The following is a 72,089-nucleotide window of genomic DNA, read 5'->3' as shown; positions in this document are numbered from 1 at the left end:
GCTCCCTATCCACAGAGTGCAAGAGAGTGTATTTCAAGTTCAAGGGCTCTCAGATGAGCCTTAGAGATACTCTTCTTGCTAGTAAACCATGCAATGGGAGGTTCCAAAGACAAGATGCAAGAATGCAAATGTCCCAAGGAGTTCCTCAAGAATGCAATGCAAATGAAAATTAAACTAGGATGATAATGCAAAATACAGCTATGCTAAAACATGTATGAGAGTGTTACAATACCATTATTAAGATATGTGAGATTAAGCTACATGTAAAAATGAAAGCTAAGCTAAGATGCTATGGTATGAGAGAATGTAGACAAGAAATAGAAGTTCTCCACAAAGCTCCAAAGAAACCTATTAGAAAACCTACAACATAACAATATTCAAAATGAGGATCATGGATGGGGAAAGCTCTCTCCCTTTTAAAGATGTATGGATGGTGGAGATCAAGATGAAGATGGTGGATGATCAACGGTGGAATTCGAAAATAGGAGTGATCCATGTGCACACACAAATCAACCAATAGAATATAAGTTGACTTGTCATATAAGACAAAAAGTCTCACAAGCCTTTTCTTTTAATTGTAAAATCGAAAAAGGACTTTATGTGTGCACTTTAAGTGGGTTAGAAGAATGGGGTCTTTTATTTAATTAAAAGGGGACATGTCCTTTTAATCAAATAATGAACTTAGGATAGCATAGTCAAACTATAGGTTATAATCAAATAAATTGATTATTAGCAATTTGGCTTAGGTAAGTGATTAAATTAATTTAGCGAAAATGTTGAAAAGGGGGCTAATAGTCTAGATGACCATTTTTAGGTGATTACACATACATTTTCCCCTCTTTGACTAATGTGTGATTGATTTGGGAACACATGTAGCCAAAGAAAGAAATTGAAGTGTGAGGTCAATTTGGGATCACAAAACAACCCAGATGTGTGGTCGAATTGAGAACACATCAGGACAAAGAATACAAATAAATTTTGACTTGAAAAAGTCAAGGATAAAATTGATAAAACTCAATCAAGAATTGAAGTTGATAATTACTGCCCCCTCGTGATCAAAATCAAAATGAGATAGAGGAGAAACAAGAAATTGATAAATTTGATCAAATCGAACAAAAGATAAGGTTCTTGATGTAAGATGAAAGATATAAGAATCATAGAACCAAGGTAGATCAAGCATGAAATATTATGCCCCAAAGGTGATTTAGAGGAAAAGAAGTAGGGAAAAAGAAAATGGAAGATAGAAGTTTGAAAGATATAGAAAGAAATAGAAAGAAGAAAAGAAAATGCCCCAAAATCAATCAACTGTTTAAGATAGAAATTTTGATTGAGATCACAAAAGAAGATAAGAAAATAAAGATCAAAATGTGGCCACAGTTGATTAAAAGTATACAAGAAGGATGAAGGGAAAACCCTTTCAAACTCTTAATGCAGCCTAAAAATGCAAACTAACATGAAGTCTAATAATGCAAGCTACATGAAAATGCAAAGGTGTACTTGCAAAAGAGCAACTGTAACATAGGATTTTGTGTTCATCATTCATTAGAGAATGTAAAGAACTTATTTTCATCATTGTGTGATTATTAACGGACATCAAAAAATCACACAATCGTCACTAGTCACAAGCGCAACTATTAAGATATGAATGTAATTAATATCAGATTGGAATGTGGAAAGATTCTAACATAAGCATCAAAGACATAAAGATCAAAATGACTTCGATATTAGCTTACCCAATTTAATGTAGCAAAACCATGCTCACATCAAGGCATAGATGCCAAGATGACCATAAGAATGGTTGTGCAAAAATAATCAAGGATGATATCTCAAATCTCCTAAGTGTTTCAAGGGGACAACAAGAGACACTCTAGAGTTTCAAGACCACACCCGCAAGCAAACAACAAATAAAAACATGTCCCATGCCCCAAGTCCTCTAGTTATGCATCCCGGAGAGACTTATCAAACAAGGACACTCAACAAAAATCAATAACAGTCAACACATAAAGAAAAGATCATGACATAGCTCAAACATTAAGTGTTTTGTTTAAATTTTAAGTGTGTTAACTGATACTGAGTTTTGAGGATAAGGATCAAATGCTTGCAAGAAGGGAAGATCACATGACAAAACTGGGTAAGACCAAACCAATAAGTGTTGAAAAACACTCGATGTCAATAGTTGAATTGAAAAATACAATTGGGGTGGTGTTAAAAAACACCGTTTGTGAGGTGTCCTAAAGACTAACACATCCACGAGACCAAAGCTAACATAGTTATGCCCCCTAGACAAAAACCAATTCCAAACTAAGACAACAAGGACAAGGCATGATGGAGAGAGGCTAAGTGTCAAGGATATGCGCTAAGAAATAGGGGTGCAAAGGCCTCAAGTAGCACCCGTTTCCAGGTTTTCACCACTTGGATTCTCTCTTTTTTTTTTTCAGGACTTTTTATAATTTTTTTGTATTTTTGCTACCATGATGCCTGTTTCCAAGTTTTCACCAAGGCACTCTTTCTTTTTTTATTTTATTTTTAAATTTTTGAACTTTTGAATTTTTTTTTTTGTATTTTTGGAATATATGATTTTTTTGGAGATACATCAAAGTGTCTATTCCTAGGTTGTGACTAAGAAGATCATTTTTTCAGCACATTTTTCAATTTTTAGAATTTTTGCAATATATCATATTTTGGATTTTTGAAATATATCAATTTTTTTGAATTTTTAAAAATATATCTGGTTTTTGGATTTTTTCAGGATCAATAAATATGTACAATGATGCCCCCAAACAGAATAGGAATCAAACTCTTAAGCAAGATCACATCATGTAGTCCCAATGTCTAACAAGGTAAAGGATGTGATGGAGCAACAAGCTGGTGGATATAATGGATAAGCAAGGAGTGTATGAAGCAAGTGAAAGTGATCTTCAAGTATTGACTCCTCAAAAATACTCAGGTTAGGAAAAATTGTCATGTAAAGCACATTTGGACAAGAAATGAAAGACCATCATAGGATAATTCATGAAAGCATAATGTGAAAGTGGGAAAGATGTAATCCAAAGGAGTAGACATGTCAAGAGACTTCATAGCATCATATTTTATACTTTTTTTATTAGCTCAAGACCAAATGGGTAAATGGGAAAAGGGTAACGAAAGATTAGAATGAATGGAGGAAAATAGATATGAAGGCTACACATGAAAGGAATGAAAACAAGATCATCATAAGATAACTCACAAGATAGCCAAATGTTTTTCTATAGGTTAACATTGTCAAGATCAAAGAGAGAAGACGAAATGGATGAAAGATGTAGAAGAACTATGCATGATGCCTGATTGTCAGATTTTCATCATGGTACTTATCCAAGGTGCCACAAGGGAGTGGTTTTCACCATAGGATGAATTTATTTCTGTTTACTTTTGCTACCAAGGTGCCTGATTACCAGGTGCTAAGAATGGGGTCTTTTATTTAATTAAAAGGGGACATGTTCTTTTACTCAAATAATGAACTTAGGATAGCATAGTCAAACTATAGGTTATAATCAAATAAATTGATTATTAGAAATTTGGTCTAGGTAAATGATTAAATTAATTTAGCCAAAATGCTGAGAAGGGGGGCTAATAGTTTAGATGACCATTTTTAGGTGATTACATTTGTCCCTCTTTGACTAATGCATGATCAATCTGGGAACAAATTATTTCAAAGAAAATTGAAGCCAAGTAGGCAATGATAGATATAGATATCTGATTCCAAAGAATGAAATGCAAAAATAGATAGCAAGTCCTGAATGCACAGCCTGATAGCAGTAGTACTGAACATTAGGAAGATGATGTTAGGATCCGAAAAGAATTCTAACATCTAGCAAAGTGAATAGATCGAGAGAAAGTGATAAGGTCAAACAAATGCTCCTAAGAATAGATAGCTGTAACAATCAGCAATAGAGTATTCCTACCCCCTCGAGATCGAAATCGAAATGAGGTAAGAGGAAGCAGAAACTAGCTAGATATGAGAAAATTGAGATATAGCAATGTCTGATATGACAGATAAATGATTAAAACCCAAGAATAACTATAAGAAATTGATAAAATGCCTCAGTTTGACTAGAGTTGACCTTGAAGGATATAGCATAAAAATTAGGTTGAAACGAGTAGAAAGGTGATTTTAGACATGAAATAGTGAATTGAAGTAGATATGAAGTATGGAAATGATGAAGACATGAAGAAATGAAGATGCCCTAGTGATGATTCAAAGATTAGACCTCAAATGGTCAGCTAACTACTCAGAAGAAGGTAGAATTTTTAAAAGACAATTTTGACCATCAAGATGAACTTGAATTTGGATTTTGATCCCGAAAATGAATCCAGGATGTCAAAATTATTTAAGAGGTCAAAACTCTATATAATGTGATGATAAGATAGAAAAGAGATGAAGCAAAAGATTAAGAAGGTGAAAAGACATGAACAAGAAGAAAGTAAAGAAATATATGAAAGGAGTTAGCCAATATTTCTATGAAAAGATGAAGAGAGAGCTCTCCCCATATGCAAGAATATAGGATTAAGCTAGAAAAATGAACCTAAAATGCAAGCTAATATGCAAAGTGGTTTACCAGCAAGAAGTGCATAACATCTAGACTCTTAATTTCATCATTGAGAATTTATTAGGGACATCATGAGATCATACAACCATCACTAGTATAACTATGGGGATATGAATATGATCGATATTAGATAGGTATATGGAAATCCAATCTAAGAATCAGAGACATGTAAGTCAAGATAACTACGCGATTAGATTCCCTAAGTTTAATTTAGCAAGATTAATCTGTATCAAGGCATAAGTGCCAAGATAACCCTCGAGTGTGGTCTTGCAAAATAGTCAAGGATGATACATTTGTAAGTCAACATGTTGGATAGGAAAAGCATAAATGCTTACAACACTATAGACAAACAAAGTATACCCACAAGAAAAAATCAAGAAAGTATGTCCCATGCCCCCAGTCTTCTAGTCAACGACATCCTTGAAAGACTATTAGGGAGAGAACACATGGCAAAGAAATCATCATAGACAGCACACAAAGTAGATAAAGATCAGCATAGCTCAGTCATTTAAGTGTTAAAGTGCGTGTGTGTAAGTCACTTGGTCATTTCTTCAAGACTTGATTCTGATAGTGAGAAATATTGCGACATCGAAGACCGTAGGTAAACTATCTGTAAAGTGTTGAAAAACACTTGATGTGAAAGTGGGTGGGGGTAGTGTTGAGAAACACTATTTTGTGAGTTGTCAAAGAAACCCTAATGCACAAGAATACCTCAATAGGCTAAGTAGCTATGCCCCCGAGACGAGGACAAGAAACAATTCCAAGCCAGGAAATGTGTAGCGAAGTGGATGATTGAGATTGATAGACATAGGTGTGAGGGTTTCAAGTAGCGCCTATTTCCAGGTTTTCACCACTTGACAGTTTTTTTTTTTTTTGGTGATACATCAAAGTGCCTATTGCTAGGTTTTCACTAAGATGATCATTTTTTTAGGACATTTTTTGATTTTTAGGATTTTCAGGATTATAGATATATACAAGATAGTTGAGCGACAAGCTGCTAAGTATAGAACTTCTTCAAGTGTAGGATGTTGATAGGCTCTGCAAGTTCTTCCCCCTTTGAAGTAGACAACTGATAAGCACTAGACCCAAATGTTGCTGTGATAATGTAAGGACCCAACTAGTTAGGTTCAAATTTCCCTTTCTGCTCTTGATGTTGCTGATTTTTTGGATTCTCCCTAAGCACGAGTTCACCAACCTAGAACTCACGGGGGTGAACCTTCTTGTTATATTGTGTAGACATGTACTTCTGATAAGCTCTCATGTGATCAAAAGTAGCCTTGTGACGTTCATCCAGAGCTTCTAGTTCCTGTACTCATATAGCTCTATGATCTTCATCGATTATTAACCCATGTAAGGAGACGCGCAAGGAAGGTATCTCAACTTCTAATGGGAGAACAGCCTCAAAGCCATAGACTAGAGAAAAGGGTGTAGCCCCTATAGGAGTACGAATAGAGGTTCTATAGGCCCAAAGTGCTGGATTTATTTGCAAGTGCCAATCTTTCCCAAACTTGTGAACTATGTGGTGTAGGATTTTTAGCAGTGTTTTATTAGAGGCCTCAGCTTGACCATTCCCTTGGGGATAGTAAATGGAGGACCAGTGTGGTTTAATTCAAAACTTTTTGCCTAGCTATTTTAAGTCCTTATTCTTGAACTGCCCTCCATTATCCATAGCAATAGAGGATGAGATACCATATCGGAAAATGATGTGATTCAGTATAAACAGGGCAACATGTTTGCCTATAGCAGCAGATAATGGTACAGCTTCAACCCATTTAGTGAAATACTCTGTTGCTGTGATGATGAATTTATGACCGCTGGATGAGCTTGGATGAATCTTTCCTACCAAGTCAAAGGCCCATTTTTGAAATGGCCAATATGTCACAGAAGGGATTAACTCTCGCCTAGGATCATGTATCAAGTTTCAATGGAGATGACATTTCTGACAGGACTTTGCATAGCGCACAGCATCAGCTTGCATGGTGGGCCAGTAATAACCCATCCTAAGCAATTTTTGGGCAAGTGCAAGGCCATTAGAATGTGCCCCACAAATGCCATCATGGACTTTGGCAAGTGCCTTCTTAGACTCTTCTAGCTCTAAACACCTAAGCAACATTTCTTCTAGACCCTTCCTATACAAGTCACCAGAGACCAAAGTGTAGTGTGAGGCATTACGAAGGAGTTGGCATTTTTGGTTGTGCGTGAGGGTTTCGAGAATAACCTGATCACGTAGGTAAGAGAAAATAGCCGCATAGCAGGAGGAATCGTGACCCACAATAGTGTAGATCACTTGGTTATCTGAGGAATCATAGGCTGGATGACACAATTCTTCCACCAAGAACTCAAATCATGATTCATGTTCTTGTAATTGGAGGATAGATGCTAAGGTGGCCATAGCATCAGCAGCCTTGTTTTCTGCTCTAGGAATCTATTGGAATGTTACAAAGGTAAAATAATTCCTTAGAGCTTCTATCAACTTTTTATAAGGGATCAACATGTCATCCTTTGTTTGATATTCATTATTCACTTGGTTTACAAACAGTTGAGAATCTCCATAGATGTGTAGCTCGGTTATTCACCATTCAAGGGCCATTTTGATCCCATTTGTTAATGCTTCATACTCTGCAATATTGTTTGTACATGGGAACAATAGTTTGCAGGACTTTGGAATTGTATAACCATGAAAGGAAACAAAAAAAATCCCTACTCCAGCTCCATTCTGTGTGTGGGATCCATCAAAAAACATCTTCCATGTTCTGTCAGTAATGTACATGATCGAGGTATCTGGAAACTCAATTTGCATAGATGCTACATCTTCAAGTGGGAAATCAGCCAACTGGTCAGCTATGGCCTGTCCTTTGATTGCCTTACGTTCAACATACTGAATATCAAATTTGGAAAGAATCATCATCCATTTAGCAAGGCAACTAGTAAGTGCAGCTTTACTTAATAAATATTTCAAAGGGTCTATATTGGAAATCAAGTGAATTGTATGGGTCAACATATAATGCTAGAGTTTTTGGGAGGCAAAAACTACAGCAAGGCATGCCTTCTCTATACTTGTATAGTCTAGTTCATAAGCCACCAAAGTTTGACTGATATAGTATATGGCTCTTTCTTTACCCATCTCATCACTTTGGGCTAAGAGTGCTCCTAGAGAAGAATTCGTAGCTGAAATGTACAAGATCAAATGTTTTCCCAGAATGGGTGGCATCAAAATTGGAGGTTTTTCCAAGTAGCCTTTGATTTGATCTAAACTTTTTTGACAGTCACTATTCCAAATATGGGTAGATCCTTTATGCAGATTTTTATTGAAAGGTTGAGCCTTATCAGCTAATTGAGAGATAAATCTTCTTATGGATTGTAGCCATCCTTGCAGACCTCTAAGCTGACTGATAGTCTTTGGTGGAGACATATCCATGATAGCTTGGACCTTTTCAAGGTCAACCTCAATGCCTTTTTCTAAAATGATATAACCTAGCAATTTTCCAGAAGTGACACCAAAGGTACATTTTTTTGGATTCAGCCTAAGTTGGAATTGTTCCATACGGTCCAATATCAAACTAAGCTCTTTGAGATGTGTGTCTCGTTTCTTTGATTTTGCCAATGTGTCGTCAACATAGTCTTCCATGTTTTTATGCATCATATCATGAAAGATGGTTGTCATTGCTCTTTGATATGTAGTGCCAGCATTTTTGAGCCCAAAAGGCATGACATTCTAGCAAAAGGTACCCCATGCACATGTAAAAGCTATCTTTTCTTGGTCTATTGGAGCTATCTTTATTTGGTTGTACCCAAAAAATCCATCCATGAGCGAGTACATCTCATAGCCCACAGTCATGTCCACTATCATATCTATGTTTGATAGTGGAAAATAATCCTTGGGGCATGCTTTATTGAGATCTCTAAAATTAGTACAAACTTGTATGGATTTGTCATGCTTGGAGATAGGTACAATGTTGGAAATCCACTCGGCATAATCAATGGCCCTAATGAAGTTTGCATTCAATAGTTTTTCTAACTCTGTCTTGACCAGTAGGGCCACATGTGGATGCATTTTTCTCAACTTTTGTTTGACAGGCTTGACATCTGGTGAGATTGATAAGTGATGCATGATGAGATCTATATCAAGCCCTGGCATGTCAGAGTATGTCCATGCAAAGTTGACCTTCTTGTCTTGAAAGAATTGAGCAAACTGTGTCTTTTCTTCGTCTGACAAAGATTGAGCTACATGGATAATTTGAGGACATTCTTCTGTTCCCAAGTTGATAGGTTGTGTAGGTTCAACGAGAATCGAAGATCTATCTTAGAAATAGCTTGGCAGACTACCAAGTACCTCATCTGCAGGTGCCTTAAAGAGGTTTTCACCATTAGATACGCCTTTATTTTTACTTTTTTGAGGATCAGACACTGCCACAACATGGTTTTCGCCATCTGATCGCTTATTTTTCCTTTTAATTTTTTGACTGAGGTACTTGATATTTGATTCTGTCATGTTAACCGCAGGTTCGCTGCTAGAAGAACTAACAGGTTCAATTGCATTCAAATCACAAGTGATCTCATAGTCATTTTGGAAAGACCATATTTCAGGTCTTTGATTTTTGATAGACCAATCTATGAGATCTGGGTGAATTACCAAGAGTGAGGGAGAAGTTTCAAAGTGATTGATATGGAAGGAGTCATCTCTGGTGACATGTGAAGTTGAGCCTATAGAAAATGTCACAAAGGATTCTAGCTCAGGAATAGTCCTGGAGGAACTAACATGATCCATTAAGACATGTTGTGAGTCAAACTCATCCAACCCCATACTAGACTGTTTGACTACATCAGGTTGGGTTACATAGGCATGAATGACATCCACCCCTAGCTCACAAGATGCATCAGAGAGGCTTTCCCACTTATACTCATGAGAATCTGTACTTTGACCCCTAGCTATGAGATGAGCAATATTCTGCCTAATTCATCCTCTATTTATGTCCTCAAAAGTAGACCCTTCTTGTTCCTATTGTTGGGAGGTAGAAGTTTCTTCATTATTAGCAGTCACTATTTCTTCTCCCCAAAGGAGGGAAGTGAGAGGAACAAAGTCTTCATCTTGTGCAGTAATAGCAATTATGGGAGAGTCATCATCCTCCAATTCACTAGACATGAGCAATCTTCGATCACAACTTGGTATATTATTGTTTAGTCCAAAGCCTAGACCAGTGGTGTCTCGAGCATCATGACCTTGAGTGTGACTTAAAGGTTCAACTAGAGCATTCTTACAACCAGTTAAGGACCTGTGGCCCTGGTAGCCCATTTTTGTCAGAAATTTATAGCATTTTCCATATTTTTTGGGAGAAATAGGGGTAGTCATTGTAACCTCCTCATCTTCCTCTTCTCTATAGATCCAGTCCCTAATGGCTTGTTCTTCCTTCTCTGCTTCTAGTGGTATGGAAGATTGCGCAAAAGCACCAAAAAGTGTCATAGCAGAAGCAGAAGACTTCTTTGCAATAGTTGGTTTCCCATAGGGCCAAGGGGAAATTGGTAAGGCAGCAATAGAGTCCAAATTGTACTTGCCCATACCACAGCTCATCATTTTTAGTTTTTTTTCACATTCTGTGAAAGATGGTGCTAGCTCATGAGAAGAGCGATTGTGCGAGACTAGCATTTTAGCAGCAGATAATGTGTTGTCGTCGGCGACAACTACTTCAGTACCATTAAAAGGGAACTTAATGCACTGATGGTATGTAGAGGGTACTTCTTGCATATCGTGAATCCATGGCCATCCCAACAACAAGTATGCAAGTGGTATGTCTAAGACTTGAAAAATGACATTCTTCTCAACTGGACCAACTCTGATTGGACGTACAATTAGACCTTTAGAAGGCCTTTCAACCTCATCATAGGCCTTTATAGTGATCTTTCACTTAGGATCGATGGCAAATTTAGACATGCCCAATTGTTGAATTACTTTGAATGAAATGATATTTAACCCTGCACCATTGTCTATCAAGACTCGGCAGATGCGAGTACGAAAGATTTGAACTTTGACATGAAGAACAAGATTATGGGGATGACTAAGAGCTCGGTCATCTTCTTCAAAAAAGGTGAGATAGTGAGATGAGGAGATTTGGTTCACCATAGCTTGGAATTGTTCTGCATCAATATTTGTGGGAACATTGGCAGAACGTAAAGCTTTCTCAAGGATATCCCTGTGCAAAGGAGATAACTCTAGCAATTCGAAAATGGAGATTTGTGCTTGGATTAGGAATAGTAGTGCATGAAGGTTGAGGATGTTTGAGATTAGTAGCATGGAAAGGGTTTGCAGCCAAGTGAAGGTTAGCTTGAGTTTCTTTTAGAGGTAGCCCTTGAGGATACACGTAGTCAATGTGGAAAGTATTAGGTTCTTTATTTGATGGAGGCATGTTGGAAAGCTTTGAAATGTTGGGGGATGCATGAGTGTTGGAAGAAGTGGAGGTATCAAGGAAACCATCACTAGAAATAGGTTCATTAATATGATCTTTCTCAAGAAAAGTATCCTCATCACATGAATCATTAGAGGTATCAATAATTCCATTATCAATAAGATCTTGGATTTTATGTTTTAGCTCAATGCAATTTGAAGTACTATGCTCATTATGTTGATGATAAGCAGAATAGATATCCAAGAATGGGTTTCCATATGAGCTAGACTTAGGTAACATGATGATCTTATTTCCAAGAAGTTTTTGCAAAGTGTCATCATAAGAATCTTCCAAGGGAGAAAAAGTTCTATTAGAAGTATGTCTAGAGTCCTTTTTTTGTTTCTCAAGTGAATGGTATGTATCCATGTATTCATCATTATCTTGGTCAAAGATAGGTCCATCATGAAATTTTAGCATAGGCTCAAAGGAGGTATCACTTGCTTGTTCTCTAAAGAGGTCTTTAGATCTAGAAGATGAAGACATTTGATGTCTTGAAGTAGAGCGTGTAGAACTAGAAGAAGAGGATGACCTCAAAGAAGGTGACTTACATGCATGTAAAGACCTTAAGGAAGATTCATGTAATGATGCAATCTTCTCCTCTAACCTTTTCTCAAGTTTAAACTTCATTTCTATCATGCGCTTAGAGAGATGAAGGTAAGAAAGATCATTTGTCTCTTCTAGTTCTTTGTATTGCGCATATAGATCTCGAAACTCTTTAGTGACATGGAGGATATCATGATCATCTAGATTCAGTTGAATTTTGGTAGCACAAGGTTTAGATCCCATAGTTTTAGATGCAAAGCCAAGCATAAAAGAGCCTAGAAGATAACTTGATGTTGAAACTATAGGATGTAGAGTATTCAGTTGCCAAGATATTAGAGAGAGATTAAAGTGACTTGTCAAACAATATGTCCAAGAAACTTATGACATGAATGACTCAAGTCAATAGCTAGGCAAGATGCCCAAATAGCCAAATAGATAGAGCAAGCAAGGTGACAAGTGAACAACTCTCCAACCCAAGAGTGTAGTCAAGAAATCAAGGCAACCATTTCAGCAAAAGGATAACTAGCAAGTGGACATAGACCATGAAGACAAAAAAGCCAAGAGAACTAAGACCAAAGAGCCACTTTAAGCATGTTTAAGCACTAGAGACATAGAAAATTAAAATTAAATGATGAGACTCCCCTTAGCAAGCAACACAAGAAAAATGTTAAGACTTGATGCTTTGACTTGGTTGACAAAGTTTGACAATAATTGATAGCATAGCAAGTTTGATGTTCAAAAGCAATTTCTTTCCAAGCAAGATAGTGACACATGGAGTAGTCTTCAAACAATCAAGCAAGGGACAAAGCAACCTTGTATGATACAAGCATATGTGAGGTCTTAAAAAAAATCCCTAGAATTATCATCATGTGTATGTTCAAAAGATTTTCACAAGTATACCACATTTGAGAACACATCAAGCAATATCTACCTAAAGGACATGGTTCATTACTCAACAACTTGGCCCATGCTTGATGCTCCTTCACCTCATAGCAATTGGTTTCCCACAAGAGATATTGGCTTTGTCATGAAAGTTCCATAAGCACAACCAAGGAAACACATATGGTGAGTGTAAAATCTTAGGGTGATCCGAGTAGTCCACAAGGATCAATCCTTGCACCAAGAAGTTGAGCGGCTAAAAAAGGGTAGTTACTAACTTAGGGTGTTTAGATAGGGCTTCCATTCATAGTGTTCCTCTTGCTCCCAATTACGGGACACCTCACCTTGCGATGAGTAACCGATCTCGCGATCACAAGAGTACCTTAAGAATTCTTGCCTAGTGATCTCCCTATGGTCGAAATTCCATAAGTGATCACACTAGGTGAAGACAAACACTATGTCTAGCAAGGTTTTGTATCCTTGATAGCCTTGAGTTTATAGTGGGTTGGAAGAGCTGGGTAATCTGCTTGTCCCCACTTGGGTTGTTCCTCTTAGGTTGTCCGAGAGCAGGCCCTCTAAAGGATTCTAAACTACACAAAGAGTGATCAACTTTTGCAAGTCAAGATTTTTGATTCACCATAAGGGTGAAGAGCATACTCTCCTATTCTAATCATTTTCTCCCAAACACGCCAAAAAGATTTAGTTACCCCTTACTTTTGAAACCAAATGGAAAGTCAAGATTTTTGATTCACCACAAGGGTGAAGAGCATACTCTCCTATTACCAAAAGACTCCAATCACAAGTTTTATGTGCCTATGAAAAATGAACAATTAGTCAATGCCACACACGAAAACAAAAAAGAAAGAAATTTTTGGTTTTTATGCTTTGGGCAGCCCTACAAACAATGTTAGTAGCCCTTGCGCATTTGAAGCTTTGACATGCATTCTTTTTATGCAATGTTTCAATTTTTTTCATAAGGATCGCAACCTGTAATCACAACTTGTTAGCACCAAAAGTTAGTGTGAAATAACATAAAAATCTGCAATCAAAAGTGGTTAGTTGCCTCAAAAATTCAATTTATCTTCCAACCAAGTGCATGCAAAGAAAGTGCAAGTTAATCACAAATGCTCTCATTTTTACTCTTTGATTTTGACCTAGTCAACAAGATTGGACTTGTTTGCTATGATTTTGGATCCAAAAATAGAAATGAAAAGAAGATACCCCTACTAAAAATCAAAGAGCTTTCCAAAAATGTAAGAAATTCAAAAAAATATTTTCATTTACGCCCTAGAGATTGATTTTATCAAAATATGTTAGATTTATCAAATCGGGTTTTTGATCCCTAATACAACCTCAAAAGTCAAAACACAAAGATAGTACCCCTCTTAGAATTCAAAAACCTTTCTGAAAATATAAATTTTTCCAAAAAATGCACTAATTTGCGATCAAAAATGGCTTTTTATGAAAAAAAAGAAAAAAATCATAACTTCTTAAAATCACATCAAAATGCTCTAAATTGAGACATTTTGAACATATACCCAACCTGCAAAAAAAAATTTAGAACCAAACTCCAAGCGGTTTAAAAGATATGATCAAATCTTTAAACCAACTAGATTTTTGGCCTTCAAACCAATTTTCTTATGGGTTGGCCTTAAAACCAAAATGATAATTCTACAAAAGCACTTGATTAGATCCCATATGCTGCTATAAAAAAACTAGAGATAGGAAATGAAAGCAAATAGAGCTAGAAACTTGATTCATGCCCCACGGTGGGCGCTAAAAATGTATGCCTAAAATGTGAGTACACTTCTATGAGTCATTATATTCAAGATTACTCAAAAATGAGGTCTCAAATGGCGACTCATAGCTCTCTATTCATGGAGTGTAAGGGTTTGTAATGGAGACCCTCAGCTTGACCTAGTTTGTGCCCATGCAAGTACACCATGAAACAAGAGATTCAATGATAAAAAAATATGCATACAAATGAAAATGCAAACTAACCTAAATGATAACAATGCAAATCAATGCAAGAAGAGAAATCTAATAACAATGCAATACTAATCTATGAAAATAAATATGACTCTAAGATAATATGCAAATGCAAGGATGAAACCTCATGATGGAAGCCATGGACGCATGAGAGAATAAGACAAGAAGATAGAAGTTCTCCACAAAAAGCTTTGATGCTCAAACTCCTTCTTCAAAAATTGCTCTCCAAACCTGTAGCATAACAATAGCGTAATTGTGGATGAATTGTGGATGATTTGTGGTTGATTTGTGGTTGTTTTGTGGTTGTTCAAAATGAGGAGAGGGCTCTCCCTTATAAAGAAAAATATGGAGGTGAGAGGCTTCCCACAACCAATATGGGATAATAGAGTTTGATCCATGTGAGACAAAATTCCACCAATGAGAAAAGAGGAGTGATTGAGAAGAAAGTGGAAAGATAAGTCCCACTTAGAAATATGTGCATTTAAGTGTAGAGAAAATAAATAAAATATTTATTTAATCTTTATTTAATTTATTTCTTTTTTCAAGTGGGTTTAATTTATTTAATTAAAAGGGAGCAAGTTCTTTCAATTAAATAGGAAATATTTAATTAAATTAAAAGAGGGGTTTTTTTCTTAATTAATTAAATGTGGATGAATTATTTAATTAAAAGAGAGGTTTTCTTTTAATTAAATGAGGACTTATTTTATTTAATTAAAAAGGGGGATTTTTGTTTAATTAAATAAAACTTAGGATAGAATGATCAACCTTAGAAATAAAACAAATTGAATTTGATCAAGGAAATTGATTTAAATTGAATTAATAAAATATTGCAAACCATTGATTCAAGAAATTTGATAAATTGATAAATTGAATAATGGGGGCTCATAGTCTAGGCAACCATTTTAGCGTGCATACAGTCACCACCCCCTCGCTAGCTGTCTTAGTGAATGGATCCCCCTCTGATTTCTTCAAACCTTCCAAAGGCCTTCGTCAAGGGGATCCTCTATCACTGATTCTCTTCATCATCTTGGCAGAATGTATTGGCAGACTCATGGAGAAGAAAAAGAAAGAAGAAAGGATCAAAGGCTTTAAACCTTCTTCCAAATGCACCCCCTTTCACACATCAGCAATTCATTGATGATATCCCATTATGGGAGGAGAGGCTTTGGTCAGGGAGGCCAAGGCTTTAAAAGACACTTTGAACACTTATTCTAGAGGGTCGGGGTAGCTCATCAATTGGGACAAAAGCTATATTTTCTTTATCAACACTTCGGAGGGAAGACTGCAGAGAATCTCCAAAATCTTGGGATGTCAGGTGGGGAAGCTTCCTTCTACCTACCTGGGTCTCCCCTTGGGCACATCCCCCTCTGAATCCTTCTAGAATGGCATCTTGGATAGGTTCAGTAAGAAGCTGGCTGGCTAGAAAGGAGTCTCTCTCAGCCAAGCTGGCAAATGTCAACTAGTTAAATCCATCCTTCAAAACTTGGCAATATATGCCTTGAGCCTTTTTACCATACCCGATAAATATGCTGAGAGGATGGAGAAAATCCAAAGGGATTTTTTATGGACAAGAATTGAAAGGATTAAAAGGTACCCCCTTGTTGCTTGGGACAAAGTTTGTCTCCCTAAAAAGAATGGTGGTCTGGGAATCAGGAAACTCACTCATATCAACAAGGCCCTCCTAGCAAAGCAAATCTAGCGCATCTTTAGTAGCACGAGGGAATGGAGAGACACTATGGTGAACAAGTATATAAAAAGGCCCTCTTTTCAGTGAGGATATCCCCAAGGGCTTAGTTGTTTGGAACGGCTTCTTAAAAGCCAGGAATTTGGCTAATTCTAAGGTCTCTTGGAAGCTGGGAAATGGGGAGAACATTCTTTTTTGGACAGACTGTTGGCCTCCTCAGGGCCCCCTCATTAATAACCCTAGCTATGGTGTTTGGGCTAATGATTGCATCAACCTTTTTGGGCACAAAGTTAGCAACTATAGGACTGAACAGGGATGGAAGGACCTCTCTATTATCTCTGAGGACCTTAAACCAATTATGATCATGCTTAATTCCTTATCCCTCAGTACCAACAAGGATGAACTGGTTTGGAGGGATAATGCCAATGGGTTCTATTCAGTCGCCTCTGGGTACTCTACTTTATGGAGCATAGATGAGTCCCCCCCCCTTAGTCAAGGGCCTAGCTCCCAGACCTAACGCCAAAAGTCAACATGTTTTTTTGGTTGGCACTTTAGGACAAAAATCTTACCCAAGAAAATCTTATTAAAAGAGGTCATATCATGCCCAGCAGATGTTTTTTATGCAAAGATGAGTCAGAGAGTAGAAATCACTTGGTCATTCATTGCTCTTACTCCAGGACAATCTGGGACTTCCTCACCCAGGACCTTGACCACAGCTGGTACTTTCCTTCGAAACTCCTAGACTTTTTCTACCAATGGCATGGTATGTTCAATGGGTCTTCCTTGAAGGAAATCAGCTCCTAGCTCCTATCCCATTTTTGTTGGAGCATATGGAAGGAGAGAAACAACCAAATTTTTAGAGACAGAGAGGAGCCATCTTTGGTTGTTGGAAGGAAGATCTTTAGTAACATAAAGGAAAAAAATTTGTGAGGAAGGGGGGAGCTTTTGAGATAGGAGGTAGGAATAAGGAGAAGGTTAAAGACAAAATGAGAAAAAGATAGGAAGCCAAGTGGCTCCTCCCCCCCCGAAAGCTGGCACAAAGCCAAATTCAACGGAGCCTCCAAGGGTAACCTCAGATCCTCGGGTAGTGGAGGTGTGGTTAGAAATGAAAATGGAGATAGTATTGTGGCTTTTTCTCTCCCGTTGGGTTTCTAAACAAATCATTTTGCGGAAGCCAACACCACATGCAATGTTGTTAAATTGGCTTTTGAAATTGGGGTCACCAATTTATGGCTAGAAGGGGACTCGAATAACATTATTAAGTGCATCAATGGTAATTCATTTCCATCTTGGACGATTGCAAATCTTATCAATGAGACTAGAGAGACCCATGCCAAATTCAAAAAATTCCATGTCACCAATACTTTTCGGGAAGCAAACCTGGTTGCCAACAGGTTGGCAAATATAGGGGTCGACACAGACCAAAAATTGACTTGGCTTCCCAAAACTTCTTTGCTGGCAGACGTCAAGTGTCAGATCAACTTGGATAAAATCCAAGTACAGAGGATATCAAGTTGTAATTATGAATATGAAAGGGTTAAGATATATAGGTACTTTTCATAATAGAAGAGTGGGAATTCGTAAATGCAGATATCCTTCATTGATTATTTGCCACGCTTTGTGGGTTGTTTATTACATTCATTTTAGGGGCAACAACAGGGTTAATTTTCTCTGCTCTTTGCTTAATCTCGATGGTCCATTCTAGTCTTACAGTGAAGAGGTTATGAGTAAAGCAGGTGTGCAGTGTGCGAAGATGGTGGGCAAGAGATGCAAAAAGGAGCTGGTGGGGGACTTTGAGAAATGGAGAAGCAAGCCAAAAGTTTGAGAAAATTTGGATGAGGTTGGGGTAACCAAGTATCTCATGAAGCTGCACGATTTTGATCAGGAGGTGACAAACAGTATGGTGGGATCCTGGAAAGATGGTAGGGTTAAGGTGAATAGCATCATTTTCTAGATTACGGAGGAGGTGATAGCAGCTGTCACCGAGATCCCTATCGAGGGTTTCAAATTCTTTAGGGATAAGAAACTCTCAGCCAATGCGATTAAGGATTTTGTGGAGAGTGAGAAGGAATTGAAGGCATTGAAAAAAATTGACACCTACTATGTCCCCAACTCCATGAAGAAGCGATGGAGGTATGTTCTTAAAGCTGTTATTGAGTATATCACTCTGGACCCAAGGTTTGATAGAGCCTGCACCCACCACTTTGTTATTTTAAATCATTTCTGAAAGAAAGCTAGGATTTCTTTCCCTTTTTATCTGTTAACCTCTACAAGTAAGGCGATGGATAGCTTTAAAAAGAAGCCCATTGCTAACTCGACTCTGCATGAGGGACTGCTGCTACTTATCCATGAGCACTTCAAAGCTCAGACTATTAGCAATGCCCCCCCTCAGATAGAGATAGTGGAGTCTGGAAGTTCCAGTTACTCCTCTGACTCAAATGATATTCAGAGCCTTAGTTCTGAGAAAGGTGGGATTTCCTCTTCATGGAAAGAAGTGACTTATCATGTCAAAAAATCCCCCCCCCCCCCCCCCCCCCCACCATTACACCAAGCAAAAAAAGCCCTAGGGATTTAGGGTAGAAGCAAGCTAAGAAGGCTGAGGAGGGAAGTAGCAAAGAAGAGGAGGATCCGGAGTCTAAGGAGGTCATGAAGGAGACGCAGGAGGAGACAAAGGAGGACACTGGAAGGAAGAAGCACAAGAGGGAGAGTATAGAGGATGTGTACTCTCAATATGAGGAGGCATCTGTGCTACTTCTTTCTCCTGTCCATCTCCACCCTGAGGAGCAGAAAGAGGAGAAAGATGGGTATGCAAAAGGGAAAGTGCAGACCAATAACAGGAGGAAAGCGTGGATCAACTTCAATGTCAAAATAGCCAAAATGAGAATCTTTAGGGAGGCCATGAATCCCCAAATCCTCGTGGATAATCAAGAAGAGCAACGGCTGGAAGAATTAATTGATCTGGCGATTGTGGCTATTTTGGACAAAGCTAGGGAGACAGGGATGAACCTTTTAAATAATGCTCGCAATAGCATGATTGATAATTTCAAATCAATAAAATGGCTTTTCCACAAGCTTGAGGAGGTTAGAGACTAGGTGAAACACATTGAGGCAACAAGAAAAGGAATGGATGCCAATAGGAAGATGGATGCGGCTGATAGGCTCACTCTAGCAGAATAGAGGATACACAATCTAGAAAACTACAATCACAACCTTGTGAACCAGATATTTTCCTTATTAAGTTCCATCAATAACAACATCATCTCTCTCATGGGCTGGATCAAAGATAGACAAATGCATGATGATGAGGATGGAAATGACAGGGACGAGGCTAGAAAGGAGGACGACCCTGAAAAGGACAACTCTGCTCCTGCTCAGGACCAGGTGAATCAAAGGGTGCAATAGATGGAAGTGGAGGAGAATCAATAGGCCTTAGAGGCTGCTCAGGTGATGCATGATTTGGAGTGAAAGTATAAGGAATAACTCTTGCCTGTTCTTTTGTTTATCATTGTCTTTTGGCTTTTTGTTCTGGCTTTTGGCTGTGGCTTTGTTTGTTTCCTTTTCTTGGTCTTTTCTCAGTGCTCTTTCCTTTGGCTGGTCTTAATGCTTATTATCATCCTTTGAACTTTTACTTTTTTGGCTGGGCTATCATGCTTATTATCAGCCTTCTTATGTACTAACTTTCGGGTTTCAGGTTCCCTGGAAAATTTGTTTATCTAATAAAAAAATCCACTATCAATGCTCAGCATCATCATGTACTTAGTAGACATAGAAGTTTGGTCCATACTAATTACTTCCAAGTAGTCTTGAACTCGGTCTACATTGGTGACTTAGAAAATACTATGAAACTCGACATATAAATTGAATTAGTCAATTCACACTACATAGCTCGGTCAATTCTATCACTATGAGCTTGGTATAAAATGAGTCACTTGGTTAACACTAAGTAGCTTGATTAACACTGGACTCACATCATAGTGACTACAAACTTGGTAAGCACTACACAACTTAGTTTGCACTGATAAACTCAGCATACATTGAGATGCATGGTTTATACTATTGATCAACACCTTGGCAGCAACTGCTTGGAACAAACTAAATATTATCCCTTGGACTCTGTAGCAACTATAGAACTCAGTAGATATTGAAATGCTTGGTTAACACTATTAATTGTACAATGTACTTGGTAGAGTCTTACAATCTAAATAAGTGTATATCAATAATAATAAACATGACTATAATGTCAACAATCTCCCACTTTGGCATTAGTGACAAAAACACTTATTAGTCAAAACTAAATTCAAAATGTTCAAGAACATCTTTTAAGAATCATAAGTCCTTGCCAGTAAATTTACTTGTAGGCATGAAAGAAATAACATGAACACATATGACACTAAGATTTAATGTGGAAATCCAATTTGGAAAAAATCACCAATTGTAACTAGTTACTATTTTTCACTCTTCTAAAGTGAGTCCTATTAGGAGCCAACCCTATTAAAGGTTACAAAACACACTATTAAGGGTGACCCTATTAAAATATTTGATCACCCTATTAGGAGTTTCCTTGTAAGAGGTCTTGAAATAATTCAATGGAATTCCCACCTTGTTAGAGGATTTACAAATGGTTGTTAAACCAACATTGTTAAGAGACTTTAGATCACTACTACAATGGTTAGAAAGTAATAATGAAATTACCTAATTGTGATGCAACTTAGGTACTAATTATAGATATCCATTTTGGCTTATACTTGATCATTCTTGATCAAATAACACTTTTCTACTCCATAAGGATACCTGCTTATCCTTCAAGTTTTCTTCCTCTCTTCTTATCTCTTTCAATACATTCAACTTGCATACTTTGTAATCACAAATTGACCTTTTACTTATAACATCCAAATTGTGAAGTCAGCTCAATTACAAATTAGAATAACCAATATTCATTACCATAGTTAGCTAGAATCAATAGGTAAAATAATTAAGCATTACATGCCAAAATAAGAAAATCCTTTAGTAGCCAACCCAGCTCGGTAGAAACTGATCCTGAAGCAATTTTCTATATTAACCAATAGGAGCTCAATTAACATTGTGAAATTAAAAAATTCCTTTGGTAAGTGAGTGAACTCATTCAATAATAGCTTTGATCAATTTTTTCTTTGTTAATCAAGTGAGCTTGGTTAACACTCTTTTCTGCATAACTTCCTTCAACACCCGAGTGAGCTCGATAGGTACTGCCTTCTATACAGAGTAGACTCAGGAACACTCAGTAGACAAGGAAAACTATCTTCATTGATCAAGTGAGCTTAGCATACACTGACCATCAACTGATATGAAATTTATGTAACATCAAAGACAACACACAATTAATCAATTATATCCAACAATCTCCCTCTTAGGAATTGATGGAAACACAATGTGTCATAGCACAATGAAATTTTGAGAACAAGACTCCCTTTGTCAAAAAGTTTCTCCCTCTTTGATTATACATAGAAATTTTCTCCTATAGTATTCTCCCTCTATGAATTACAAAAATTTTAGAAAGATATGATAGTAAACTTCTCCCTCTTTGACAACACATTCCAAAGACAACAACTCTTATTAGTGTTAATGCACCTTGAGTACAGATTCATTTGCAATATGTCCTTGTCAATAGTACATCAACTAATTGATCTTCAACTTAGTTCATGTTGATGCATCACTAAACTTTATTTAGTGAGTTTTAGATAGGAGAATGACCCCTAACTTACCTCTTAGATACAAAAATACATACTTGGGTAATGGCTTGGTGAATATATCCATAATTTGTTCTTTTGTATGCACATATTCCAATCTAATTTTCTTGTCCTATACTTATTCTCTTATAAAGTGTTATTTTATAGCAATGTGCCTTGTTTTGGAATGCATTACTAGATTCTTTGATATGTTGATTGCACTAGTGTCATCACAATACATGACTATTGGCTCTTTGATTTCAACCTTCATTCCTTCCAACAATTGTTTGAACCAAATAGTGTTAGAGCAATCTACTATTGCAGCCACATATCTTGCTTCTATTGTGGATTGAGATGTGCAGTTTTGCTTCTTGCTTGTCTAAGATAACAGCCTTTTACCAGAAAGGAATGCTCCACCACTAGTGCTTTTTTTTATCATCAAGATTTCCTACCCAATCAGATTCAGTAAATATTTTTAAGTCAATATTGCCTCCAAGTTTGTACCATAAGCCATAGTCTTCAGTATCTTCCAGATATCTCAAGATTCTTTTTATTGCCATCATGTGGTTTTCTCTAGATTTTTCTCAGAATCTTGCCACTATCCCAACTACTAAGGCAATATCAGACCTTGTATGTACTACATACTGTAATTTTCCAATCATTGATCTATATAAGGTCTTATCTACTTCTTTGGAGTCATCATCTTTGGTAAGCTTAAGTCCAGTAAACATGGGGGTTCCAACTAGTTTTGAATCTTCCAGTCCAAATTTCTTGAGCATCTCCTTGATATACTTAGATTGAGTGTTATAGATACCATTTTTGTTCTATTATATCTACAATCCAACAATAAAAAAATTCACTAAACATAGACATTTAAAATTATTTATTCATTTTTTCTGAGAATGCTTTGCATAAGTCATCATTTCCTATAAATAGAGTATCATCCACAAATATTTCTGCCAACACAATCTTCTTATCTAGTCCTTCCTTGATATACAAGCTATTGTTATCATTTGTTCTTTGAAAATCAATCTGTATCAAATAGTTATGTAATCTTTCATACCAAGCTCTAGGAGCTTGTTTTAGACCATATAGGGCTTTGTGTAATTTGACGACCATGTCCCTTTTGTCAGGATCAAAAAAACTTTCTAATTGTTCAATGTAGACTTCTGCATCAAGAATTTCATTAAAGAATGTAGATTTAACATCCATCTGATATACTTTGAATCCTCTATGAGCTACATATGCCAATAAAGTCCTAACACCTTCTAATCTTGGAATAGGGGCAAAAGTTTCACCATAATCAATACCTTCTTCTTGAGAGTAGCCTTTACATACCAACCTTGCTTTATTTCTTGACACTTTTCCATCTTCATTCAGCTTATTTTTGAATACCCATTTTGTACCAATCACATTTTTATCTTTGGGCCCAGGAACAATAGTCCAAGTTTTATTATTTTCTATTTATTATATTTCTTCATTCATAGCTTCAATCTAGTGCATCCTTAACCTTTTAGTTTTCTTCTTGTCATTGTTCCATCTGATTTGTCTCCAATGATTTGTTTGGGTGCATGATGCCTTCTGACATATTTAGCCAATATAGCTTCTTTGACTTTTGAATGAATTGTACTATCTTCATTTTGAATCTCAACTTCAGGCTTGGGTCCTTCTATCTATGGCCTAGGTTCTTTAGACTCAATATGCACTAACTCGATAGCCTCTAAATGTGACTTGGGTCCCTATGACTTGGTCTTCCTGCAAATCAATAATAGTTGGAGACTTGGAGAGCTCAGGAGATGAAGTCTCTTTTTTGTCAAATATGTTTGGAAATGTATCAACTTCATAGTAGAAAAATCTTATGTAATCTTCTGGATCCCTTTTACTTTCTTCTTCATGCTTTTCTACAAACTCATCAATTCTCACATGTGCACTTTCTATGATTTTGTGAGTGGACAAATTCAGACATTTGTATGCTTTATTTCTACAAGAATATCCTAGACATATACCTTCATCACCTTTCACAAAAAATTTTCCTTTTCTAGATTCTTTCAAGATATAACATTTTTTGCCAAATACTTTCAAGTATCTTACATCATGTTTGTAGCCATACCATAGTTAATAAGGAGTTTTGTTTGAGTCCTTCAACTAAACTCAGTTCAAAGTATGAAATATAGTGTTGATAGCATCCTTTCAATATTTGATAGCAACATTCTTCTCAATCATTAGTGTTCTTGCACAATCCATGATGGATCTATTTCTCCTTTTAGCTATTCCATTCTTCTCAGGAGTACTAGGGGTTGATACTTGTCTTTTGATTCCTCTTTCAATGCAAAAATTGTTGAATTCATTTGAGATGAATTCACCACATCTATCTGATCTTAAGCATTTCAATCTTTTTCTAGTTTCTTTTTCTACTCTTGCTAGATACCATTTGAATTTCTCAAAAGCTTTTGATTTTTCTTTAAGATACATAACATCCATCATTCTAGAATAATCATCAAAAAAAAGAATGACTTTTTTTTTTTCATTATAACTTTCTATTCTAATCGGTCCACATAAATCAGTATTTACAAATTTTAAGGTATCTTTTGACTGATAGTTTTACTCTTAAAACTAGTTTTTCCCATTTTACTAATTTGACAACTTTTGCATAATCCAACATCAGGTTTCTTCAAACTAGGGATACCTCTTACTCTTCTGAGTTTGCTTATCTTAACCATATTATCAAAGTTTCTATGACATAGTATTATGTGCCATAACCAGCTTTCTTCTACTTGAGCAATAAAACATGAGCAATCACCAAGATAAAGACAAAATAGGTTATCTTTTGTTTGTTTTCCTGATCCAATCAAATTTTTTGTGTTATCCAATAGTATTGCCTTGCCACTCATGAACTCTACCTTGAATTCAATGTTGTTCAACTATGCCAAACTCAGTAAATTATGTTTTAGTCCTTCAACTCAATAGGCATTGTCACATACAAGTTCATTGGTTAATGAGATACAACCTTTTCCTTTTATGCAACAAGGTTCATTGTTTCCAAACCATACACTACCTCCATCATTCAAAATGTTTAAACTTAGTTGTATCTCTAGTCATATGGTGAGAACATCCACTATCTATGATCCATGTATCATTTTTACTAATATGAGAGAAAAGTTCTATATTGTCTTCTTCATCATCAAATTCATCTTTTATAGCAATATATACTATTTCATCTTCACTGTTAGCAAAAATTTTAGCCATAAAACAAGTTTTCTTACCTTTTTCTTTGTAGGATTTGTGACCCTTGAATTCCTTCTTTCCTTTGTACTTGAGGCTTTTCTTCTCTTCCATGCCTTCTTTATTTGGACACCTCGCAGCAATATGACCAATTTCTTCACAAGAAAAATAGATTAGAGGGATTTTACCTTTGTACTTTCCTTTGCTCCTAGAGTATTTCTTTACAAGTCAGGCTTCAACAATTTCAAGATCACTATCGAAAATTTCTACAATTTCTTTCTCACTTCATGATTGATTTTATTTTATTTTTTGTCCTTTTCTTTGAGTGAGAGTTTTGCTTCAAATGAAAACTTAATATTGGAAGCAGGAACATAGTTATCAACGTTATATAGTTCAAAAGCTATCAATCTTCCTACTAGGGCATCTAGGCCTATCTTATTATTTGGATCACATCTATTTTCTTGAATAGTAGACACTCTAATTGCATATATGGGAAGCAAAGTTCTGAGTATTTTGCATACAACAATTTCTTCTTTGATTTCTCCTCCAAATGCTCTGATTGCACTGACATTGACCTTAATTCTTTCTACATATTTTGCAATGTTTCCATCTTCTCTCATTCTCATTTGATCAAATTGTCCTCTAAGGCTTTTTGCTTTGGCTCTTCTTACAGTGTCATCTCATCCATAGATTTATTTTAGTTTGTTCCACATATCAAAAGTAGTTTTATAGTCTTTGAACTCATCAAATTCAACATAACTAAGAGTAGATGCAATATCAATCATCATGATGTTATGGTTCTTTTTCTCAGCAATATCTTCAACTGATAATATTCTAGTGGGATTTTTATATTCTTTATCAAGATATTTGCATCCTAAATCACTGATGGAAGCTAGATGAAGCCTCATAAGTCCTTACCATGCTACAAAGTTATCTCTATTCAACTTTAGAATCTCTCCTTTTTAAGACATCTTGATCTTTAACTTAGGTCCTTGAAACCTTCTCTACAAGCACCAAAATCTCTAATATCAATTGTTGAAAATATAAGAGGAGTAACTGAGAGGAAAGGGGTGAATCAGTTACTACTAAAATAAATCCTAGATCCCTTAGATGTTAAATAAAATTTAGACTAATAAAATTGATTACTGTTGATACTTGGTAAGCATATAGAAATTGTTGTAACTCGATAAATGCATAGTGTGTTTAACTTAGCAGATCTTAAGATATTGTTAGTAAATTTACTGACAAGCATGAAAGAAATAACATGAACACATATGACACTAGGATTTAACATGGAAACCTAGTTTGGGAAAAACCATCAATTATAATTGGTTACTATTTTTCACTCTTCTAAAGTGAGCCCTATTAGGAGCCAACCCTGTTAAAGGTTACAAAACACACTGCTAGGTATGACCCTATTAAAAGATTTGATCACCCTGTTAGGAGGAAACCTTTGAGAAGAAAAATTCTCCTACTCCAATTTTATCTTTGCAAATATTTAAAAGGTTGCAAATTAAATGGCTCAGATAAGAAACAATTTCTTGATATAGCATAGAACAACGAAGAACATAAACATATAGCATGGACATATATTCTTTGAAATGAAAGCATCCAAGAATGTAAGCAAAAGTAGAACTATTGAAGTGTAACATGCTTCATTATGCACTTTGATATTGCCAAAGTTGACAAAAAAATTTCCAACTGTGAATAATGATATATTATATAATCAAAGTAACAAAGGAATTTTGTATTCATGACAGTTAGTTTTCAAAGTATAGTACAGTACATAAGTTGAAGAAGAAAAGATCCTAAACTGAACACCACTATATGAAAATTATGCATTTTATCCCACAAGAACTTTAGCACTAAAAAAACTACTTTTGAAGTTAACTTGTGTAGTCATTTTGCTCTTTTTTAGAATTTAATTACTGAAGAGTAATTCAGTTTCTTTAAATTGTTATGGAAATCACAATTGCACTTGTCCAATGTATCCTTTGTCTGCTCCTTAAGAAATACTCTATAAGAACTCATTTACATCAAATATAGAAGTTGGATCCTTCTTTGTAATGATGCATGACCTATTTTACACAACACATTTTAAATATTATATGCTAAAATATATATCATGGTTGCACTTGTACAATGTATGAAATGAAGAAAGCCAAGTTTGAGATCAAATTGTATTTTTTTTTCAAAATGACAGTTTATTCACAAAAGAGTAGATATGACAATGCACCATTTTAGTTATAATGGCTGAGATAAGATTTCTAGGGGTAATATCAAAAGTAGGGTTCCAAACAAAAATCCAAGATGGTGCTACTTGTTGACCTTGGCCACTATGAGCATGAGTTAGTTCTTTTGGTGACCTCTCTTTAATTATTATATACTCACTAGAGGAAATTGAAAGATCCACTGAGGTCAGAGGAGCAGCTACATAAAATGGGATATGATGGTGCAAAGCTGAGAGTGCCAGATTATATGTCCCTATTTTATTTGTTGTGTCACCTATGAAAATATAATACCAACTTAGCAAGCCTTAACATACAAGAACAAATGTTATTGGAAAAATTCTATTGGCCAATCATCTAATGAGATTTAATTTGATGGACATCACTTTCAAATATCATAGCAAAGAAATTGCAGGATATTAATAGTAATTCTACATACCATTTGCAATATGTTTATTACTAACTACTTTGGGAACTAAATCAAATATCCAACTCATCTCTTCTTGAAAACCTAGTTTATCACTATTACTCTTTCCTCCAACTACAACAGATGTTCCATCTTGCAAAGCCCATACCTACACATCCATTATTTATTTTGTAAATCAACACATTAGACATAATTTTTGTGCCATTATCCAAATGGTCATAACTTGAAAAATACATTAACCAAAACTTGAAATGAATTTTGTGAAGGTGGAAATTTTCTAGATCTAGGCTTACCTGTGAATGAGAAAAAGAGCTGACAATAGTTGTGAACATGAGTGCTCCAAATCCAGCATATACCATAGGAACCCCCAGATCCAACTAAGATCAAGCAAAACAATTAGCTAGAAATAGGAAAAATATGGTTAAAACAAGAATTCATATATCAGTTATACTTTGTCATCTTTTTTTCATAACAACTATAAAAGGAAGGGTAGTCATAACTAATAATCAGTGAGTTTGGCATACTCATTGTGATTAATGTTAATCTCCTTTTCATTAAAGTTTTTACACATGATTATTCAATCTAATTTCACTCAAAATAGAGTTATCTCCATCATATTCTTTATAGGTTCACACAATAAACTATTAAATAGAAACAAACAATGGAGAAAAAGCATGGACCTTTAGTTCTAGGCTAGTGCTACCAATCACATCATCGACAACAACTTCCATGCCATCAATGGTTATTGGATGATTTGACCCAGGTCGCCTAACTCCCACAAACTTCCCTTCTTGATCATACATCACAATAGACTACAGATCTTGAGCCAAAATTGATCTGTGGTATCAAAGAAATAATCACCAAATATGATAAATTAAATATATGAGTTTTCCACAATCCATAATCGATTCAGTTTCAAATTTCTGGAATAGATTCTGTATAAGTATTTGAATCAACATGTTGGATTGCACACTCAAATGCATTCTTAGCTCTCTTGTATCTTCATGATAAACATACAACATGATCTAAAAATTTCATTCAAATACTTATATACAATATTTTCTAGAAATCTATAAATGAATCAGATATAATGGTTTAGAAGCTCCAAAATTTAGGAAATGACAAAAATATCCTTCAAGATGGTTTCTTTTTTTGGCTCTTTCAAAGAGAGATTTAAAGATTTTAGAAATAAATATTTCCCATGTATACTTACATTCCTTTAGGATTGGTAGAACTATTATCATCTTCTAGTGACAAGAATGTACCAAAAAGTTTATTATCTACACTCTATAATGTAGCCATTACAAGATTGAATGGTCCTGCACCATTCTTGTGTATCTGAAGAGCTGAGATACTTCACTTTACTTGATAGATTATGATGCCCCCAAATCGTAAGGGCTATCCACACTGATAGTCTTCCTTAGAACTTCCTTTCCATTTGTATCATGTAAAGAAAGGTCAATGTGAAATTGGGATACCTAAATAAAGATGGGCGAGAAAAATTAATAATAATAAGATACCTGCTATTAACATCTCAATGCAATTTTCAAAAGAGATTTGATTATTTTGAGATTATCAAATTGAAAAATGTAAGTAGACTGTACTCCCCATCTAGAATCTATGATGTCATTATCATGACATTATAATTTGGAAGCATGCAATGTTAAAGTAATTCTAGAGAAGGTATAATGCAAATTTTACAGATAAAAAACATGCAAGAATCCCCTCATAATAAAGACAATGCCTTGAATAAAATCTAGCATTGAAGGATCCCTCATTTTGGTAAAGGTCATCAGAAAACTGTAAGAGACATGAAATTTCCATAGTTCATGATCGTTCTAGTGAATGCTTTTAGATATAATGATACAACTTTTTTTAGCATCAACAATTTGGACCACTCTCACATTTTTCTCAAATGTTGATGCTGGAAAACACTACACAATTATAACCAGAAGCATTTGTCAATACCATAAAACTATCCTTGCTTCCTCTATAGGTTGTATTATGGATACGCTATATGAAATCTCTCTCTTGAAGCATATGGGAGAAAAAGCAACTATAAGTCATATATTAACTATGGCATGGAGTCCCTATAGCACTAAACTTCTCAAAGATTTTCCTAATTGATGTCTTTGAGGATGTGAAAAAGAAAGAAGAGTGAAAAAGAAAAAGAGCGTCAGCTATATAAATCTCAAGATATCAATAAGAAATGACTGTAAATGCTACCTAGATTTAAAATTCACACAAAAAATGTCACAAATAGCATAAACACCAATCTTACTTTTAAGAGGTATTTTGATTATGTGTATTCTTCCACTCTAGAGATGATTGAGAAATTTGTTAGCATCATTTAGCAATTTCAAGTAAACAATACTCACATTAAAGATTTTACTAAGTCGCATATTTCATCTTTAGATAGAAAAGACAATGATCATATATAAAGAATCATTTATCTAGCTCAAGAGGTCATAAAATTAAAAATAATTCAAGCATTTTAAGCATATGAACCTGTGTGAATGCTCTAAAAGTAGAACCTCAACAAGATCCATAAAAGTTACACAATCATCTACCGCCAATTTTGAAGCCTGAGATGACATTATAGTTTTTTGAACTTAGAGAAAAGCAATAGAAACATGTGAAGATGATACATAATACTAAATATTTAGGTTGCCCTAACAAAAAATAATTATTTTGAACTTTAAACAACATGTTCAAATACATAGATTAAAATCAAAATCTTACCACACTAGTGGATATCAAAGAAGAATTTGTTTGAAAGATCAACTGCCAGATCTTCTCTCTTATGAGCATATCATCTACAATTCAAGTGATATCTTTCCATATTTATGACACAAAGAGCTCATATAAAGATGATTACAGAATGAGATGGATTATCAAAATCAATTTTCTAGTGGGCAGACTATTCAAGTTCTACATTAATAAGGGAATTAATCTCCGCAATAGTGCAAAGAAAGAAACAATAACCCTAACAACCCTCAACCTGATTAGATTAATATGGCACAAATTGAGCTATAATTTATCAAATTTTAAATTCCAATTGCTTATACTTACTAGCTTTTGTACTAATAGCTACAATCTTTACCACAAGAAGTAGAGCATAGATTTCCTCAACTCTTTGTGTAGGCTTTGAAGCACAACTTTTAATAATTTGAAGTAGAGGCTCCACCAAGGCTTGCATCTATGTAATCAATCATGTAACCTAATATCTTCAAACTCATATTATAACATATGCAATAAATCTCTAAAAATTGATCTATAAAATATTAAAATCATTGTAATATAAAACTTAACCCAAAGAGTTTGACCAGCTAAATTTACCCATATCAAAATCTCCATGTTCTTGCATGCCATTCATAAACAACAAAGATGTCCTCTTTGTAGGGATTCCTTCTCTTTAAGTCCACTAATAATGAATTATGTAGCATTATCTACATTGCTTTCTATTGATCCTAGAATCCAAGAACCCAGGGCTGACAATAGTGAAAGATGAACCTCCTCGTTACCTGCAAATTTTATCCAATAGCAAGCACATTAGATATAACTAAATTAAAGAAAATATTCTACCTTCCAATATTAGGAATCAAATATTTATTGATTAGTAAGAAGTAAACCATCTTCTTTTTAAGTGGACATCAAGAAGAGGGATATGGAGGTGGCCAGAGTGTTTATGGATTTGCCAGGAGGTGCATTTAATAGAGCTTGAATTGTGATAAACATTCCAACTCTTTGACAAGGGAATTTTAATTTCCCTTCTAATCCTAAAAAAGATAAAATTATACTTATAAAGAACTAAATCAATTTAATAGTTCAATTGTAGACCATCAAAACTATATTTCTTATCAATGCATCCATCAATGGACCTGATGCATTTCCTTTTTTTCAGTTAAGTAAACCATCAAAACTATATTGCTTATCAATGCATACAACTATTAAAAATATAGGAGAGTTTAGAGATGGTTACAAAGAATGTTGGTTTTCTTTGTAGTAGTGAATCACCAAGAGAATGACCTTCAAAAACTAGTGGCAGGTGTGTCTTTGAAGAATAGCATGACATCACATATATAAAATGAAGCAAAAGAATTCATTGCCAATGCACCATCTCTAGCAAGCCATCCATGTTAACTCCCAATCTAATCTATTGGCTATGAGTAGAGTAACTGTTGTAGGAGAGAGTGCATGCAAAATCCATTCAAATACTAGTATTAGGTGTATATGCTTCTGATATGGTAGAAAAATCATTTTTTATTGAGTATCGGCCATCAAATCCCTTGCATGGCACCTTTAGAGACCAATGCCATACCTAAGAAACCCCGTAATGACCAAAATGTACTGCAAAAATCTTCGATGTAGACAGAGCATGCAACTTTGACATTCTCGCAAGACAAAATAGAATCATTATGCGTTCATTTATAATTAGAAGCTTTCTAATCAAAATGCATCAAGATCAATCAGTAGTAGTATCATATAGTGGTATAAATTATATGACATATAGAAAGATTTATTCAAAAATCATTGACCTCATATTGCCTTCGTTATTTTTTATGCATGCAAGTTTACATGCTAAAAATGTGACTGTCCAATACTAATGCAATTTGCAAATTTCCCAACCAATTTTACATTTTTTTAATTGAAAATCATCATCAATGATTGAAGTAATCTGATCTAAATTTTTTTTATGCTTTCATATATGATATGTAGGCTTCTAGCCAAACATAGTTTTTAGTTATCTATCCTGCTAAATGTAGAAATAGCTATGAATCTATAAAGAGGTTCTGGCTCACTAAAACATGGGAATCTCACACATTTTCTTTGGTTTGCATCATTTTGAATCTTTCCCTTTACCTTTGCAAAAAAAATAAAACATGTTTACGAAGGAAAACCAGATATTAAGTTTTACATTGGAATATATTAAAAGAAAACTATAACCACCTTAGCAAAAGCAGCACATGGTAATCTACCTCAAAATGATAGAAGAGGACATTCTCTCTAAATGTACAATGGTTGCTCAATTTTGGCATATAACTCAATAGCCGCCTCTAATATAAATAGACTTATAAGACAAAAATTCAAAAGCAACCTTACAATGCTTATCAGACATCTAGACATTTTGGCTAATGAAAAAAAATTCAATATAAACAGGGCATATTCAAATCTAGATACAAATAAAAATTTAATAGCAAATCAAATTCCCTTTTATCCATTTATGATATTGGAAAACTTAAAACCTATTCAAGTACAGGGAATGCATAAGAAGATGAGAATTTCAAGATCAATTCCTTAAGTTAGCCATGCTGATAGAATCAGCTCATCGCTATGTAATGCTCTCTTGTCCTCCCAAAATAACTACCATTGATGTTCCTCACTTGCATTATATTGATGGTTAAAAAAATGAGGAAAAAGTCAAATTAAAACTTCAAAAATATTCTAAACCATGTAAATAGCATGCAAGGCACTCTAAAAGCCAACACCTCCATTCAATAGATTCATTCTCAAGCCTAGTCTCGAAAGATATAGTTGTATCTTTATTGCATAAAGACACATATACCAACAAATGGAAACATTTGGAAGCTTGATCTAACTGTTGATAGATGCTTATGTCCAGCCAATCAGATTCAATCATTACCAATTACACACAGGAGGATCAATGTCAGTAGGATATTGTCTAATTTAATCAAATATATCAAAAGGTAACCTTAGCAACTATGCAACTATAATATAATTGCATCTACAACTCACATGTTCAAGACACAACATGGTGACAAACTCCCAAGATATATGAAAACAACAATACTCATTAAAAAGCTTTGAAAAGTAGGTTTGACAGGCCCATTTTTGGTGACCATAAGCCTTTATTTTTTTATTTGAATTCTTATATTTGAAAAGACTCAAAAGTAATATGTATGTATATGACCCTTTAACAAAAAAATTAATTGATGATATGTATATGCATTGTTGGTTCTTGCACTTTCTTGCGTCTGATGATAGATCAGAGTGTGATCATAAATACTTTCCCTAGACATCTAAATGAGTTTCCATCTATTTAGCAATGACATTTCATAAAAACTTCAATGTTCTTATTACCATCAAATTTTAAGTGTACTTAAAGCACATAACATATGCCTCACATAAGTACTTCTCTTGGGCATATAAACAAGTTAATCTATAAAGTTTTTGATTTTGTATATGCTTTTGATTTGGCATCTACCAATTCAACTTTGTTCATTCAGCTCTCTAGTTTCCAATCTTTGCCATTTTCTTTAATGCAATCCTGAATAATTTGCAACAGAGCCATCTTTGACTTCCAATCTCTTTCTACTCACAAATTTTGTCATTTTCAATCCTTCTAGTAGAGCTAACAATTTCATCCTTATTATTAGACTTGGTGCCAAAAAATTATGATCCTCCTTTTATGAAAGAGCCTAAAGGATAGTGAATAACCATTCCCTCTCCCATTAGTCTAGGGTTGCCTTTGGAAGCCCCATCAAAATTCAACTTTAAAAACCATCCTTAGGTGAAGACACTTTCTTGCTAGCTGATAATTTTTATATTCCAAAAATGGGAATGTGAGTCTTACTATTATGCATCACTTAATTTAGAGCTAACTACAATTTGTTAGTGTTGGTAATTAAACTATGGTATTAAAGTGGGTTAAGCATGAGTGGAAAATCATCAGACCTTTCATAGTGAAAACCTATACTCAAATCCACAAAAAACATTTTACATGTTTATGTGCCAAATTATACCATCCAATTTTGGGTGTTGTGGAACCTGATGGGTGACATGAGGTGCAAGTCTTGCATCTTACGTGGATCTGATGCAAGGTTACCACTTGATTGTGACATCTAATCTCAAAGACTCTATGCAAGGGGAAATTACCAATGGAAAAAAAAAAGTCAAATTCAGTTATGTTTTTTGAATTCTTCTTACCAAAATTTCAACAAGAGAAACAGGCTAATTTTTTCCATCTAGAGCTTGGTTTTAGTCAATATTTTTTTGTTATAGAGATTTATACCTCAAGTTTTCCACATTGATATTGTTAAAAATCAATCTTAATGTTTTAATTAGTGAAACATCTATTTGATAATAGGGGCTTGTAAGCAAATCTAGTTTGTTTGATATAGATTTCTTTTAGAGCTAGTAGGTTGTAAAATTTGGCATTGCATTGAGGGTTGCATAAGCATATTTCAACATCTACTATTTTATTCTTTATTGTAATTTAGCATATGCATTTCAGTTGAAATGTGGATTGCAAATTAAATTAAAATGTGGGGGAAAAAAATTTAAAAAGAGAAAAAAATCAGCACTTTTCTCATGTATAAATTAAATTTCATCATGAGTTTTGTGTTGATATAAATTGCTTATATAGTTTTTTCTACATTGATATCCACAACAAGACCATTTCACATTGTATATGTATGAGACGATGTGAAACCTTTTTTAGATGCATTTTTGCCAAGGTTTCTAGTTTACATGTGGAATTGGTAAGATGGATTTTGTTACTATGATATCAATGATAATAAATCCAGACTAATGTTCCTATGTTAGAAAATGGTGCTCAAAAAAATTAGGCCTTCACCACTGTCATTGCATGTTTGGTTTATCTCTAATTTTCTTTTTCATTTATCAAGTTATGAGTGTTTTTATGGAGTTTTAGCTCCCTAATACATGCTAACATTTGCAGGATGGAAAGGTTGTAATACATTGGAGGATGAAAATCCATCAGAATTGGCCAACAAAGTGGCCAAGGTGTCTGGTTCCATACACATTGCCAAGACAGCTAGTCCTACTAGTCTTGGAATGTCTTCTAGTTCTATGATTATCGAGATAGTGAAACAAATATATAAGTCACCTTAGACTACTAAAACTAATATAGAGTCTGGTGATCTAGTTAAGAGAAAATTGCAAAAATTTGTCAATTCCAAACCAGTCATGTTGTTTATGAAAGGGACATCCATGGGAAGTTGAGGTTGATAAATCGTACATAATCCTCAACGTTTGGCAAATCAAAAGTCTAAGTAACTTGGATAAAGAAAATCGATGATAGATGCCTAAATAGAGATTTATTGAACGGGGACCAAGCAAAAATATAAATAATGTAGTACTTAGAATCCTTAATGTTTTGCAAATGAATAGTTTAAGTAACCTAGATAGAGAAAAATTGATGATATGTATGCCTACACAGAGATTTATGTAATACATGATCTTGATTCAAGGGTTTGTGTAATGGGGGAGTATTTGTAGAAAGAACATCCTCTACAACCTTTTCAAATTATCAAACTATGACTTGGCTAACTCAACTCCAGTCCCTGTTGGGTTTCACATGGAAACTATTCCCATTCTATATTGGCTACCTATATAGACTATGGGGGAGAAAATAGACAATTGTATGTCCTATGGACAACTATACTACTGCTCTACTTTCTCTACAGCTATAGAATACAACAAATAAAACCCTAATAATGTTCATCAATTATCTAACAAATTGTTGATATACTCATCCTAGTGGTAATGAAAAAGAAATATATAGTCAACTCTCAAGGATTGAAGATTCAAAGAAGTAATTCCTACAAATACAGGGGATGGTAATTCCCTTTCCTATTTCAAATATATGTTCTATATCAACCCATAAGTGCATGTATTTGTCATGGAATTCATAATAAAACAATGAAGAATCCATTAACTACTAAACCTATGAATTAATTTTATAGAAATACTCAAGTATTTACTTAAAAATTTTGGGAAAGAATAAAATAAAACAATATTTTCTTGGTCTACATGTAGTTGGGAATGGGCAATGTACTAGAGACTTCTTGTAGTGCAAGACAGATTCTCATGCTTAGAGTTTATATGCTAACATAGCTGCAAAAATTCATGGTGATGGCTTGAATTGCCTTGATGTGATTGATCAATGTTTACTTTCAGTTGTATTAATATTCAAACTAGGTTAGTAATCAATGTTTTTTTAGTAGGTTATATTCAAACTAGGTTTTGGATTGTTTGGAGTAGCTATCCCATTTGATGGACTGTTTGTTTGTGTTTTGAGATTTATGGGCTTTTTCTCAATTTCAATGGCTTAAGCTATCATCTTATCTATAGCAGGCCCTAGTGTGATTTCTCTTCTAAATGCAATTTCTAGTAAAAAATAACTTAACTCAGGAGCAGCAAAGAATGAACTAGGTGCCGCCAAAATTCTCTGCCCTCATTTTAGCCATGAAAGATGATTTTATCCTATTCACAAATAGTGAAATGGTCATGGAAAAAGTGTTAAACATAGAAAAAATGCCTTTCCATAGTATACAGCTAGTTCCATAAGCTAGAATATAAATGTTGATGCAGATGAAATCAAGCTTTACATCACAGCTAGATCTATTTGGTAGAATGTATGTTTTAATTTTAGAGGTACACTTTTGTATCAAACTGGCCAACTAACCTATAAATTCTATTTTTAAATTCTATGTTGTCATCAGATGCACATTAGATTTACTTCAATAAATTCCCTTAACTACATGGATGAACTTTCATCTTCACCATTGGCTACAAGCAATTGTTCCCCAACTATTTCATCTATGTATCTACTATGTAGAGATATCATGTTGAATTGTTTTAATTTGGCTACTTATGGTATTGTTATCCAATGTCTTGCAAATTCCTTTGTAGTTTCTAATGTAATACACACAAAATATCATGAATATATGTTCTATTAATGTTTCAATTGCATCCATGTTTTTGCAACTCTATCTTCATTCTTCTAATTTTTTATATAGGGAGAATTAGATTTTAACAATCTTCTTCTAACAATTGAAGCAGGAATCCTTCATTCTTGCTATAATTCTTTATAATATAATTTTGCACAAGCTCTATAAAGGGACATAAACATGTTTTCCTAGCTTAACATGATAAAGCAATGTCAATTTTGCCATCAGTATTATCTAGCATTAGCATCTTTTTGTAGCCATGGCAACAAAAGTTGTTGCTAGGAACTGCCTTTGAAAATCCAAAGGCCAAATGTAATATTGACTTTAAATATTATAGATATATCACATACAAGTTTTTAACTGCTACATTCAATCCAACAAGCACATAACCTAGAAGAAAAATGGAGCTATTAAAGAAGGAAAATTATGGATTCTTGAGACATTTTGTTTCCGCTTATTAGCAATTTAGTTTTCAATCCTCTCAAATAGGAATAATCAATTTGAATTAATTGAAAAGACCCGACAACATGAGTAAAGTTTATCAAGGATTTGATCTAGACAAGAGAATGTGAAAAAATCCAACAAAGACTTAGGAGATATGCTTATAAGTGAAGAGCTTGATAACCTCGTGAATAAAGATAATGAATATTGTTGAATGCAAATGTTGAGGATTTATTGGCTATCATATTTTCAAAGATTGAAGTATGTCCTAGAATTCTATGCTGATAGATGGGAAAGAGGGATATTCTGATGAATTTTGGAGAGGTTTTTATACAAATAAACTTTAAATGTGATTTTTTGGGGGGTTTTAGATGCATGCCATTTGAATACAGATGCATGATTTTTTTGGGGGGCTTGGATGTTGTATACAAAATTAAATCATTGGATAATGATGCTTTATCATTGATCAAGACAAATATAAAATGCCAATTGATACTATTGGCTACTTGTTTTTAGATCAAAATTGTTGCATGGGAAAGCCTGTGTATCATCATTTAAGGTTCACATCTATAATGTGTATTCCCATCCATGTCCTGGTCTTTCATGTTTAAGAGGTTATTTTACTCACATCTCCACCTTTGTAATAACTATGAAAACTAGGAAGAAATTTGGAAAGGTTGAGAGGATTTTTCTTGTCACTTTTTCTAAGACCCCTTACATTGTCATATATCTAGTCTACTAATAAGTGGGCATTGAGCAATAGCTCTGCTAATGAAATATGTACATAAAATCCCTTACATTGTCATTCATATAATCTACTAATAAGTGGACATTGAGAAATAGCTTAGCTAATGAAATATGTTCAGAAAAAATTGGGTATATGAGCTCAATAATTTCTCAACTTTGGGACAAATCTACCATTAGGAATGGATTGAATAACTTATTAACTTGAAAACCTTTGGATATTTGATTCTAGAAATACAAGGTTTGTGTGTGTGTTAGAGAATGATTAAGAAATCAATAGAAGAATGATATAGTGTAGCACCAGTGATGGTCTGTACTCATTAGTTTGCATCAATTTCAAATTACTTATTAATTTAAAAACTTTTCGATATTTAATTCTAGAAATACAAGGTTTGTGTGTGCATTAGAGAATGACTAAGCAATCAATAGAAGAATGATTTAATGTAGCACTAGTGATAGTATGTACTCATTAGTTTGCATCAATTTCAAATTACATAAATTACTTCTATACTTGGAGGTGCTAGAAATAATGAAAGGGATAGGTGTGTTAACTATTAGTAAGTCTACTTGCTATAGTAACAATTTGTTGATGAGATTTGGTTGGGCATGTTATTGATTTCCCATCCTCAGCAATTTAGCTTGAAACTTAGAAAATAAAAAAATGTCTACAGTTGAGAGCTACCTTTGTTAGAATTCAAAGATGTCATTTTTCCTTTTTTTGGGCCATGGATGAGCTTGGATGTGCACCCTATGGTGGGCTTCCTGGGTACATCCAAGTGGCATCTATCTCCACCTCCACCTTCTAATTTATCCACATCTGCATACTACTTCTAGGGAGTGAATCGATAAGTTATTATCAACATGAATGCCTAATGAATAATATCAAAAGCCAAATTATGATTGTCTAGACAAAATCAATGTGTTTCCAAATAGGTTTAGCAAGAGAGGGGTGTTGGGATGCCCCTTTCTTCTTAATTAGTTTCCTTTTGAACAACTCAGAAAGAACCCTAAAGATAGATGTTTGATGTTGTACAATCCCTATACAAGATCCTTTCACTACTACCTTCAAGCTAGGTAGGTCACACTAGAAATTAATACGAGTTCTCATCATGAAGTGGTTGCAGTTGATGTTCAAGATAGAAATACAACTAGTGTTGAAGCAGAAGAATGACTAAAAATTGAAAAGTATTTGGTGTCTAATGATGAGTATGAGGAGGAAGATGGACATAATCCTACCTACACCTCCACTACACATTAATACAAGTGTTGTTGAAGAAGAATGGCTTGATATTGAAAAGCATCTTATGTTTGATGAGGAGGATAGACATAATCCCTCTCTACCTACACCTCCATCTCCACTACAAATTATAAGTGTTGCTAAATTAGCTATAGTTGGTGACATAAATTTGAGTTTCTATTCTACAATTTTTATAAATATTTCAATACATTGATGATATGCCAATACCCATTACACTTATATATACACATACCTAAATACTATCACTAATATAGTCAAATCCAAAGGACTTCCCATCTAGTATCATTTTTTCATTAGAGGTTGGGTTGATATTAATCAAGCATCCACCATAATACATTCTGATATTGTGAAAAGCTCAAGTATTGGCTTTTAAACAAGAAATAATTTTCGAGTGGATTGGCAAGGGGATTTAAATTCTAAAAATAGTACATAATGTAGTAAAAAATGGGAAACAAAAATCTCTTCAATTAATGTCCCAAACAATAGAATAAATTTGCTTCATTTCCCTTAAAACTATCCAAACCTGGGCAATAGGCTCCACTCACTCTGCTACTTCACTAGATTGAACAAAGCAAAATAAGTTACATTATTCCCCAAACCTTGTTTGCCTTGATGCCATTATTTACCAAGGTGCCATGCTCAATGACTAGAAAACCCTAGGCTTGAAACCCTCAAAAAAGTGTAAGGCGGCTGAAAGGTAGTTGCAAGACAATATATCCCCTAAATCATTTCATAGTGCATACATACACTTGGAAATGTCTTCTTAAAAAACTAGCTCCAATGTCCTTTCCTATTCTTTTCTAGGCTCTACATTTTCACTATGTTGAGGGTGCTCTTGATCCTGTGGCACATTCCTAGTCTATGATTTGGAATCTGTGTATTAAAACCCCACAAAGCCATAATGAGAGTCATGCCCTTTTCCCCACTAAATTTCTCATTGTAAAACACCACTGCAAGTAACTCATTGTATATAGTTGGTAGACATTGGTCCCTACGGGGAATCTTCTGGGAAAATACCAAAATCCAATATCTTCCTCCCACCCAATATGTAGGCTCTAATCCATTATTGAGATAATCATCCAAAGCACAAAGCAAACACCAATAGCCTTTGCTCATGCAGCTCACTCCTTTTGCCTTACCACTCCTCTTTTAATTTGCATTTTCCACCCTTGCTCAACCCACGAATGAATGAAATTTTTTTTAATCCATGAATGAGAAGCTTTTTCTTTTTTTGTTAATAACATTGAGTTGGTTAAAATTAAACTGGGAAAACATAGGTTGGTCAAAATTTTGACCAAATTGACTATAGAATTTTTATTTTTGACCAACATGAGAATGAAAAGGGAAAAAAAAAGGAATTATAGCTTTGGTCCAAAAATTTGGTAGAAAAACAAGTCCAAATGTACTAGTGATTCCAGTTTTAACACACCATTAATGTATAGTTCCTTCAACAACTCATCCATCTCCAATGTTCCAATATCTTGAATAACACATTTAATATGTGGGTGGAAGTACAAACCTGTGTCACTGTTTGTGATATCATTAGGTGTTTCGGCCAAAAACCTTTCGGCCGGAATAGTTCTAATCGAACATACGTGGTGGTTCTGCGCACCTACATGGCTCGTACCATTTCAACTGAAACTGTTTCGGCTAGAACAGAACCCTGCGACACAATAAAACTGTCGCAAACCTCTTGTGGCTATCATTTTGACTATTGCAGTTCCTAGGTTCCCAGAGAGCAGGTCAAGTGTTTCGACCGTAATTGGTTAGTGGCTTTTTCCTCCCTACATTTTAAAAAAAATTAACATGTTTTTTTATTAATAAATGTTAATTGTACTTAAAGTAGTTTTTTTTACCTATTTTGTGAGTGAAATATTTAAAATTATTTTTTTTAATATGTTTAAATTATTTTAATTAATTTAGATTGTTTTAGAATGGTATTTAAATTAATTTGTTAGCAAAAATGTAGTTAAACATGAGATAAAAATGTAGAAAAACATTAGTTAAAAGTGTAGAAAAACATTAGTTAAAAGTGTAGAAAAACATTAGATAAAAATATAGAAAAATATTAGGTAAAAATGTCAAAAAAATTAGTTAAAAAATATAGAAAAACATGAGGTAAAAATGTAGAAAAACATTAGTAAAAAATGTAGCAAACCTTTAGGGGACATTGTTCAATTTCTAACATAACCTGATGGATCTAGAGGTGAAAAAATAATCTCTTATGGTGAAATTAATTTTGACATTAAATACACCTTCTAACATAACCCTATATTAACTACAATCATAACCCATACCACATTCTAACCATAACATAGGCACTCTACTAACCAAATGAACCACACTTATATATTCATGATGTTCATTTTAACAACTAGTTATTGTTAGGTAATAATGAGTCTTACATTACCAAAGAACACATTAAAATTAGTTAAATGATATGTTTTTAGGTACATTATCCATGCATCTGTGTCTTAAGGGGATAGAGGAGTTGTAATAGGTCATACTATTTTTTATAGGTTCTAATAAGTCTTAATATGTATTATTAGGATATAATAGGTCTTATTAGGTAATGATGATTCTTACATTACCAAATGACACATAACGACCTCATGATACATTTCTAGGTATTTTTATCCATATATATGTTAAGGGGACCTAGGGACTCCTATAGGTCATTACGTCTGTTATAGGTTCTAATAGGTATTCATATGTTTACTTGTACATAATAGGTATTGTTAGGTAATAATGAGTGTTACATCACCAAACAGCACATTAAGATCACTTATGTTACGTTATCTGTACATGTGTGTCTTAAGGGGACATAGGAGTCATAATAGGTCATATTATTTTTTATAGGTTCTAATAAGTCTTAATATGTATTATTAGGATATAATAGGTCTTATTAGGTAATGATGATTCTTACATTACCAAATGACACATAACAACCTCTTATGATACATTTCTAGGTATTTTTATCCATATATATGTTAAGGGGACCTAGGGACTCCTACTAGGTCATTACGTATGTTATAGGTTCTAATAGGTTTTTCATATGTTTACTAGCACATAATAGGTATTGTGAGGTAATAATGAGTCTTACATTACCAAACAACACATTAAGATCACTTATGTTGCATTTTTCAGTACATTATCCATACATGTGTGTCTTAAGGGGACATAAGAGTCGCAATAGGTCATACTATTTTTTATAGGTTCTAATAAGCCTTAATATGTATTATTAGGATATAATAGGTCTTATTAGGTAATTATGATTCTTACATTACCAAATGACACATAACGACCTCTTATGATACATTTCTAGGTATTTTTATCCATATATATGTTAACGGGACCTAGGGACTCCTACTAGGTCATTACGTCTATTATAGGTTCTAATAGGTATTCATATGTTTACTTGCACATAATAGGTATTTTCAGGTAATAATGAGTCTTAAATTACCAAAAAACACATTAAGATCACTTATGTTGCATTTTTTAGTACGTTATCCATACCTGTGTGTCTTAAGGGGACATAGGAGTTGTAATAGGTGATACTATTTTTTATAGGTTCTAATAAGTCTTAATATGTATTATTAGGATAGAATAGGTCTTATTAGGTAATGATGATTCTTTCATTACCAAATGACACATAATGACCTCTTATGATATATTTCTAGGTATTTTTATCCATATATATGTTAAGGGGACCTAGGGACTCCTACTAGGTCATTACATCTGTTATAGGTTCTAATATGTATTCATATGTTTACTAGCACATAATAGGTATTGTTAGGTAATAATGAGTCTTACATTACCAAACAACACATTAAGATCACTTATGTTGCATTTTTTAGTACGTTATCCATACATGTGTGTCTTAAGGGGACATAGGAGTCGTAATAGGTCATACTATTTTTTATAGGTTCTAATAAGTCTTAATATGTATTATTAGGATATAATAGGTCTTATTAGGTAATGATGATTCTTACATTACCAAATGACACATAACGACCTCTTATGATACATTTCTAGGTATTTTTATTCATATATATGTTAAGGGGACCTAGTGACTCCTACTAGGTCATTACGTCTATTATAGGTTCTAATAGGTATTCATATGTTTACTAGCACATGATAGACTGACCTTAGTATCAACCTTAATAAAACTATATCCCATTTACTTTATTAACATTCTTAACTCTAATTCAAACTACTAAATTAAGTCATGAGTTCTAAATTGTAAACTAACATTTGCTAACTAAACTCATTTACTTATCTAGTAACAAATTTTTCTATCCCTATGTACTAACTCTCATCTACACTCCCCATAATCATCAAAGCATTTACATCAAAATCTAGAATTTAGTCAAGAATTATTTTATTTTTTTGCATGTATACATGTGTACACTTAGTTATCATTTAATCAAGAAATTTTATTTTATTTTTATTGCATATACACATGTACATGTATGAATATTTATTTTTCACATTTGCATGAGCATGTTACAATGTACATTAGATATGGTCTCTAAGATATTTTGTTTAAAAATACATACATGCTACATGATTGAATTTAGCACCATACATTTAATGTTGTGTATTTATATGTATGTGTGTTTCAAATTAAATTTAACTTTTAATTATTTTAATTTAAATACACTTGTATGTTTATATTTGCATATATATGCATGTGCAGATCTCTAGATATTTACCATTCGTGTAGTTTCACATTCATATCCTCGTATTTATTTTCATATATACATTATGGCATCTAATTTTGGGGATCGTGCTCCTGCATCCTCAGGGGATGCCAATGTCCATGGTGGGGGTCAGAGTGTTGAGTCTGGTACAACATGCAGATCAACCTCCTCCACTCATGATAGAGAGCAGTTATTTAGAGATATAGTTGCGAGATTATCTCATGCTATGCAGGTTTTGGATACCTCACTTTCCTCTTCTACCACCCTCCCTAATAGAGAGAAGGTCACAGCGATGTGGGAGTTATTTTGTATGATTCAGACAGTTGAATCATACAACCCTTTTAATGAATTGAGCATTGAGACATTTTATTCTTCTTTATCTCACAGTGTCACTGGCACTGTGAAGTACACACAGATTGACACTAAGGTTTCCACTGACATGGTGAAATCCATGTTTCCATCTTATAGATCATCACAGAGTCAGAGGCTACTCTAAAACAAAGTGTATTGATCCACTCATCATACCATTGATGTATCCTCGTTGGTTGGCCACTCACCATAGATGGCCACATAAGGATGAGTTCCCTCTATAATTTTGCAAACAATAGTTTGCAAAATTTCATTTACACTACGATGTTGAGTATACAGATTATCCAAGGCATGTTGGGCAAGGTCAAGGGAGACTTTTTGACAGATTTAGACCCATGGACACTCTTGCACCCATTAAAAAATGGGAAATGGTGGGTCCAAACCTTTTGGTTATGCTGAGAGGTCCACAAATGGTTGTTGTAGGTGAGAGTGTTCTTGATGACACAATTAGGACACAGATTTTTTCGAGCATCACAACTGTCACCACATAATTACATGAGATTTCTTTTGATCTATGTGGTAGATATATGCTATGGTCTTGAGGTACCGCTCCCATAGTTGCATCATCTAGCACACCTGTTGATGATGATTATGGAGTTGCAGACATACATTCTCCTGTAGACATTTATGCAGTCTTAGAGGTGGATGCATTGCATCATTTGGCATCATATTTAGCATCTGATCTTTTAGATGCATATCAAGCTTTATCTACACTCTCAGGGATTCCACTTTGTGACATGAGCTCTCATATTAGTCATATTTTGTCATGTACATCAGTCCTAGAGGATTCACAGAGGTAGGAGGACATTCCTACACCTTCTATTGCTCATGTTGCTACACAAGCCCAGGCTACAGTACTAGCCCCAGCTACTCAAGACCCTACAGCACCCCCCCTACTCAGGATCTCAGTGCTACACAGCCTGGTCTATTTACTCCCATGCTTTCAGATCAGGGCCGCACTACTAACTTGGATGCTAATACTATTTTTTCATTACATGATTCAGATATCAGTCAGATCGGCAGAGAATTACATAATGCTACAGTAAATATCTCTATATGTTTAGATTTATTTTTATTATATTAAATAATATGTCTATATGTTTAAATTTATGTATATGTGTGTGTTTGTGTGTGTTATAGGGTTTGAGTGATAGTATGTTACGTTTTGCTGATCTATAGACACCGACAGATCCTACACATCGCGGGTCCCAAGTATGTTACAATTTATATATATATATGATTTATATGCATGTAGATCTTAATATAATTTGTTTGTACACATAATTAAATGGTTCAAGTTATCATTTGACATAGGGTTCAGATGCAGCTAATAGACCCTTTTGGGGACAAGGCCTAGGATCGAGAGGGGGGATGTAGCTTATTAGATCATATGTGGCCTTTTATTTTATTACACACATGTTATGTCTAGATACATATTTATATGGACACTTTGATTTTTTATATGTTATTTCCATATACATACATTTTATATCTAGACACTTTGATTTCTTATATGTTATTTTCAGATACATGGTTTATATGGACACTTTGATGTTTTATATGTTATTTCCAGATACGTGTTTATATCATGGACACTAAATGATATTTTATATGTTATTTCTAGATACATGTTTATATGGAGATTTTGATGTTTTATATATGTTATTTCCATACATTTGATACATGATCTATTTTTATACATTTGATATGGGTTCATTATATTCTCCAAATATATGTACATGTATGTTATTGATCTTTTAATGTACACGTCTATCTTATTGATCTTTTGATGTCTTAATCTTTTATGTAACTTATGTATGTGTTATGCACATGTTTCTATATGTTATTCATCTTAATGCCTTATATTCATGTTTTCAATATTCAAGTTTACATCTATATGTATAGTTATTCATCTTAATGCCTTAATCTAAGTGTAATTAACTATATAATTTTAATGGTCCATGTACATAAGAATATAACATATACATGTACATAAGAACATATAAAGACTATGATCACCTAGAAAGAATGCATGACCTACAAAATTTAATTAATAAAAGTTAATATACATATGTATATGTTTTTAATATTCATGTTTATACATACATGTTACTATTTTTAATGCCTTAATTTAAGTTTAATTAACTATACTTAATGACATGTCTTACTATAAGTATAATTAACTATATTAAATCACATGTCTTAATTAACTGTATAATTAACTATATTTAATGTCTCATGTATTAACTATATTTAATGACGCCTTAATTAACTATAATTAACTATATTTAATCTAATTATATTTAATGTCTTAATAATTAACTCTATTTAATGACATGTCTTAATTAACTATATTTAATCTAACTATAATTAACTATATTTAATGACATACATTCTTAATTAACTATAATTAACAACATTTAATTAATAAAATATAATGTATGTAATATGTAACATAGTTCATATAACATATACATGTAAGAACATATAAAGAGTATGACCAAAAGAATGCATCTTCCAATATTTAATTAGCAAAATTTAATACATGCAAAAACATAATGATTATAGTACAAACATAAAGAATGTATCATATAAGATCATATAAAGATTATATGTACATAAATACATAACAACATTAACAATCATATGTAAGAAAACATAAACAATGTGTTGGAAATGATTGAAGAAGAATGTTTTCAATCATTGTTTTGTCATTGATGTCAAACTTGCTACTTGCAGGAATGACAATTGTTTTAGTGATCCAAATACTATCAATCGGTTGATTGACAAGGAGGTGGCAATCAATAAGATGTAACTAGAGTACCTAGAGAAAGGTTGAAGTTATGATGTTGTAATGAATTACAAGGATCAGCTAAGCCATTGATGAAATAATTTATTGTTTACATATTCTAAGACACATATAATAGACACATTAAAACATATCAAAGATGTAAGGGTTTAGCTATGTTATTTGTGACAGCCTAACTAAGTTCATAAGAGAATGTCGAGCAAGCTAGTTAGTGCCGAACAGATTCTTAGTTGAAGCTGAGCAAGTTCACTTTTAGAGTGTGCCGAGTAAATATCAAGTGCCGAGTAAATATCAAGTGCTGAGTAAATATCAAGTGTCGAGTAAACATCAAGTGTTGAGCAAGAAATAGGTCTCGAGTAAAGATATAGATGTCGAGCAAGAAACAAGTGCCGAGTAACATAGAACAAGTTGGGTATCAGTAAACCAATAATGCTGAGTTGCTGCATTATTTTGAAATCGAAGATTCACTAGATCTGAGCTGACAAGGTTGTTACCTAGAAGTTTGTAAACCAGATAGAAGATAAGAGTGATGAGTTGGTGGCACAGAACACCATGTAAAAAAAGATTTTTAGCGAATACAACTGGATGCTAGACAAGGTTTCTAGATGAAGAAGAAATATGGGGTAGATACATTGTATCCTACCTAATCCATTCAAACCCTAAAATTGGAAAGGGAGAATTGAGTGGGAAAGATATTTTAGATTTCTATTTAAGAAGTCATAAGGTCACGAAGCAGTAGAGTGGTGGTGAGAAAGTATGGAAGCATGAGCTGCTAAAGAAAAGTGCTAAGGAAAAAGAGAGCAAAAGAATACTTTGTTTCACTGGATGACCACAGATATGATTGCATTGGTATGATGAGTAAAGAAGACTCAAGGAAACAAGGCTTGAGAGGAAGACAAGCTAACAGAACTGAAGTGATTAAAAGCCAAGAAAAGGATTGAACCGAAGTGTGATCTGTAATCTACAAGTTATTTTGTAAGTTGTATCAGATCAAAGCCATTGTTGTTACTTTCTAGCAATTGTAACAGTAAAGGTAAATCCTATGGACTTAGGTTGGTTTAATAGCCGTATTGAAAATCCTTTAACAGGGTGACATTCCAAGTGAATGTTCCAAAGTCCTTTAAATAGGCCCATTCCTAATAGTTTGGTGAAATCCTCTAACAAGGTCACATTTAACAATATGTTGTAGCTTTTAACAGGGCAGGCTTTTCACAGGGAAAACCATCAGAAGTGGTTTAAATCAATTGCACAGTTATTTTGTGGGTATCATCCCCACCTCAGTTTTACCTTCTTATTCCTAGAGGGTTTCTAGGTTATCAAATTCTTAGTGTTATGGTGTGATGCATGTTTACTTTTCTTAGTTGTTTCAATATTTAAATTGCATGCATGACAAGTTCAGTTATGCACCATAAGGATTTGTAGAGAAAAGGAAAAAGTTTTATTATGGCATTTGGACCTTGAATAACTGATTCAACCCCCCCCCCCCCCCCCCCCCTCCCTCAGTTATTGTAAAGAATTATAACTCAATGTACATATAAATACATACAAATACAAAAGGGGTTGTCTTAAGGAGAGGTCAGGTAAAAGGTGGTACTAAGGGGATGTTCTAATAGGTGGTCTTAAGGGGAGGTCGTAATAGATTGTATTAAGGGGAGGTCCTAAGAGGTGGTCTTTTAAATGAGATATCCATGTCAAATTTAAATAAAAATAACAATACATGTCTATTTTTCATATCCAAGATAAATGATCCAATGTACAAAAATTTATAAAACAAATATCCTGTCAATATTAAATATGAAAGTATAAGAGCTATACAAGCATAGCTCAACTAGAGCTCCACAATAAGTACATAGGTAAACTAGAGCTCCAAAAAACAATGTATTGTTAGGATCCTCTCTACTTTTTATTATCTCTAGAAGTTTTTCATGTTCTTCAATAGGTAATTTCCACTTTTGATTTCCACGATGTCCTTTTCTTTGTATTGCTTCAAATTGTAATTTGGTTGCTATAACATGGTTGTTGTAGTGTAAAACCTTTTCTCCAAGCTTGTATTCAATCAAATTCAATACCACTATCAATTACCCTTGTTTATTGATAATATGTTCCTTCAATAACAACTGATCCAATCGGATATGACTATTGATTAGCATCTATAGTTCCTTCTAGCAACTTGTGTTTTGCTTTTGTGCATCTTAAAAGATAATAGTCCACATTTTCCACATTATCTAGTAAGGCTTGAACTGCAAAAATTCTCCTGCATGTATATAAAAATATAGATAAATATAAATTAATTTTAAAACAAATATACATGTATATTAATTTATATATATGTATATATGCACAAAAACCTGCCATAACTAAATTAAAAATGCGCTCATAATCAACTGAATATACAGGATCATGAATGTCAATGTCAATGTCAGCATCTTCAAAAGGAGGCTTTCTAACTATCTCCTTCAAATCCCAATGTGAAACATATCCATTCCCAATATTTTCACATGCACTCACTAGATTTTCCTTAATACAGTCATCACAAAAACATGTTTTCTATCTTACTTTAATTACTGGAGGTTTATGGTTTCCTGTAGTCATCACTTGATGTAAACTTCTAATACCATGAATCATTTGACAATTGTAAGGATTAGATTGATTTGTATCTATTAAAAATACAAAAAAATAATTATCATATTTCAAAATAAATATTTAATTAAAAACTCAACTTGATTTGAAAAATACATTAAAATTAAATATAACTTAGTTCACCTTTCACCTCCCAAAAGTAATGCTTATTGTATTCAGTATCTCGAGTAGCAAAATGAACTTTGCATCATTCAATAATTTGATTTGCACTCTCTATCTTATTCCCTGTATGTACATACAATATGCATGTATATATAAAATTTAAAATATATGCTACTAGAGTATTAAACATGCACATTTAAAAAATGCATATATTTACCTGCAAGTTCATGTTGTCGAAGTGCACATTTTATACATGCTCCTACTCCATCATGCTCCCCTTTTTCGTGTCCACTTTCAAAGAACTTTCATTAAAACCTAATAATTGTTCTAGCATGTTGCATTGCTAACTAGTTAAATACTTTTGTAGATTTGAATTGTCCTATGAACATGAGACATGATAAGTATCTACAATTATCCATGTACATATATCAAATAGAAATAGACATGTCCAAATAAATATAAGTTAAAATAAAGTTAAATAAATGTGTAACTATTTCATGTATACTAACCTGCACATCCATCAGACCAAATCCAGTGCTTTGAAACATTTATTCCATGATTTCTGAGATCTTCAGAGAACATTGCAAAACAATGAGCCACATAACTCCTATCATGAACTCTATCATCACTAATATAGAAATGAACCTCTTTGATGATGATGCGTTCATTTTCATCCAATTTTTCTATTTGATCGACCTCAAATTTTGCATGTCTATATGTCACTTGCACAAATATTGCAACTTGTTCGTAATGATAAAATTGGCCTTCAAGCTCTGTATCAGGTGCAAATGTATAATTCTTAGAAAAATCTACAACTAAAAGTATACAACCAGGTGGAAAACAATTTTTGGAATCACGAAACTGTTTAGCTTGCCATCGTGCACCATGACAATGTTGGATATGTGGATATATCAATGGACAGAACTTGTTCATGAACTCATTATAATGCAATTCACTCTCCTTCAATACATTTTTTTTGGATTCATCTCCTCTATTATTTTGGTATGTCTCATATTCATATCTCATCCATGAAACTGGTGTGGATTCATTAATATTCTCAACTTGCATAATTTCAAAAAATTTGTGTAGATCTCCACAATCTTCACACTGATTTTTGATGCATTGCACTTTGAATTCATCTGAATCTTCTAATTTATCACATAATATGGACCTCACAAATTGTGTTGTACTGCTAGGGATGACCAAATTAGGATCAAGTACTGCCATAACTTTTTTAAATGATTGCAAGTGTAGACTAAATTCAACATGATTTCTACAACAACAAGTTTCATGCATCTTATTTATGCGTACAAAGGAAGGACATAAACTCTCAAACATTCTCCAACATATTTTGACATTTGAAAATTCTTGTTTGAATGCTTGAAATAATTCACTTTGAGTCATATCTATGAAATGTTTTGGATGTTCAATTTTGGCCCTTGTTTCTTGATCTTTAATTTGTATAGTATCACACCTGTTGGAAGAAACATGAGAATGTGTGGTCCAAAATTCAATAACTTATTTTTTTACATCTTCAAAAGTCCTGTCTTTTCAAAGAACTCTACAAATATTCACCTAGTTATTCTCAATGTTATCATCTAGCATATTTCTCCTCTTGATGTATCTTTGCACAGTTCTTCTAGATATATGTAGTACATCACAAATTGCACATACCTATTTTCTATGTGTCAATTTTCTACTAGATATAGTAGTCATCAATGCTATGCATGCATTACTCAAATCACCTCCTCGAGTTGTGTTGTCAATTTTGTTATAAGCATTTTGCAAGTTTTCAACTATTGTTTTATTAATATTATGCGCATGGATTTTCCTATTATCAACACCCAACAACTCCAAAACAGGTCTCATATCTTTTCTCCTAAATAACTTGACAAATAATTGTGCCTGTCCAAATATACTTTTATCCTTAAAATATTCATCCCACATGTTCTGACAATGCTTTCTGATAGTGTTATCATTTATCATATCTTTAGATAAAATTTGGTTTAAAAGTAGTTCTTCATCCAAATCCATCAAAAATTTTATGCTTTCTAATTTGTCTCTATCAATAGAACTGCCAATTTCTTCCTCTTCATTACTTTCATTTTCTTCATGAATCTCATCCTGTTCAGGAATTTCAGTAGGTTGGTTTTGATTATGTTTTGTATGGCCTTTCATTTTGTCATCTCTTTTTCTATCATATTTCCTTGATCTTTTCCTTTTACTACCCATTGAATATTTCAATCTACAGAAATAAAAATAAATAAATTTAGATTTCACTAAAAATAAAAATAAGTAGATGAGAAAAAAAGAACCTTCAAAATATTTGATCCTTTGCAATATTGATTAAATACGCAAAATAATTGTTGAAAATTGCTTCAAAATTAATTGTCTTTTGAAAATCCTCTTCCAATTTTCATTGTTCTGTATATTTAATTTTTTTTTTTTAAAGAAAAAACAATTTTATTTTATATCAAATAGTGACATTAACCGCTGGCGGTTTAATCTGTCGATAGGGGTTTCGACCAGAATAGTTCCAGTTGAAACAATTACGGCCGAAAGGGTTCCAGCCAAAATAGACTGTGTGGCATCCTATGTGGTAGCCAAACAATCAAAAATTAGAACTTCTGTAAACATCTCACTTTGAAGGCCAATTTGACCTACTAAATTGAAGTTTTTTAAAAAATTAAAAATATACTTTTGTAGTTCTCAGAGTCACAATTATGATCATATAATTTTTTTTTAATTTTGATTATGAATAATATGTTATAATTTGAAAATATTAAAAGTAGGTATCTTAAGATTCAGGAAGATGTCTATTCAAAAATGAGAAAAAAATAGTAAATCATGTTAAAAAATTATTATTTTATAATGTTGCACTAGAGGAGAGAGTCTTCTTCAAGAATATGTAATTTTTTTTTTAAAATATGTAGATTTGATGGAAAAAGTTTGACGGGAGAAAAAAATTGTCAATTTCTAATAACTTTGACTTTGATCAGTTATAACTTCAAAAATATTAGCCAAATTTCAATTTTTCTTTTTTTTTGCACTAGGTATACATGTTAACTCTAACATATTCCAAAATCAAACCAAAATATGAATATTTTCATTTATTTGTTTGACAGGAAAAAAACTCTATATTTTTAGTATTTTTTAAAAAAATAAAAAATATACTTTTTTAAAAATTCAAAAATAAATTAAAATTTTACTCAATTTTTAAAACAAAATTTTTAAATTAGTGTTTTTACCCATGTGAATAAATATCATTGATTAACAATACCTTTGGTGGAATTTGTGACTGCGCTCCACTCAGATCTAGGGTTTCAACAATAGCAAGACTCAGCTTAAAATCAAGTGCCTTCTACTCCATGCCTCAAACTAATATGTCTAAACCTTTCTTTCATTTGCTACTAATGGATGCCATCTTCACTTAGTAGGGTTTGAGAGAATATGAAATTCTTCAATAACAATTCACTCAGATTGCTTCAATGCTCTAAAGGTTGCCTTACATAGATAACTCTCAAAAATTCATAGTGAGAAATGACTTCGATATTGCCCTTTTTTTTATCAAATTTCACCATAAATGTCTACCATGATTTTTCACTCAAATGAAAAACTATCATACACTTTACTTGCATTGAATTCTTAGTAGAGTCTTCCATGACTTAGTAACCACATAGAACTTAGTTACTTTTGACCTTTCTTGGTAGGATCTACAACCCAACCTCACTCGGTAAGGTATGCAACCTAACCATGCTAGGTAAAGACTAGCATCTTTTACTCAGTGATCCCTTTGCATCTTGAATGGTGATTTGGATTTTTCATTTTGCTGACTAGAACTAGTGTGAGATATCTTCTTCAGATTCCTAGGTCTAGTTCTTCTATGAGAGATCAAGTGGAAAAGGTGGAGTCATCCAATTCTTGAGTGACATTATCATCATTGCTCGAGCTTGTATTCTCAAAAAAATTTGGAATCTATTGCTATCTCATCTTCTTTCGAATGTTATCAGCTTTTGCCTTCTCTTCATCTTTAATTCTTGTAGTATTCATACAGTTATTGGCAAGATGACTAAGTTTTGTACAAATAAAAAATCTTCTGGTAGTTTCTCTTGTCCTCGTGATTTTTTACACAATTCATTCATATGTGTCCAAATTCTCCATAGTAATGACATCTACACCAAGTGTTATAGTCCCAACCAAATATAGCTTTCACAATCTGTTCTGTTGGGTTCAATATCTTAGTTTTTCATTCAAAGGATTTGTGCCCATGCTTCTTACATTTATGATATTTGCCTTCAAACTTAGGTTTCTCTATACATTCATTTTCCCTATGACCATGTTGATTGCAATTGTAGCACTTTCCATTGAATTCGTCTTTCCCATTGCTCCAATATTTGTTTGATGTATGGCTTATCTTACCATAGTGACTACAAGTAGGTCTTTGATTCTTTTGATCTCCTTGTTAGGATGATTCACCTTCTTCTATATATCCAATTCATGCTTTTCCCTTTTGTCTGTAATGGTTTTGTTCATTCAATTGATTCATGTCTTCTTGAGATTTCATCATCCTCTCATTGGTTTTCTTTTCAGTGTTTAGATCATTCTACAATATTTCATTCTCTGATCTTACATTCATGATTTCTTTATTTTCATTGAATAGTTGATCAACAAAGTTTGTCTACTGAAGTGATAGGTGTTGAATTTCATTGTTCTTTCCTTCTATCTCTTCTTTTATCTTATTTTTCTATTCCATGACTTCACATAATCTTACTAAATAAATTTATTTCTCTCTTCTTAGTTTTCTTAGTTCTTCTTAAAGAGTACTATTCTTTTCAAATAGTTCCTTGATTGCTTCATCAGCTTCATCTAAATTGCTTGAATGGATGTCTTCAATTCTTTCTTCAATGTAGAGTTAGTCATTCATCTAGATTGTAAGATATTTTCTTCTTTTTAGGGATTGAGAGAGTTACTCTTTTGCTTTCTTGAGTTGTCCAATAGCCAATTCCAAATCTAGCTTCTCATTATCAGTAGCCTTGCCAAGTCTGAATACCTCCATAGCCTTTGGTCTTTGCTCAAGTTGTTAAACTTATTTCCTAAGAACCACAAAGCTCTTATACCAATTTTTGGAAATATTATGACAGGCTAAGTTACTAAGAGGCAATGGGTGAATCAATAACATATAAAACTTAATCCTTAATCAGCAATTAATCCTTTATGTATATTTTGATCTAATTGCAAGCATGAGAAACTAAAAACATTAAAGAAATCATAACACTTTGACACATAATTTGGTAACCCATAAACCTTCCAAATACAAAGTAAGATTGGGGTGGGGATGATACCCACAAGCTTTAGTGTTGCAGTATAAAGTTGGCTTGTTAAGGCTTACAACGATCACTTCTAATGATCTGCACGGTTAGGAGCAATAAGGACTGCTAGATCCACCTTGTAAAAGGATTTAAAAACCTACAATGAAGTATGCACTCAATAAAGAGATTTACATAAGACTGTTAAGTCTACCTTGTGAAAGAATTTGATTGATCTAGCTATTAGGATGAAATAGTTGCTGATCTCTGATCTACAACTTGGTTTGTTGAATAAGATTCCTTTGAGTATAGTAATCACCTTGTTATGATAGATAAATCTTTACTACTCCTTATACTATTTTAGCCTTTTTAATTCACTCTTCTACTCATTTCTACTTATTACAATACTTCTTACCATCATATTGGATGTGATACATGTTACATATATACCAATCTAATTTACAAATTACAAAGTTAGCCACAATACAAGTTTACACAAAAACCACAAGGTCAGCCCAGCTATAAGAACTTTAGTTCTAAAGATTGGCTTGGTGACATTCTGATACTTGGCATCCACTATCAATGCTCGACATCATCATGCACTCAATAGATGTAGAAGCTTAATCCATACTGATCACTTCCAAGTAGTCTTAAACTTTATCTACACTAGTGACTTGGTGAATACTATGAAACTCAATATATAAATTGAATCACTTGATTCACACTGCATAGCCTAGTCAATGCTATCACTATGAGCTCGTTATAAACCAAGTCACTTGGTTAACACTAAATAGCTTGGTTAACACTAGACTCACATCATAGTAACTGCAAACTTGGTAAGCATTGCACAAATTGATTTGCACTGATAAACTTGGCATACACTAAGATACATTATTTATACTACTAATCAACACCTTGGTAGTAATTGCTCGGTGCAAACTAAATACTATCCCTTAGACTCAGTAACAATTGTAGAACTTGGTAGATACTGAAATGCTTGGTTAACACTATTAACTGTACAATGTGCACAGTAGATACTTACAATTTGAATAGGTGTATATCACTAATAACAAACATGATTGTAATGTCAACACTTATAGGATTTCATCCACAAACATGTCACAATTGCAATAGTGTCTTCAACATCTTTCCATTGCAATTAGGATAATGAAAATGAAATCTTTGTCAATGACTTAGCCCAGTTTATGATAGTTGTGTCTGTCACAATTTTGAAAGTTTCCCTTTTTGTTCTAAATTAAAATAGAAAATTTTTAATGTCCATCTGATGGGAGCCAATTCCTCTTGATATCGATTGGGGGATGGGTGTTTATCTCAATTCTAATAGCCTATCATTGTAATTTGGGCCCAAATGTAGTAATCTCTTGATTGAAGTGTTTAAAGACCTCTAATAAGGCTACTCGTAATAGGGTGATTCAAATCCTCTAACAAGGTCACACTTAATCATATATTTTGTAACCTTTAATAGGTTTAGCTCCTAATAAGGCTCACTTTAGAAGAGTGAAAAATTGTAAATAATTGCATTGGTGGTTTTTCCCAAATTGGGTTTCCATGTTAAATCTTGGTGTCTCATGTGTTCATGTTATTTTATTTATGGTTTATGGTTCTAAAAATAAGTTAGTAAATTTTAATACACATTAATATATTAGAATCAATTTGTTAATTGAGTTATAGTAGATATCTAGTTCTAATTAAGCAGAGCAAGAATTTGGATTGTTAAGTAAACATTTGTGTTGACATATAAGGGACTTGGATTTATTTTTGTGGTAACTAATTCACCCCTCCCCTCTTAGTTACTCCTCTTACATCTCCAAAAATTGGTATTAGATCATTGGTGCTTGCAAGAAAAAGGTTTTAAGGACCTAAGCTAAAAGTCAAGATGTCTTACAAAAGGGAGAGTCCTAAACTTAATAGAGAAAATGTTTTAGAGAAAACTTTTCAGCATGGCAGGAATTGATGAAGCTTCATATATCAAGCATAAGTATTGATGGTGTATTATACCTAGAGAAAAAATGTGTGGCACCACCCAAGCCTATGTCTATGGAGAAAATAAAAGAAGCAAAGGAGAACAACATTATGATGATTGATATTGCATCCTCTTTGGACAATTCTAAATTCAATGAATCAAGGATTTTCCTACTACATTTGACATGTGGGAAAAATTGGAGAAAGTCTTATGTGAAAGGGTCAAAGAAGGTGCTAGTACAATTACTTCTTGACGAGGTACAATTGATGATGAAATAGTAATCAACAAGGTACTAAGAACCCTTCTTCATATTTATGCAATTGGAGTTTCCAATATTCAAGAGATGAGATGTAATATAACACATGATCTAACCCTAGGTACTCTTGTGTGAACATTGACTACTTTTGAGTTGGACAAATTTGATAACCATGCTCCTTCTTCTAACATTCTTGAATCTACATTCAAAACTAAACAAACCCATGCTAGAAAATGAGGGAACTCAAAAGGAAAACAAGTTGATAGTGAAGATGAAGAGGATTCATATGAGGACCTTGAAGTTATTGAATCTCTCCTAGAAAAAAGGGTAGCAAAGTGAAAAGGAAAATTTAGAGGAAAAATTCCATTGATTTGTTTCTCATGTGAGGAAGTTGACCACATTGCAGCAAAGTGTCCAAACAAGGAAGATAAGGAAGAAAAGAAGTTCAAAAAATTCAAAGGCAAGAAAGACTTCAAAAGCTACAAGGACTTCAGAGACAAGGGTAAGAAATCATGTTACATTGTAAAATATTCTGATAGTGATGATGATGAAGATGAAGTAGTTTATATGGAACTTATCTCTCATGTTAGAAAAAATGATACATGGCTCATAAATAGTGGTTTTTATCATCACATCACTGGTGATGAAACAAAATTTGAACATTTAGAACACTATGATGGTGGAAGTGTTAGATTTGGGAACAACGAACCATGTTATGTAAAACGAAAAGGAATAAGTGCATTGAGTGATGAAGTCAAATGTGAGAATTCTTATTGGGATGAAGGATTAAGGCATTAGCTACTCAATGTAGCTCAACTAAAAAATATAGGATACAAAATTGAATTCATGAATGGGAAAGCCAAACTACTAGATGGAAAAGGAAAACTAGTTGGAACTAGAAAGCAGCCAAAAGATAATTTGTTTTATCTAGATCTTAATGAAATCTCTTGTTTATTATCTCATGTTGAAGAAAGTTGGCTATGGCATAAAATAATGTGTCATGCTAACTTTGATAACCTGATTCACACAAGGAAGAAGAAAAGAGTAGGATTCATATCTTATCTAAAAGGAACTAAAGATTATGGGTTATGGTACAAGAAATGAGAAAATCTTGAATTAAGAGCCTTCATTGATGCACATTAGGAAGGAAGAATTGATGATAGAAAAAGTACTATGGAGGAGAATTATTACTTGGAAAGAGGATAATGTCTTAGACAAGTAAGAAGTAGAATTATATTTCTCAATCCACAACAAAAGAAGTGTATGTTGTTGTAGCAATAAATTGTTCTAACATAATGTAGATCAAATAGTTGATGTTAGGAATAAAGGAATAAATCAAGGAACCATTGGTTATCTATTGTGATAGCACAAGTACAATCAATATATCCAAAAATCCAATGATGCACTCCAAGACCAAGCACATTGCAATCAAATATGATTTCCTAAAGGAATAAATTCTAGAAAAAGAGGTGAGATTGGAATATGTGAACACCAAGAAGAAAATAGTAGATGTATTCACAAAAGCTTTACCTAAGGATGCATTCATGTATCTAAGAGGTAAACTCAAGGTTATTCCCCTCTAATTCTTAATAAAGAAAAAGTTAGTGAGGCATCAACAAAGTTCCATTGAAGATCAATCAATGTGATGCAGTTTAATATAGAGCATATTGCATATGAATTAGTACACAAGGTACACTATAATTTTAGATGTTTGTATCCTTTGGAAATTGATGTCAAAGAGGGAGATTTTAGTGCCAATATGGAAAAGTGATATGATTGAGAGAAATTTTTATTATTGGAGTCTTTACCTAAGAGGTAGAAAATTACAAAAAAGTAGTAGAGACAAATCCAAGTAGAATCTCAAAGGGAGCTAAGGATGATAAATTAGAATTAAACTAAGGATATTATAAGTGCTAATACTTTCATCAGTTTATGTTGACATGTTGTGTTGCCATCAATGATAAAGACGGATTTTGTTGGAATCAATTATTCAATTTCATATTGTTGTTGATGTTACACAAATTTCAAGCTTTAATCAAGCATAGTTAGTATAAGCTGAGCTCAGTCGGGAACCAAAGGAGATTCTAGTATCAGTCAAGAAAAAGTCAGTATCAACTAAGTTTGTTTAGTTTGCAAAGTAGTTAGTATCAATTGAGTTTTTTCAGTCTACAAAGAAGTTAGTGTCAACCAAGTTGGTCAATCATCGAAGGAAGTTCAATATTAACCATGTGTTTAGTCTAGTGTTAGCCAACTAACAAAATATTACTCTTGTTATTTATTTGGTTAATAAAAGTTGACTAAATTAATGTTTATTGATATTTTGAAAGGGTTTACAAACAAACTTTTCCTATCTTATGATATATAAGAAAGGTCAAGTTGTGAAGATAGAAGGGATATGAAGAGAAGTATGAAAGAGATGGATATGTGAGTGAAGACAAGATAGAGAAGAAAGTTTGAAATTTAAGCTACAAGGAAACATTTGATTAGGAAGAATCCAAAGGTCAAGCTAGAATAGTGATCTAAATCTACAAAGTTAGATGCTTCAACAATTAGGTCAATCATTTTTACTCTCTAACAATTGTAGTAGTGAAGAAATCTCTTAACAGAGTTGACTTAACAGTCATTTTGTAAATCCTCTAACAAGGTAGCATTTCTTGATTGAAGTGTCTAACAACCTTTAATAAGGCCACTCCTAATAGGATGATTCAGATCCTCTGACAAGGTCACATTTAACTGTGTATTTAGTAACCTTTAACGAGGTTGGCTCCTAATGGCTTAGTTCAGAAGAGTGAAGATTTGTAACTAGTTACACAAGCAATTTTTCCTAAATTGGGTTTCCACATTAAATCTTGGTGTCTCATGTGTTCATGTTATTTTCTTTATGGTTTATGGTTTTGCAACTAAGTTACTAAAGGTTAATACTTATTAATATGTCAAAACTACTTTTTGACCGACTTACAGTAAATACCTAGGTCTAACCAAGCAAGAAAGAATTTGGATTGTTAAGTAAAATTTTATGTTGACATCCAAGGGACCTAGATTTTTTTTTGGTAACTAATTCACCCCTCCCCTCTCAGTTACTCGTCATACATTTCTAACAATTTCTTGCTATGATGGAAGACTCAAGACAAACATTTTCTTAGATTAGATACCTAAGATGGATAAAGACTTTGAGTATGAAGGTACTCCTAATAATAAGAAGGTTAAGATAGTAATACAAATTTGAAGGTTCATGATTCAATGTGATGTGATCATTTTCAAAGTAAAAGATGGAAAAGGGGAAAAGAAAAGATCAAGACATGGGAAAAGATGACTGGAAAGATGAAGAAGTTTCTCCCTATTTATTACTAGGTGAATTTGTTGAGGCAAATTCAAAATTTAAGAAAAAAGGACATGAGTGTGAAGGAATATAGTAAGGAATTCTATAGATTGGATATCGAATCTAGACATGTGGAAGATGAAGTTGAGAAAGTGACTAGATATTTGAATGTCTTGCTGAACACAATTCAAGATGAGATCATTTATGTGAAGATGGATAGTGTAGAAGAAGCATACTAATATGTTCTGAAAGCTGGAGAAAGATTGGCAAAGAAATATGATCAGAGACAGAGATGATGAGGTGGAAATTTTCAAAGAAACAAAGGCAAAACCTTTGGAGAAAGTAGTAGATCTAAAGTACAAGAGAAAGGAAATTTTGATTGGAAAGATGAAAATGCTAGAAAGAGAGGTGGTTCACTAGAGGTAGCTATACTAGTTACTCTAGGAATAGTAATAATGGTAAAAGGGATAAACAGTCTTGGTTTAAGGCTACCTGTTATAAATGTGGTAAAGGACATGGAGCTTTTGAAAATACTAATTCTTGTAAAAAGGTTGGAGGAAGTAGAAGAAATGTTTTTTCTTGTGAAGAAGTTGTTGAAATGGCTAATGGACCTAAGAATGGTGACAATCTAATGATAAGAAGGGTCATGTGGAATGAAAACTCAAATTAAGGACTTATTTTGAGGAGAAGTATTTTTAAAACATATATAAAATTGGTGGTAAATATTATAAAGTGATCATTGACAATGGCAGTTCAGACAATTTTCTTATGGGTAACTAGTAAACAAGCTGAAGTTTTAGAGGTTGAGACATTCGAACCCTTATCATGTTTCTTGGATTAAAGATGAACATAAATTACTAGTAAGTGAACAATGCCTTGTGAAATTTAAAATTGGGAATTACTATGATGAAGTCTTGTGTGATATTATACCTATGGATTGTTGTCACATTTTATTGGGAATACCTTGGTAGTATGATAGAAAAGCATTGGATGATGGTTGATTGAATTAGTATATTATTTGGGAAAATGGAAAGAGGAAAATTTTGTTACCTTTGATTGAGGAACTTGATGATATACATTATACTATGGTAAAAGGTTTTTTTGTAAATAGAATTCAATTTGCTAAAGATATAAAGCAACAAAACATAAGCATTTCCTTGATTCCAAGGAATATTGAAAAAGAAGAAGATGAAATTGGACATGCACTTGAGATAAGAGATTTTTTAGATGAATATCAAGATGTTGTTACTAAGGATGTACCAAAGGGATTGAATCCTATGAGAATTATTAGTCACTTTATGGATTTGATTCCTAGAGCTAGCCTACCAAACAAAACACCACATAGACTAACCCTTGTAGATAATGTTGAATTGAATAGACAAGTGAAAGATTTTCTTGAGAGAGGGTTGATAAGAGAAATTTTGAGTCCTTGTGTAGCACATGTTATATTGGTACCTAAGAAGAATGGAGAATGGAGAATGTGCACTAATTTTAGAGCAATAAACAAAATCATAGTAAAGTATAGATTTCATTTTCCTGGGATTGATGACATTATGGATTATTTGAGTGGAGCTAGATATTTTACCAAAATTTATTTAAAAATTGGATATCATCATATCATAATCATAGAAGGAGATGAATAGAAAACTATTTTGAAGACTAATGAAGGCCTGTTTGAATGTTTGGTTATGCCTTTTGGTTTAACTTATGCACCTAGTACTTTCATGAGATTGATGAATGGCATCTTGAAGAGATTTTTGGGGAAATTTATTATTATATAGCTTTATGACATATTGATTTTGAGTAAGACTAAAGAGGAACATCTTGAGAATATCAAACAAGTGTTATAGAGGTTGAAGAAGGAAAAGTTATTAATTAACTTGAAGAAATGTTCTTTCATGAAAGAGGAGCTAGTATATCATGGTTTATTTTATTTCAACTAAAGGTTTGAATATGGATCCTAAAAAGCTAAAATCTATACAGGAATAGCCTACACCTATGACTTTTGGGTAAGTTAGATCATTTCATGGCTTGAAGACATTTTACAAAAAAAATAGTTTAATATGTAATGCAATGATAGAGACTATGAGAGGAGATCAAAAGGATTTCAAATGGGCACAAGGAGAAAATAAGAGTTTTGAAAGATTAAAACAAAAGGTTGCAAAGTTATCTACCCTTGTTTTTCCTTATTTCACTAGGATTTTTCAAGTAGACTATGATACTAGTGGGAATACAAATGGATCTGGTTTGAGTCAAGAAGGAAGACATGTAGCTTTCTTTAGTGATAAATTGAATGATGTTAGAAATAAATACTTGGTTTATGATCAATAATTATGTGTTATTTTTCAAGCTTTGAAGAAATGGAGATACTATTTGATGCCTAAGGAATTTGTCTTTTATATAGATCATAAGGCCTTGCAGTAAATTAGAGGTCTAAACAAACTGAATCAAAGAAATGCGAAATGGGTAGAATATTTTCAAATTTTCACCTTTATGTTGAAACATAGAAGTGGACAAACAAAAAAAGTTGTTGATTCTTTGAGTAGAGGGAGGAGTTTGCTAACAGAAATGAACATTGAAGTGCTTGTTTTTTATGATTTGAAGACTTTGTATGAAACTAATCTTGATTTTGAAGACCCTTGGAAAGCTTATAAGTACCATTTGACAACTAAACAAGATAAGTGAATTGATTATTTTATTTAGGATGAGATTTTGTTTAAAGGAATTCAACTTTGGATACATATAAGATCTTTGAGAAGTAACATCATTAAAGAGAAACATAGTGGTGGACTTTATAGACATTTTGGGATTGATAAGACACTAAAGTTGATTGCTGAAAGATACTATTATTCACATTTGTATAAAAAAAAATTATGAGAATTTGTGGAGTTTGTCAAGTAGAAAAAGGAACTAGTTAGAATTTGGGTTTGTATTCACCTTTGTCTATTCCTAGCAGACCTTGGGAGGACATAAGCATGGATTTTGTACTTGAATTGCTAAAAACTTGGAGCAGTTTTGATTCTATATTGGTGTTTGTAGACATATTTTCTAGGATGATACATTTCATACCATGCAAGAAAATATATGATGCAATACATATAGCAAAGCTATTTTTAAAAGAGATAGTGAGGTTGCATGGATTTTTGAAGACAATTATTTCAAATAGAGATACTAAGCTCATTGGATACTCTTGGAAGACACTATGGAAGAAGTTGGATACAAAACTTAATTTTATTCTACATTTCACCTTGAGACTAATGGATAAATTGAAGTTGTGAATAGATTTTTGGATAATTTGTTGAGATGTTTGATTAGAAGTAAGTCTACAAATTGGGACTTGGTCTTGATATAAGATAAATTTTCATACAACCATGTGAACAAAAGTACTAAGAAGACACCTTTTGAGATTATAAATGGACTATAACCTAGAGGAACTAAAAAATTGAGGAACTTGAATAATTAAGGAAGAAAAGAGTAGTGTTGATGTTGAAGATTTTGTAAGTTTCATGAAATATTTGCATGATGATGTAAGTGACACTTTGCAAAATAGTACTTAGGAATATAAATAGTGAGTTAATCAAAGGAGGAGATATAAATATTTTAATGTAGGTGATGGTCATGGTTCATTTGAAAAAGAATAGATTTCCATTTGAACCTACAGCAAATTGAAAATGAGGAAGGTTGGACCTTGTAAGATTCTGAGAAAGTTTGATAGTGGAATTTTTTTTGAAGTATATTTTCTTGAAGATATGGATATTTAACCCATATTCAAAATTTCTAATATCTTTAAGTATCATGAACCTAAAAGTGAGTTGACTAATAACTCAGATTATCCAAAGAAGAAAGAGGAAGGCATTGAGAAGATTTTGAATACCTAAATAAGTGGAAGCACCAGATGAAATGATTACATGGAATACCTTGTTATGTGGAAAGAAAAACCAATTGAAGATAGTTCATGGATATCACAAGCTGAACTAGATATATATAATTTACATTAGAATACTATTGATTCCTGATGTGGATATTATTTATCTTCTTACCCCAAGTGTCTGATGCAAGAGCATCTAGGGTCTTAAGAAATCTTGCATTAATAAAAAAATATTTCATGTTTCTATAACAATATGTCCTTCGCAAATTAGTCATTGTTGATTTTGGTTTCTCTTGGTATGTAGTTGATATCATGTCAAAGATCTATCCTAGATCCCTTTCCTAAGTTCACAAGTTCTAATATTTCATAGTTCTCAAGTTTAATGTCACTATTTGCACTCCTAATTTTCCTATTATTTTCATCCAACAAGGCATGTTGTTTTGATTAGTGTGATTTCCTATACTTACATGGAATATTTTGGAGTTGGGATATGACTCCTAAAACACATATGAACTCATCTCTATGTATGCATGATTTAATGTTGTCTTTTTCTTGGGTTTTGGTTTATTTTTCCAAGACTAGACCTAAATTATAATTAAATGCTTGACTAGATGACTTGTGGATTAGCTAGGTATAAAAGAATCTTGGTTAGATGTAGGAAAGTATAATTCTTAGAGGATGGAAGATAGAATATGTGAGATTGGACTCCAAGTTATAATTCTTAATTCAGTATAAGGTCATAACCTGGAAGGTCTCGCAACTGGGCATGTTGTTGTTTTGTATGCAAAGTTAAATAATTGCACCTAATAAAATGTTGCATCTTGACTTGTGTTCTATGTTGATTATTTGAATTATGTATAAAGCTTCTATGTGTGACTCTAATTAGGGGATATTGGAAGGCTTGAAGCTGAGTTGATTCCACATGTTTCAAGCTTCCCTACTTGTCCCTATGATAGTTTCAATGGCTTTAGCTTTTCATTGTTTAAATTGGATTGCTTCCTTATGTGATCCTTACATGGCTTGGTATAGATATCATAGACTTCCTATGTCTAGGTTTGCATCATGATCTAATGTTTCCAGAAAAAGATATTTTAAGATTGGTCTGGTCTTATTTTGACTTTGTTATTGTAATGACTAGGTTGGCAAGATTTTTCTTATGATCAAGGTTCACAACTTATGAGGGATGTTGATACATTTTCCTATATTTTAATACATTTTATTGACCCTATTGTATGCTCACAAGACAAGATCTATTCATATTAGGGATGTATTAAAATTTGGATATAAACCTATATGTTTATAATAAGTTTCCTTTTACTTCTAGATTGTTGATTGGATAAGCTAACTTGCAGTCAGTGATCTTGTATATAAGAAGGGTAAGGGGTCAAATTTGTGTTAGCCCCAAATGATAATGTTTTAAATGTGTGTGAAAGAGTCATATCAATTATTATGTTGTCATTGATGTAAAGTCTTAATTGGTTAGACATTATGTTAATTTAGTAGAGTGTCATATCATTTGATTAATGAAGAAGATTTGGTTGATGAATGATGATGTAAGTTTTTATAAGTGTATGGTATTCAATAGGCACTTGAATAAGTAGAATATGATAGTATAATTTTTGTTTGATTAGTTAACATGATTCGATTAATTTATGGAAGATTGTGTATAAGCAAGAAAATTTGATTGGTTAATGAAGAACACAATATTAACTGAGCTACTACAGTTTTCATTAAGGTTGGCATTTGATGAAAATTAAGATTGTTCTAGAAGTTTCAAGGATAAGGACATAGTTATGATATCAACGAATGGATAATTTCAAAGAAGATCTAATGAAGGAGAATTATCAATTTGAAATGGAACATAAAGCTCAAGGTGGAAATTTTAATTTTTTTGCATCTATATTCAATGAATCTGAATCTAATGAAGATCTAATGATTATGATTAAGTGGCAAAACCTAGAAGATTCTAGAGGAACAACAAAAATAAATAAATTAATGGATTAAAAAGATTATTATTGTTTATGTTGTTGATTGAAGTTGGAGAACAAGGTGAACCATGAAGAATAATATTATGAAGATCAAGAAAAGTAAGTGCTAAGATGAAGATCTAATGATAATGATTAAGCAGAACCTAGAAGATTCTAGAGGAACGATAGAAGTTTTCTATTTAAGGGATAAACAATATGATTATTAATGTTTATGTTGTTGATTGAAGTTGGAGAAGAAGGTGAATCAAGAAGAAGAATATTATGAAGATCAAGAAAAGTAAGTGCTAAGTTGATGTGTAAAGTGTGTGAGTCGACTAGAAAGGGATCACAAGAAAGAGATTGAGAGAAGCTAAGATCTGAATGAGAAATGTAGTACTAAAACTTAATAGATGATTTAATTTTTATATTCCTACCATTGTAATAAAAAATTCTCTTAACTGAGTGGACCTAACAACCATTTGAAATCCTATATGGTAAATTTTACTTGAGTTTTTGTAAGTCCTTTAGAGTAGGCTAGTCTTTAGAGATGTCAAGGACTAATAAGTTCTAGATGATCTTTGATGTAAATCCTTTAATAAGTTCACATTAACAATTTGTATGTAACCTTTAACATGGTTGGATCCTAATAGAGATCACTTCAAAAGAGTGAAAATACTTGAGTTGCTAGTTCCCAAGTGATTTTTCTCTTTATAAGGTTTCCACATCAAATACTTGTGTCAAAATATGTGAATGCTTATTATATTGCATGTTCATTTCATGTTAACTATTTAATATTGCAACTTGGTATAAGTTGTATGTTTACTCTTATACTCGATATAGTAAGCTTTATTAAATTGATTGTTTGATGCAAAAAAAATATTAGTTTGATTTATTATGTCGAATCTAGTTACCAAGTTAATGATCTAAAAGTTTAAGAAGTTTAAGTTAGTGAAAAGTATTATTAAGGCCTATAGGATAACTGGTTATAACTTATTCACCCCTCCTACCCCCCTAGTTATCTAACAATTGGTATCAAATCTAAATGGTTGAAGGAAAAAAATTAAAGGGACATAAGCTAAAGCTCTAAAAATATATAAGAGAGAGGAAGAAAAGTTGAATAAGGAGAACTTATCTTCATAGAAAGGAAGGATAAGGTTGCATCTATCTTGGATTGGAGATAATGCACTATACTATCTAGATATCTAGTATACAACTCCAAATCCTCCTATGATAGTAGAGGAGATGAAGTAGAAGAAAGAATACAATAGTCTGACAATTGAGATTTTTTTTGCGCTAAATGATGTTGAGTTTAATGATGTCCAAAATTCTACTACTACTAAATAAATGTGGGAAAAGATGATACTTGTGCATGGTGGAGATCAAAATGTATTGAGAGCCAAAGAAGAAAGTAAAAGAGGAAAATATGATGACATGAGGATGAATGAAGGAGAAAACATTGTTTAATATGTTAATTGAATCAAAGAAGTTGTAAGTGATATCAAAGTTGTTGGAGGAGTCATCAATAATGAATATGTTGTAAGTAAATTTCTCAAAATATTTTTGAATTAATGCTATAAAAATTTCTACTATTCAATAATTATGAGCTATGTTTGGTGATGATCTCACTCTTGATGGTTTAGTTGATCATTTGACTATATTTCAATTAAATAACTTTGATAATAGTGTACCTAAGATTGAGAATTCTATCAAGTCATCACTAACCATTAGAAGTTCAAAGAAAAAAAGTAGCATGGATGAGAGTGATTCATATTTGGAGGAATATATGGATGGTATTGAAGCACTTCTTGCAAGGAGGCTACTAAGAGATAAACTTAAATTGTCTCTAATATGTTTTAAATGCAATGGATTTGGTCATATTGTTTCTATATGTCCTAAAAAGAATAGGAGTAAAGAAAATGAAAAGAAGGAACACAAATAAAAGAATTACAAGGACTAAAAGGACAAAGGAAAGAAGTCATACCACATTGTTGAGTTGGAACACATTGAGTCAGACACTGGTGATGAGAATGAAGGATTAGAAGTGGTATATGATATCATTAAAGAAGATCTAGATGAGGAAAGTTATGAGGATGGAAAAGATCTCATTCTTATGTTATTAAGAGTGATACATAGATTGTTGATAGTATATGTTCACATAACATGATTGGTGATATTAATAAGTTTGATAAGCTTGAAGAATATGATAGAAGAACTGTTAAAATTGGAAATGTTGCTACATGTCCTATTAAAGGTAGAGGTTCATTGATGATAAATGATAAAATCAGATATGAAGATGCATATTGGGTTCAAGGACTAAAGTTTAATCTATTGAGTGTTTCATAGTTGAGTAATACAGGTCACAAGCTAGAATTTTGAATAGAAAAGTAAATATCTACAATGATAATGGAAATTTGATTGGTACTAAAGAACAAACAAGCGGTAATCTATTTTACATAGATCCTAATCTTAGCACATGTATGTTTGAAAATGTTGTGTTGGTGTTTTTACACTACCAAGAAACAAAATAATTTATACTAAGATGATGAAGAAAAACTTAGTCTAAGGGTTAGCTATTTCCTATGTTCAACTAAGGGATTCTCAAATTTGGACCCAACTTCAACAAAATCACTAGGATTTTTTACTCTTTAGGCTCTACAAAACCAAGGTAAGTTCACCTGAGGGATAAAATGATCCAAAAATTATCTTCACACTTCATTCATCTATTGATATTCTATTACAATATTCATCCCCTATAGTAGAGGTTTTGTCATAATTCTTCTCAAATTTACATGTAATTCTGGGTAATACTAACTAACTAAAGTACAAATATTAAATGCAAACAAGTATTAACTAGTCATGATACTCTTCATACATTTAAATTAAAATTGATTTTGATTTTAATATTTTACTTGATTCTTATACATGATCTCTTCATATGTAGTCTAAAATAATTGATCAGTGCCTCATCCATTGGAATTTAGAGTCTACCTAACCTCTTGACCTAATTGATTGCATTATAATCAATATTATTGTCAATTATCCCTCAAATTAATTATTATGTATATCCTTCTTACTAACTAGAAATCCTATCATATCACTAAAGTATTTACTCAATTCATCGAATCAAAAATAATAGTGAATTGACATGCAACCTATCCTAGTTGCATTAAATTGAACAAGCGTTACCCATACAATCTAAAAATAACTAGTAAATAAAAATGGAGACAAGATTCAGAGAAAATAGATATGGTGACAGTTCATCCTTGTATTAATTCTCTTTGAAAATTGTATAACATTGGAATAATACTCAAAACAACTCAAGACAGGACAACATGATCTTACAATGTTAGTGTATTTTCAAACTTGCGGAGAAAATACATCATAAAATTTGCATCAAGGAAACTAGACTAAAATAAAACTAGCAAAAAATAAAATTGCACAAATGTTTGGGGCCCCTCTCTAGCCTTTGAATCTCATTTATATAGTATGAGATGTAACAAGCTTCAGGCCTAGAGAGTAAATTGACAATTGTCCTTAAGACAGAAAGATATTTACAAAATTTGTTGTCATAAAAGAGAAAAATGGGTGTAAAAAAATGATTTGTCTCATGAACATTCCTTTTGTGGGGACCACTTCTGATGCACTTCTTTGTTACTAAGGAGTTTATGATTCACTTTTTCATAATTGTCATTCCTCAGAACATGTGGTCATTGGACTTTCTTAAGATGTACCCTATTCTAATATTTGAAAACTAAGTTGAACTCAAGGTTCTCCATCCATGTCATCTTATATTGACAAATTGATAGTCACACTTGATTGTCCTATTGTCAAGTCATCATTTTGGGTAATTGTGCTTGTGATTGTAGTTGGCTGTTTACCTATGTCTTCTTCTGCTTTTACCGAGGCATCAATTGCTTGTAACTCATCTTGTCCCATTTCATCATCATCACTTTCACCAAGTTCTAACTGCTTTGCTTGTGCAAAATCTGCCATCCACTTGTCAAAAAGTGTGTCATATGGCCAATCAAAATTTGTTGGTGTAATTAAATATTCACTAATTACACTTACTTAAGCTTACTTAGGATAATGCATTGTATATTAGTTTGTGACTAAGACACTTAGGAGTTTGTGCCTCAATTAAACACATGGTGTAGGAGAATTTCACTCTAGCTGGTCATAGTTGTTATTTCATTCCACCTTTAGTGTACTAATCACATTATCATCCTCATCATCATAGATACTTCATCTCATAATGGAGGATGATCCACCTTTGGTGGACATGTGATTCCAACTTGTGTGGTTGATAGCTTATCTTCTCATTACCACTGTCTCTTATCACCTCTCCTATATAAGGAGGCCTATTATGTACATTTCAAATAAATCCATTAGATGCTAATAAAGTCCATTATCAATAATAGCATTCTTGCATCTTCATGCAATTGTCTTCCCAATCTCTTGTGGAAGTTTTATTAGTCTTTCATTTGATCCTAGGGGTGTTGTAGAGTCACCTAAAACTCTAACATGGTATTAAAGGTCTCAAGGTGTGAAGGCCTCTTCTCAAGAAGTGTAATCTTGGCTTGACTTGTTGGTGCAACATTGGCAATTTGGACATCACAATTTGGAGGAGATTTTGGGAGTCCTAGTTTATGACCTTCTATTGTGGGTGAAAATTGGAACTTGCTAGTGCAAATTAGAGGTTCGCATCATGTAGAGGAGGTCCAAAAACCCCTAAATTGATTTTTTTTTCATCCAAATCAAATAGCTGAGGCCAAATCTAGAGCCATTTGATTTTTGGAGGTGCAGTGGCAGTGATTCAAAAATAATAATTTCAGAGGCAATTTTCAAATAGCAATATCACCCTAATACAAACTCCTTTTTCCAAGCAAATTTTTTTTGTTTTGGGG

The 72,089-nt window shown here is 33.2% G+C and overlaps 1 pseudogene; it reads right to left on the bottom strand.

Moving 5' to 3' along the window:
* Positions 1-27,707: 27,707 nt before the first annotated feature.
* Positions 27,708-71,178, bottom strand: LOC149562066 (cytochrome c biogenesis protein CCS1, chloroplastic-like; annotated as a pseudogene).
* Positions 71,179-72,089: the final 911 nt, after the last annotated feature.

This window comes from Cupressus sempervirens, chromosome 4 (genome assembly GCF_028749045.1).
Source record: "Cupressus sempervirens isolate cs-2001-9-10 chromosome 4, ASM2874904v1, whole genome shotgun sequence".
NCBI lineage: Eukaryota > Viridiplantae > Streptophyta > Pinopsida > Cupressales > Cupressaceae > Cupressus > Cupressus sempervirens.
The sequence above is the reverse complement of the archived record's forward strand: the minus strand, read 5'-3'. Positions and strand labels throughout refer to the sequence as shown.